Source organism: Mytilus trossulus, chromosome 3 (assembly GCF_036588685.1).
Source record: "Mytilus trossulus isolate FHL-02 chromosome 3, PNRI_Mtr1.1.1.hap1, whole genome shotgun sequence".
Classification (NCBI taxonomy): domain Eukaryota; kingdom Metazoa; phylum Mollusca; class Bivalvia; order Mytilida; family Mytilidae; genus Mytilus; species Mytilus trossulus.
In genome coordinates, this window is record NC_086375.1 from 47,882,312 (window position 1) to 47,954,400 (window position 72,089).

Below are 72,089 nucleotides of genomic sequence, written 5' to 3' on the forward strand. Positions count from 1 at the left end.
TAAAACATCGGTGTTCCAATTTGTTATCTGTTGTTGAATGATAGGTATTCTTACGTTGAGCTTCGTTTGCTTAAATGTTGAATTTAGCGTTTGATTTTTTTCCCTAATCCATTTGAAAAGAATATTGGCAGTTTATAATATTGTTGAAACCCATCGGCGCGTCTGGTTTGCATTTGATTTAATTGATTTCTGGATGTTTAACGTTCCTTGACAAACATTCCATTCTTTTCATGACGAGATAAGCGTTTGTAAAAGAATTGAAAAATTAATGAAATGAAACAAGTTTAGTATTTTTCATTTATTATATCCACACATCTCCTTAATAGATATTGAACGAATCAAAAGGAGGGCGAGTTTTTGTTTTTTTCTGTCTCCTAGAATAAAGCACCCAACAGGAAAGTCTCAATGTGCCCTAGGTTTAATTGATCTGACTTGCTTTTATTTTTGGGAATAATTTACAGAAATATAAAGGTGCACTTGATCAATCGTAAAGCCTTATAGAGTTGTGTGAATTCTTGTTGGACGTATAAGTGCTACAATATTTACAAAGTTGCATTTTCTTTAAACACCATTCCTTAAGTAAAAATAAAAAAAATGAGGGAAAAAAACGAAAAAAAAACTTATACAAGATCCCTTAAAAATCCACGAAAACAAAAAAGAACAAAATAATTATATATACAAAAATGTGTACGATTATAAAACATACACAAGGAGAACAAGAACTGCCATGAAAACAAAATAAACAAATGAAAACACCTAAATACATAACAGAAAATCTTTTTATAGCGTAATCTGTTTTTGGTTGTTGTTTTTTTCAAATATTTATTTCAATGTTTCCCTGAACGAATTGAAAGGATGGTGAGTTTTGGGTTTTTTTCTGTCTCCTAGAATAAAGCACCCTACAGGACTGTCTCAATGTGCCTAGGTATCATTGATCTGATTTTCTATTAAATTATTTGATCATTTATTATTTAAGTCAAGGAGTGATCTTTTCGATTTTAGAGTATGGGTGACTTAGTTACTCCGGATCTGAGGATGTTATTTTTTTTCAAAATTAAAAGCTAGAGGCGCTCACGCTTATATTAGTTTTATATATTTGCAAAAAAACCTCCTTGATCTCATTTCAAAGTTCTATATTTACCCTTTTTCTATAAACATGTATATGTACTGAAATTTCGAAATGATATTGTCGTGTTTATCAAAATCTCATGTACGATTGTTGTCCTGGGTTTAAATATTTTATCTTATTTGCCTTAATTCATTTATCAATTATATTTTCAACTGTTTTGATTAAACCGTAAATTTTATATCATATATATATAAGTCAATTTCTTATGTCTACCATTCAAAAGGTTTTAAAAAATCCAAAATGTATATATTATTTATATAAAAGATATAGTAAAGGAAAGAAGATCGAAGCCGAGATCCCAAAAATATTGAATAAATGAGGGCGCCCTCTTTTCTCGTTACGGCAGGTTACGTCAAGTTAGGTAAATTTTCGTTCGTTCGTAAGATGTTGAGAAACCTCTATTGTGACATTCCAGAACTAGATTTATCACCGCATTTTTGCAACCATGATCAATACGTCGGGTTGTACGTATGCAGCTGTGTCTACCTTTCCTTCCAGGTTACCTGAGATCACTGTCGGTGTTTAAAGGGGTCCGTGGTACTCAGTCTTTCATTTTCTAGTGTTTTGAAGATTGTTGTTTGTTTTTCTGTTTTGTCCGTTTGTTTGTTTTGGTTTATTTTTGTCATAATATTTTCGGTTTCTTTTCGATTAAATGAACTTTGGTTTTCTATTTGGTATTTTTCGTCTTTTTTTATAAAGCTTTTCATTACTAGAATATTGCTGCGTAATTTAGTGTATCAGTTTTATTTAGCGTTATAACTGATGCAGTGAAAAAACCTACAGGGAAACCAATACGTGAATGCTCATTAGAACTTTTGTTTTTAGATGCATCTCTTTTTATACATCAAGTTTTTAATGCTTTTGCTTATGTTTCTTTCATTTGCTGTTTGTTGGTTTACATGCGTATTTTGTCGAAGGAATCGGTAATGTGTGGTTTGTGGTCTTTTGTTATGTTTAATTATCTTTTTAATGCCTGTTGTCAATTTAATGTGAAACGGACGACCTTTTATTTTATCAACATACTTACTGTTAATAAGTCTCATTTCAATGTGTTTGACCAATGTTAAATATGTTATCAATAAATTGTCAGGCACACTTTAATTTTTACTTCTGTTCACAAAAAGACTCAAAGAAGGGTTGTGTCGTTTCTTTTCTCTAATTTTTGAGTGTGTATTTACATTACTATAAGACGTGTCATGGTATCTATTCCAAATTCATGTATTTGGTTTTGATGTTATATTTGTTATTCTCATAGGATTTTTTTATGCTTAGTCCGTTTCTGTGTGTTACATTTTAATGTTGTGTCGTTGTTCTCCTCTTATATTAATTGCGTTTCCCTCAGTTTTAGTTTGTTACCCCGATTTTGTTTTTTGTCAATGTATTTATGAGTTTTAAACAGCGGTATACTACTGTTGCCTTTATTTACGGAACCTTCATGTTATTGCATATCTGTGTCACACATGACAATATGTATATTCGACCTCGAATATTGTAGCGGCTACGTAGTGCTACGTAGATTTATGACTTTTGAATGAATAGCTAGCCTAGCTGCTATCAATATCTATGAAGAAGCTTTGCTAGATAAACGCCCAATAGATAAATTAGATTTTATATAAAAATGACCCTCCTTTTTAATGAGGTCCTATATTAAAATACATTTACGTTTGATAACTGTATATTGATTTGGGGTATGATCTACACACCAATCCAACAATCCATGCGTTTATATAACAATAAAATATATGTGCACCAAACGATGTCAATTCATATATAAAAACTTAAGGGTAGCTGGTATATTTATGTATATGAGTGATAATGAGTTAGTGCTTATATAAGCATGGGTCATATTTTAAATATTGAATATAAGTAAAGGTCATTCTTTCTTAAATATTTAAATAACTATAGGTACTGAATTTGAGTGAATGTTATATTAAAATGGGTATGTTTTTTGAGGCAAAAATGGCACACCCCTACAAAAAAAATATCAAAGTAACCACCCCCCCCCCCCCCCCCATCCCAAACCCCCGTGCTTTTTTACTACCCCCGTGTTATTGTTTTCCCTTTTCCGTTCTATAGCAGGCTTTTAACCCACTGAAGTATTGTTCAAAATGTCTGTTTTTATTAAAAGGATCAATTCTTACAAAACATGCGCCATTTTTGGACAAGGTTCTGCTTATTCTTCCGGGGAACCATAGATCACCTGTCGTTTGTTTATGCTGTATGTGTTGCTCAGTTTTTATTTTTTTCTAAGTTGCGTAAAGTAAAATGATGTTCAGTTTTCGTCTTTTTTGCTTTTTTTTCGCGATTTCATTTGTGAAAATGTTGTATATGCTAATCATAGATTGCAAACACACTTTATTTGAACAGCTTTGGTGTGTTACACGTAACAATTTATTCGAGCACCATTGGAATGTTATAAAATATAGATGGTTATGTTTCTACTGAATCCCTTTTCTGTTTCCTATACATATACTGCGATCACAATGTAACACATCGGAAAATGTACATTTAACAGCAAATCTTGAAACGAAAATTTACGATTACGCAAGTTGTTTTCCTCTGTCGTGATAATAAGATATTTAAAAAATAATTTCCAGGTTTTTATCTCTTTTTTTCAATTATTATTTTTATGTCTTTAACGTATTCAATTTGTCTACACTTCCCTTTGTAATGACATGTATCACACATGTTTAAAAGCATACTAAAACTAGAAATGAGACATTTGGTGAATATCATAAAAAAAATCATTTGCGCAATCAGTTATTTCACAAGAAAGGCTTTAAGCATTTCAACAAAAACTATTGTTAATGTCAACAATACTAGAAATGCATGGGATTGGAATAGTATGTCATTAATAGAAATCTATCATATGTAAATACGCTAACACTAATATATATCGTTTGTTGGTATCTTATAAATATCTTAAAATAAATATCCATTTTATACTTTTTTTTTCACATATGTTTATTCCTATGATATGAAGAAAATTTATTGGTATTCTATATTCTGATTTGATGAGATTGCAATCATTAACAGATTGATGTCCCTTTTTGTTATGATGATTGAATGTTACCAATTATGGCACACAAATCTATGTTGTTCGTTTATGTGGTTAGTTTTCAATTAAACTCGTGTATCGGATAAATATATGCTTAATATATAACAAAAATACGTCAATACCCAATCTGATGTGAGAAATGGTATAATAAATAGAAGTTTGATTGATTCTGATAGTGTTATGGAATTGATGGCAGATATATAAGCTAATAAAAACGTTGGTACCAGACACTTTAATGAATAATTACAAATGTTGCTCCTATTAAGACACTTAACACATATAAAAATGGTGTAACCGTTATAAAATTACGAGCTCTTTCTAGTATTTTTTGACAAAGCAGATAGCGTATTTGTCTATTACTCGATGATTATATGCAGGTCGAAGATTAGTTAAATAGTGTTTCTTTTGTTTTTAAGATAGTCAAAATGAAAGGCGCTTAAATGATTAATGTGTTATTTTTAACAATAATGTTGAAGTTCTGAAATATGCTTACATTTCCTGATAACCTTATATAACCCCTGCTTTTTGGTCGAATTCGTGTTGCTCAATCTAATTTGTGTTTTTTTGATACATATATTTGGTGTTTTGTAGACTTTAGTCTTTTCGTAATTTTTGACATGTTTGTCGGTTTCTCATTGACCTACTACTTTTAATTCTTCCTTTCGTATTACAGTTTAACGTCAAACTAAAATTCAATTAGAAGGTCCTAAACTGAAGACTGAAATATCAATATTTGGATAATTCAATTAACTATATTCAAACTTCAATTAAAACGTTTAACTAAATGTAGAAAGTGCTATGTCTGATACAACTTCATGTTAATGTAGTTTAATAGACTTAATGTCATAGAATTGACAATGTCTATTATTTTTTGAAAGATTTCAACTTAATAATTATGTTTAATTATACTTTCTGCGTGTTTAACGGTTCTCATTTGATACACATTAGAAGTGTGAAGTTGGTAAATACAATGAAATTAGAGTTTTGTGTGATTTTTATTTGCTAACACTGCAAGATCCTGTTTAGATTAATGTCGCTGCTGAAAAACTGTTAAAGATATTACTCTTATTAGAAAGAGAAGTACATTTTGATAAATGTTTAATGCTCGGTTTTTTTCCCAGAAGGTGGTTTCAATTCCTTCCGGATAAAACTTACTTTCGTTCTTGTTGTGCCTTTTCTTTTAATTTTTGTGTGCTTTTGTAATATTTAAAAGGTTCTTTTGTGTTTTAAGCGGCTTTTCTTTTCAGTGAAGGGCATACATAAAAAGAATATAGTTTATCAATAGACTTAGTTGATGATTGCTATGTAATTTATGCAAAAAGGTCAAATATCTAAGAAGAATCGGTTTCATTTCCTAAACTTTGATCTTTATAATATGTTATATGCATTAGTATTTGATGAAATATGTTAAATAAAGGACACAGTAGTACACCACTGTTCAAAAGTCATAAATCGATAGCGAGGAATCAAATCCGGATAACAATTTAAAACTGATGTAAACACATGAACTATAAGAAGTAAACAACAAAACAACAGAAACACTGAAGTGCAACAAAAATATTGGCATCAAGTAAATTAAGATGTTTTTGACCAAATAAAGTTTTATGATTTTCATGACCAATTCAATAAACAAGCTTTTAAGAAGTTCAGACATGAGTAATTTTGTATAAGAAATATATGCGGGGAATACAACGGAAATATTCAATATTCAAAAATCGAGAGAAACTGACAATGTCATGGCAAACAATATAAAAGGAGACAAAATGACAAACAAAATTTTACAAAAACTAAAGGCCAAGAAACACGAACCCCTTAAAAACTTGGGATACCAGGCAGTTATGAGTTGACATTTACAACTAAAACAAACAGTGATAAGGTAACTTGGCCAATTTTCATCTAAATATATGAAGTTAAATCACACTGCAACAACTTTAAGGTATGAAAAAACTAACCTTGCAAATTTGGTAATGACTTGCAATCAAACAAAATATACTAAAAGACTTAATTACTCTTTTTGGGTCCTCAATGCTCTTCAACTTTGCATTTGTTTTGTTGTCTTACTATTTTGATCTGAGCGTCACTGATGAGTCTTATGTAGACATTATAAGCCTGGTACCTTTGATAACTTTTACCACAGGCTATAGACACATTTTAGACGATACAAATCAGAATAAAAAACATAACGTGTCTATGAACATTCAGTCTATATTTATCTTCAAAGTCCCAAATATCAATCAGTGATTAAAATATATACCTCCCTAAATAAAGGCGACAGTAGTATACCGCTGTTCAAAACTCATAAATCAATGGACAAAAAACAAAATCGGGGTAACAAACTAAAACTGAGGGAAACGTATTAAATATAAGAGGAGAACAACGACATAACATAAAAATGTAACTCACACAGAAACGGATTAAGCATTAGACAAATGCTATGAGAATGACAAATATAACATCAAAACCAAATACATGAATTTGTTTCCAGACAAAACCCTACGCAATATCTTAATCGCTTGTAAATCACTTTATATAAACTACTTAATAAAGGAATTGAATACTTACAATCGGCTTTAAACCCTTATGTATATTACAACGACAACCTAAAGTAGAAACTCTGCAGAATTAAAGGTGTTTTATATGACCGTTGATTTCCATTTAATACGTTTGTTGTTAGAGTCTAATGTTCGATTTAAGTAAGATTTATAGACTCACCTTGTTTGAATTAACCTCGGAGCTAAGAATTTTTGGATAATACCATTTTTTTCCCTGTCGAAATGCATCCAAAGAGGAACACAAATGTTTCCATTCCCCTTACCGGCTTTCCATGGGTGACATTATAACAAAATTCCATAACCTTAGCACGTGTTCGTCATACTAATCATAAAGACAAATTAGTAACTTTATTTCATAAAAAAAAAATGGTCAATGCAAAAGCAAATAAATTTTTAAGGACTTTCCGATTAAATTTTCCTCAGAGCTCAGTATTTTTGTGATTTTACTTTTAAAGGAATTTGTTAATCATGCTTTGCAAAAATAACTTTTAGTCGAACAAAAAATCTATAAACTGACATTATCAAGCTGCTAAGTTTTATTCACGACAACAAGTTTATTTCGTTTTGAGAAAGTACATTTTTTCGGATAATCCTATTTCATATAGATTTATACATTGCATATTCTGCAAATAAATAGCGAATATATATCGAAAGTTCTGATTGTTTTATTTGAAATATTTTAATGAATCAACTTTCGGCTTTTTTGTCGGGTTGTTGTCTCTTTGACACATTTCCATGTTTCCGTTCTCAAATTTAGTTTAAAGTAATTCCATAAATGATGGTGACCGGAAACTTTACTTCAGTAAATTTTGAAATGTTAAAAATTTACACAATGTTGATTTTGAAAATAAGTTTAGTTGATAAATCACAAACTATTGGCATCAATTTATCAGTATCAGTTCTATTTTCCATTTAGTTCATAGAATATTGATTGTTAATTAATTAATAAAATGTATGTAAACACTGCAGAGGCTGAATATGCATATTTAATTTTACGATGCCGACAATTTTTGGAAATATCTGCTTTTAATATGTTTAATATTGATATAATTGACGTAAGCGTGCAGCATTAATATAATTCCTTGCTGACATAGTAGTTTACTGATGTACAAATTATGTAAATCAAATTAAAACATGACAACAGGCAAAAACTGGAGGAACCGCATAAACTCCAAAAGGAACAGAGCCGACGTCTCCTGTTATGCGTGCATCGTCCGTTTTTCAAATTTACACTCAATCAAATCTGGTCTCAATCGCGGAAATGACACAGCCGGTAAATTACAGATTGAACGACTGTATATATGGAATTTAAAGATCTCCGCGATACATCACCCGTGGTTTCTATTGGGGTAAGTGTTGTTCCGTCCTCAGTTTTACATGATATGTTTTATGTGCTGTTATTTTCATTTTTTGCCATGTCAGTCAGTTTGTTTTTAATTTTGAATATCTTTTTGGTATATGTCGCCTCGCTTCTCCTTAGACTGCGAACTAGTACGTTGCGATATCGAATGATAGTATCAATCAACCTAATCGAAATCGTGATGGTGATCTTGGTCGTAAAACTTCTGCATTGTCGATTTCAGTTGTACTTCCTCATAAATTAGTTAGAGCCGTTTTTTTGTGTAATGAAGATCCTGTTCATGAAATCCGTAATGAGTAGACACGCAGGAGCGTAATTTTTTTAACTGAGATAGGTTAACGTCATCCGATAGAGCACAGGGTGTTTTACTGATTAGAAGTTGACAATTTAAGTGTCGGAATCATCACATTTGTCATATATTCTAGTTTGAAGTCTTTCGTCTATGTCAATATCGATCAAAGTAAATATAAAAATATGAAACAGACCTCCTATTTTCGAATAATTTAATTTTGGATGTAACGCGTCTTTCGATTGGCTGACGTTATTTAGTTTTGAGCCCATAGACATAATTTAGTCATGTGACCGTGACTTCATCAACGTTTTTTCATGGTTTCTACGGTTTAAAATGGAATTTTGAATTAAATTATAAGGAATGACTGTAATATGTTTTCTGTCTATTCGAAATAACATAAAAAAATGTGGTGCACACTGTTAAATAACCCGCTACGCGCGTTATTCAGTGTGCACCATTTTTTTTTATGTTATTTCTTCATAGACAGAAAAAATATTACAGTCATTCCTTAATTTTATACTTACTCCCACATTCACATGAATTTATGATTTTATATATAATGAATTTATAAGCACTAATTGAAATGGTTATATATAATGAATTTATAAGCACTAATTGAAATGGTTATATATAATGAATTTATAAGCACTCATTAAATTGGTTATATATAATGAAGTTATAAGCACTCATTGAAATGGTTATGAAAAAGCATCAACAATATATTTGCATGTGAAATTGAGAAACTTTGCAGGATGTTTCTTTGTCTTTGAGAAGGTTCTATACTTCTGATACATGTGAGAACAAAAACAAATCGAACAGTAGTGGTGCATAGTCGGTTCTCATTTTAATACCGGATGTCTGCTCAAATATTGATCAACTAAACTATAATCAAATATGTTGTCACTCAAAATGGCCAACATTTTGACGGTACTTCTACGGTGCATAAGTTGTTGGAATCAGTGCGGTTCTTCAAAATTTCTGATTTTTCATATAACCTAAAAAATTGTATCCACGTTTACCATTTTTGGTTAATGAATCTTTCAATAACGTTTAGGTTAGTATTACTGCAAAAGTTTTGGAGTAAACCTTTAAATTCAAAGAATCTATATCTGACAACGCTGATAAAAAATATTGAAAACAACACGTTATTAATTTCTTGCGTCCGAAGCGCTTTTCTGGATTTACCTTCATCAGGAACGCTCAATGCCAAACATTTGAAATCCGAAGATGTACAAGTACCGAAACCGTTGAAGAGCTGTATGTCAAAAATACCTAAAATAAATAGCCAAATTCATCTAAAGCCAACTTTGCCTGAGGGAGTTGAAACCTTAGTTTCTTAATAATTTATAAATTTATAAACGGACAAATTTTAGAAAAGTTTGTTAAATCATGTCAGTACCGAAATACTGACTACTGAGCTGATGATACCGTCGGGGACTGATAATCCACCAGCAGAGGTATCGACCCAGTGATGTAAAATATTGAAAACAACACGTTATTAATTTCTTGCGTCCGAAGCGCTTTTCTGGATTTACCTTCATCAGGAACGCTCAATGCCAAACATTTGAAATCCGAAGATGTACAAGTACCGAAACCGTTGAAGAGCTGTATGTCAAAAATACCTAAAATAAATAGCCAAATTCATCTAAAGCCAACTTTGCCTGAGGGAGTTGAAACCTTAGTTTCTTAATAATTTATAAATTTATAAACGGAGAAATTTTAGTAAAGTTTGTTAAATCATGTCAGTACCGAAATACTGACTACTGAGCTGATGATACCCTCGGGGATTGATAGTCCACCAGCAGAGGTATCGACCCAGTGATGTAAAATATTGAAAACAACACGTTATCAATTTCTTGCGTCCGAAGCGCTTTTCTGGATTTACCTTCATCAGGAACGCTCAATGCCAAACATTTGAAATCCGAAGATGTACAAGTACCGAAACCGTTGAAGAGCTGTATGTCAAAAATACCTAAAATAAATAGCCAAATTCATCTAAAGCCAACTTTGCCTGAGGGAGTTGAAACCTTAGTTTCTTAATAATTTATAAATTTATAAACGGACAAATTTTAGTAAAGTTTGTTAAATCATGTCAGTACCGAAATACTGACTACTGAGCTGATGATACCCTCGGGGACTGATAGTCCACCAGCAGAGGTATCGACCCAGTGATGTAAAATATTGAAAACAACACGTTATCAATTTCTTGCGTCCGAAGCGCTTTTCTGGATTTACCTTCATCAGGAACGCTCAATGCCAAACATTTGAAATCCGAAGATGTACAAGTACCGAAACCGTTGAAGAGCTGTATGTCAAAAATACCTATAATAAATAGCCAAATTCATCTAAAGCTAACTTTGCCTGAGGGAGTTGAAACCTTAGTTTCTTAATAATTTATAAATTTATAAACGGACAAATTTTAGTAAAGTTTGTTAAATCATGTCAATACCGAAATACTGACTACTGAGCTGATGATACCCTCGGGGACTGATAGTCCACCAGCAGAGGTATCGAATTTGGCAAAACCTTTTCAACTTTTGATCTTCAGTGCTGTACAATTTTGTATTTTTTTCGTCACTGGTGAGTCTCGTGTGGACTAGACGCGTTTTTGGCGTATTGAATTTTAAACCTGATGCTTTTTGTTATCTATTTATCATGCTTTTCTTTGTCTAATATGTTCTGCTTTTTATTTGTATTGTAGTCCTGTAATTTTTTGTTTTCATTTCAATGTTATATTTAACTGTGCCATTAAAACACGAGGTTTGGCATGCCTTAAAACCAGGTTCAACCCACCACTTTTATTCCCCTTTTAAAGTGTCCTGTACCAAGTCAGGAAGATGGCCATTGTTATAATATTGTTCGTTTCTGTTTTCTCTTATTTTTGAGATAAGACGTGGCACGGTACTTGTCTATCCCATATTCATGTATTTGGTTTTGATGTTATATTTGTTATTCTCGTGGTGTATTGTCTGTTGCTTGGTCCGTTTCTGTGTGCTGTTGCGTTTCGGTGTTGTGTCGTTGTTCTCCTCTTATATTTAATGCGTTTCCCTCAGTTTTGGTTTGTTGCCCCGATTTTGTTTTTTGTCCATGGATTTATGAGTTTTGAACAGCGGTATACTACTGTTACCTTTATTTATCGACCCAGTGATGTAAAATATTGAAAACAACACGTTATTAATTTCTTGCGTCCGAAGCGCTTTTCTGGATATACCTTCATCAGGAACGCTCAATGCCAAACATTTGAAATCCGAAGATGTACAAGTACCGAAACCGTTGAAGAGCTGTATGTCAAAAATACCTAAAATAAATAGCCAAATTCATCTAAAGCAAACTTTGCCTGAGGGAGTTGAAACCTTAGTTTCTTAATAATTTATAAATTTATAAACGGACAAATTTTAGTAAAGTTTGTTAAATCATGTCAGTACCGAAATACTGACTACTGAGCTGATGATACCCTCGGGGACTGATAGTCCACCAGCAGAGGTATCGACCCAGTGATGTAAAATATTGAAAACAACACGTTATTAATTTCTTACGTCCGAAGCGCTTTTCTGGATTTACCTTCATCAGGAACGCTCAATGCCAAACATTTGAAATCCGAAGATGTACAAGTACCGAAACCGTTAAAGAGCTGTATGTCAAAAATACCTAAAATAAATAGCCAAATTCATCTAAAGCCAACTTTGCCTGAGGGAGTTGAAACCTTAGTTTCTTAATAATTTATAAAATAACTGCAGCGACTGCATACATTTGAATTTCTGACTTTTTTATGTTTTCGTTCAAACAAAGCAATGGTTATGGTTCCTTGTATGTTACCTATTTGCAATGTCATTTTGACATTCTGATATTTTTTTTAACTGAACGAACTGAAATCTTGCTCCTGTATTTACCGACTTGTTCTTCATCATGAATTGTTAAACTTGTAATGAATGGGCGACATAAATATCATAGATGTTTTTTACAGTGACTTCAATTGTTGTTAGTGGAGTTAATGTCGCTAAATATTCAGTATAATGAGTAATGATTTAAAGCAAATGAAGGCATACCGTCCTTTTTATTCATGTCATAGTGCTTTCGTTTTTTTTCTTCGATTTGGTTTATATTTTACCATATGTTCATTTATAATTTAATGTTCGTCTGACTTCTCCATTTAAGGGATAGGTTGCTTTGGTACTACGGTTTGTTTTTATAGTGATTCAGATAACACAATGTTGACTGCTGCATCCCCATTTTTTTAAATTTTTACCTATTATATCTGTTAGTTATGTTCACGCATCGTTGTCAATATAATGGAATTTGGTGCTACTGTCGTACAAGTCAGAGGTTTTATGCACCATTTTCTACATAAGAAAATGCATGTACCAAGTTAGGAATATGACAGTTCCTATCAAATCGTTTGAAGTGTTTGAGCTTTTGATTTTGCCATTTGCCTAGGGACTTTTCTTTTGTTTTCTAGTTCAGTATTTTTGTGATATAACTTTTTCGGTAAATGCAACTTATGTTTGACATTTTGAAATTAATATGAATAAATAAAGGCAACGGTAATATACCGCTCTTCAAAAATCATAAATCCATTGATAGAGAACATATCAGGGATACAAACTAAAATCGAAGAAAGGACATCAACTATAAGAGGGAAACAACGGGCTGAAATATTCAAATTCGATTGAAATTTCGGAACAGAGACCTTGTTGATAAATATTCTGTATCAACTTCGCAAATGAAGTACTGATGTTGTTAATCATCTAAATAACGTGTTTTTAAAAGTATTGTTTTATTTGTCTTTATGAATATTACTTACACTGTTTAGTTTGTTTGATACATATGACGTGGCTCTGTGCTTTGAAATTCCGTCATTGTTATTGTTTTATGATAATTTTTGTATTCTTGTCTTTCATTTTTGATGTGCTTGGTCTATATGCCTTTTAGTGTTTCTTTGATACATATGACGTGGATCTGTACTTATAAATCCTGTCATTGTGTAATTGTGCTATGGGTAATTTTTTATTCTCGTCCTAAAGTTTTCTAATGTACCTTGTCTTTATGCCTTTGTGTGCCTCTTTGTTGGATATTTGTTTGTTTTTATAGTGATTAGGATTATGACACAATGTTGACTGCTGTGCCCCTATTTTTGACATTTTATCTTTTATAAAATTGAGAATGGAAATGGGGAATGTGTCAAAGAGACAACAACCTGACCATAAAGCAGGCAACAGCAAAAGGTCACCAACAGGTCTTCAATGCAGCGAGAAATTTCCGCACGGAGGCTTCCTTCAGCTGGCCCCTAAACAAATATATATACTTGTTCAGTGATAATGAACGCCATACTTAACTCCAAATTGTACACAATAAACTTAAATTAAAATTAAAAAGAGACTAACAAAAGGCCAGAGGCTCCTGACTTGGGACAGGCGCAAAAATGCAGCTGGATTAAACATGTTTATGAGTTATGTTTGTTTGTCTTGTTCTTACAAAGTTGTATATATAATAGAATTTGATGCAACTGTCTTACAAACGAGATTAAGCTAGCTATAAAACCACCTTTAATCTACAATTTTCTACATAAGAAAATGCCTGTACAAAGTGAGGAATATGATGGTTGTTAACCATTCGTTTGATGTGTTTTGAGCTTTTGATATTGTCATTTGATTAAGGACTTTTCTTTTTGAGATTTCCTAGGAGTTTAGTATTTTTGTGATTTTATTTTTTGTATTTGTCTTTAAAATGAACCCTTGTTCTTCATTTAATTTTAGCAGTTATACATTGACCATTGACCTTTCACCTTGAGAAATTATTTTTGGATGTGTTTCCTTCTTTCTATTAAAGTACATTTTAAACCAGCAAAGAAACTCTATTGCATTGAAAACCAATAAAAATATATATGTACAGTGACCTTCAACTTAGAACTATTGAACTCAAAATGAAGATGCTTCTCTCCTATCAATAAATGATTTGAAACATATTCAGAAACTGTTTGTTGTGGCCCCACAGTCAGGTGAACAGAGAGATAAATGACAATGTGCTCCCTAAAATATCTCTTGAAAAACATTTTTTTTACAAACAATTATCCATATATAATGGCTGATCTATATATCAAACACTTTTTTCTAGAGGATATTTGGGTGTAACAAAGGAACAAAAGATACCAGAGGGACAGTCAAACTCATTAATTGAAAATAAACTGAATATGCCCTAGCTTAAAAAGAAAAAGACCAACAGACAAACAATAGTACATATGACAACATAAACCAGATGTTCCGCAGGGCGTAGCTTTATACGACCGCAGAGGTTGAACCCTTAACGGTTGGGGCAAGTATGGACACAACATTCAAGCTGGATACAGCTCTAAATTTGGATTGTGATTAAATAGTTGACACAGCATAGGTTTCTGACACAGAATGAATGTGATCTAATGAACTTAAAATTTTTGTTTTCTCTTAGAGCAATTCACTATGCTGTTGAATATTAATCCTCTCAAAAAAATGTTTGAAGAAATTTTCTTTTTATTTATGAAATTTCAAATGAGAATGAAACCAATTTTTTTAATCACATCCCCCTTTCCCTTATTCCAAAACTAATCTCAATTAAAATTTCTAATGGAGTTTGCAACAATAACTACTCATTTAAATATATCATAAAATATTAAGATGTAAAAAAAACTGCTTGTTATCACTGGATGGTAAAGATTATTTTAATTTATCAGTTGGTAGTAAAAAGTGAATATACATTGTATATTGTATATATAACAAAGATTTAAGCTGATTCTGGACAAAGAAAGATAACTCCAAATAAAAAAAATTCTTACAATTAGATATTTCTTGCTTACTATTCTGGACAAAGAAAGATAACTCTAATTAAAAACAAAATTGCTCTTTCACAATATTTTGCAATAAGATATGTCTTGCCATTGCGCAATACTGTGCAATTGGAAAGACTTGCTATTGCACAATACTTAATATAATAATTTTAGATCCTGATTTGGACCAACTTGAAAACTGGGCCCATAATCAAAAATCTAAGTACATTGTATATTGTATATAACAAAGATTTAAGTTGGTTCTGGACAAAGAAAGATAACTCCAATTAAAAAAAAATCTTGCAATTGCACAATATTGTGCAATAAGGTATTTCTTGCTTACTATTCTGGACAAAGAAAGATAACTCTAATTAAATAAAAAATTTGCTATTTCACAATATTGTGCAATTAGATATTTCTTGCCATTGTGCAATACTGTGCAATTGAAAAGACTTGCTATTGCACAATACTTAATATAATAATTTTAGATCCTGATTTGGACCAACTTGAAAACTGGGCCCATAATCAAAAATCTAAGTACATTGTATATTGTATATAACAAAGATTTAAGTTGGTTCTGGACAAAGAAAGATAACTCCAATTAAAAAAAAATCTTGCAATTGCACAATATTGTGCAATAAGGTATTTCTTGCTTACTATTCTGGACAAAGAAAGATAACTCTAATTAAATAAAAAATTTGCTATTTCACAATATTGTGCAATTAGATATTTCTTGCCATTGTGCAATACTGTGCAATTGAAAAGACTTGCTATTGCACAATACTTAATATAATAATTTTAGATCCTGATTTGGACCAACTTGAAAACTGGGCCCATAATCAAAAATCTAAGTACATGTTTGGATTCAGCATATCAAAGAACCCAAAGATTTCAATTTTTGTTAAAATTAAACTAAGTTTAATTACAGACCCTTTGGACTTTAATGTAGACCAATTTGAAAACAGGACCAAAAATGAAAAATCTACATACACAGTTAGATTTGACATATCAAAGAACCCCATTTATTCAATTTTTGATGAAATCAAACAAAGTTAAATTTTGGACCCCGATTTGGACCAACTTGAAAACTGGGCCAATAATCAAGAATCTAAGTACATTTTCAGATTCAGCATATCAAAGAACCCAACCGATTCATTTTTTGTCAAAATCAAACTAAGTTTAATTTTGGACCCTTTGGACCTTAATGTAGACCAATTTGACCAAAAATTAAGAATCTACATACACAGTTAGATTCGGCATATCAAAGAACCCCAATTATTCAATTTTTGATGAAAATCAAACAAAGTTTAATTTTGGACCCTTTGGGCCCCTTTTTCCTAAACTGTTAGTACCAAAACTCCCAAAATCAATACAAACCTTCCTTTTATGGTCATAAACCTTGTGTTTAAATTTCATAGATTTCTTTTAACTTATACTAACTTTATGGTGCGAAAACGAAGAAAAATGCTTATTTGGGTCCCTTTTTGGCCCCTAATTCCTAAACTGTTGGGACCTAAACTCCCAAAATCAATACCAACCTTCCTTTTGTGGTTATAAACATTGTGTTTAAATTTCATTGATTTCTATTTACTTAAACTTGGCCCTTTTTGGCCCTTTTTTGGCCCCTAATTCCTAAACTGTTGAAACCAAACAAAATGCCCAAAATCAATCCCAACCTTTCATTGTGGTCACAAACCTTGTGCCAAATTTCATAGATTTCTATTAACTTAAACTAAAGTTATAGTGCGAAAACCAAGAAAATGCTTATTTGGGCCCTTTTTGGCCCCTAATTCCTAAAATATTGAGACCAAAACTCCCAAAATCAATACCAACCTTCCTTTTGTGGTCATAAACCTTGTCTTTAAATTTCATAGATTCCTATTCACTTTTACTAAAGTTAGAGTGCGAGTATTCGGACGACGACAACGACGAAGCAGACGACGACGACGACGCCAACGTGATAGCAATATACGACGAAAATTTTTTCAAATTTTGCGGTCGTATAAAAACTAAAAATAAGCAACACGAACCTCATGTAAAATTGGTTAATTAACTTAAAAAGGTATAAATCTGATCTTATGAAATTGCTTATAAAATTAATTTTCAGGTGAAGACTTTTATATGCTGCTTTTGTTATTACCTTCTTTATATTTTTATCCCACATACGCCTCCTCAGGCTCAGAATATTCCTGAAAAACTCACAAGCTGAATTAATCCCTTTTAAAAGTACATATAGTCCTTAAAATTTCGAACCAAACAGTTGTTACTTTTTCTTTAAAAATCAACCAATAAAAGAAGGTCACTTAATGACAATTTTTTTTTTTATTGCAATCAATGTAATAGATAACAAGAATGTGTCACTAGCACACGGATGCCCCATCTGCATCATCATTTTCTATGTTCAGTAGAACGTGAAAATGGGGTAAAAACTCTAATTAAATTAAAATTAGAAAGATCATATCATAAGGAACATGTATACTAAGTTTCAAGTTGATTGGTCTTCAACTTCATCAAAAACTACCTCAACAAAAATATAACATGAAGCAGGCCAGATGGATAGATGAACATACCAACAGACCAATGGACGCATAGACCAGAAAACATAATGCCCATAAATGGGGCAAAAAAATATCTTGCAAATAAATGGTGCTACGATTTCCATTTTGTGTTTTTATAAAGTTCGGACCCTTTGTGGCCTTACTTCTTTGACTTGCATTGAACATGCAATGTGTAATCTAAATCATTAAACAAGATTTATCTCAGAACTCGTTTATACTTCAAAGCTATGGCTTTTTAAGGTTTTTTTTAATTTTCATATTTTTATTTTCAGATGAATGCTAAATGTTTATTGGGAATTACCATGCAAAGTTTAACAATAAACTCATTAACTTTAATTTTCAAAACCATCCAAATCACTATAGAAAGAGAAGACTTTTCTGTATCTTAGTACAACATTTTCTTATAACGGAACTTCCTTATAGTTTTCTGTCCCTAATACACATGAAATGTCCTATATCATGACCACGGTTCATTCAATCTATGCCAACATTTTGAAATTTAGGTATAATATTGTGTGAAAAAATGTTGGCATAGGTTGAATAATTTGTTACAGATTAATTGCTATAAAAACATAAATTAATTAGGGGCTAATCAATCTACAACCAGTTTAAACCTAGCGTTGATTTTTACTCAATATACAATTTCTCTTACAATTACTAGTGAAAATGCAGGTAATTGTGTGTGTTTCTTTTTTATAAAGGAATTATTCAAAAATTAATATAATGAAAAAATGGGGGAAAAGGATTTTATGAATTTTTATTTAAGGAACAATCATCTAGTCATATTGAATATCTATCACTGTCATTCTACTGAATAATTTAGTAATATATGATAAAAAATCTAAAATTTTATGTAAAATATATTCCTTCAAATACAATGGCATACATCACTATTGAAACTCATGTATTTCATAGATACTAGCTCATGTAAAATATCTATTTTAAATGTTCACTTTTAATTCCAATACAAGCAGATAATAAGACAAATTTCACTAATATGATTGCCTCAAAAGTCATCACTTTAAGATATGAATTGATGCTGCATCTGCACAAGCAACTGGTGTCATGTTGTTATCCTAGAGTCCCTGGGGACAGTTTCACAAAGTGGTCCTTAATTTGAACATCTTTTAAAGTTTGTCACAAAGTAACGACTTTAGTAAAAAAAAAAAAAAAAACAAGACAGAGCGATCCTACATTCTGTCGGCGGTGACGGCTTCCACAGATATTCACTCTGGTTAAAGTTTTTGAAATTTTGATATTCACTTTCTTTAATTATTCTGGATTTCCACTGAAACTTGGACAGAGGCTTGTTTATGAACATAAGATAGTATCCAGAAGTAAAATTTGTAAAACAAAACATCCATTTTTCCCATATTTTCTTATAAAAAGACTTAGTTTTTCTGCCAGGAAACATTACATTTGCTCTGTGGTTAAAGTTTAAAAAAAAACCGAATAACTTTTTAAACTATCCTGGATTTGTACCAAACTTGGACAGAATTTTGTTTATGATTATTAGATACATGTAGTATCCAGAAGTAAATGTTGTTAAACAAAAAATCCATTTTTTCCCCGTATTTTACTCATAAAAGGACTTAGTTTTTCTGCCAGGGTACAATACATACTCTATTGATAAAGTTAAAAAAAAAAAAATACCTTTCTTATACTATCCTGGATGTATACCAAACTTGGAATGGATAGAAGCTTGTTTATGATAATAAAATAGTATCCAGAAGTTAGAAATTTAGTCTTATTTTATTTTTTATAATAATTTAATATTTATTTCAACTCAATTTTGCTAGAATCATGGGTTCTAATTTACAATTTATGTCTTTTTTAGAATGTGTTTATAATTCCATTTTTACTACAACAGAATTTTGCAAATACTTTATTTTTGTTTGTTAATTTCTTAAGAGTAATATTTAATGCTTAAATACACTGACTGTATTTTACCTTTTATTAATTAATAAGTGTTATAACAACACCTATTGTATTCTGTTTGTAGGCATATGTTGAATATATTTTTATCAAATGTTGGCATAGGTTGAAGACACCCATGACCACATTCAAGCTATTATCTAGTATTAAAACTTGATGGGTTTTCCAAATTCTAAATGGCTTTTATAAATTTTCAAATTGTCATGTTTAATATCACAATCAAACTTGGCCTACATTTTGTTGTAGCTTATTTTTGAATGCTCAAAAGTCAAACCAGAAATTGTTCAATTGTTCAAAACTCAGAGTTAAATGTAATGTCAGCTAACATCGTATTAGTATGTACACACCTTTATGACCAAAAATAGTGAATAAAAATTGTTTTTTAGACAAATATAATGCATATACTGGGAAAGTTACTACCAAAGCAGGAATTATATCATAAATTCACACAAAATTTTAAGATAGACACATAGCAATATAAAGTGAATAAGACTGTTTTAAAAGCTTTATTTTTGTCCTGACTGGACGAGGCGTATTACTATAGTTTTTTAAAACAGTAATAATGGCTGTACAAAATTGTTCTTCAGTAATGTTAACATTATATACATTATACACATGAATAGATCTCAGGATTCCTCCCTCTGTCAACAGTGGTAGCTGCCTATTCGGAACACACATCTGAACATAAAAAACATTCTCAACTACACAGACCTGAAATAAAAAAAATGCTTTTTAGAAACAATCAAAATTAGAAAAAATGTCTTGCAAGCTTCAAAATATCTTTTCTAACCATGCAAATGATGAAAAAAACACTAGTCCATCCTTCACTCAACACCAGAATAGAGCAATGAGACCTGTTCTATTTGGGAGTCTTCTGACCTGTATAAACATTTGTTAAGTATTTCACCAGACAGAAGTTTGATGCATTTTTTTAAATTTTATATGTTAGTTTATCCTGCATTACCTGCAAGATGGTACCATTGATATCATCCAATTACCACTAATGGCCCTAAATGACAACACTTATAATACCAAACTAATATCTACTCATACACTTATTTATGAAAATAAAATATATACTATTAAAATAAGGTTTCTTATGGCCGTAGAGATAGTGGGGAGACAAAATTAAGATTTGGTACTTAGTAAAGTGTAATGAATCATTAACCATGATGGTAAATCATTCAATAAATATTGGCAATCTGGCTTGACTTAGATATCAGAACAATTAATCTGGCCAGACAAAGGTCTTCACAATGTCAGTTGATTAATAACTAGAAAGTCAATTCTAACATCAACAAATAAAACCACACTCTATATGGTATTCTTTTTCATGTTATCTTTTGTCTAATACCATAAAAGTACAGTAACTTCCATTTCAAGTGAAAATCTATTTAAAATAGAAAAGATCTGAAATAAAGTGCAGACTATTATCAATAATTAAAGCAACATTCACCAATAAAGAAGATACGTTTTCTTAACTTTGATTTAACGATTAGTTTGAAATTGCATCTTTAACTTTTCTGTCTAACATTGATTTATGATCAAGCGTGACAATTTAACGTTTCCTTAAGTGATTGACTTTACCACCATTACAATTGGCATTGTTCAAAAAAATATATTAAAACTTTTTTTACCAGATAGTGATTATTCTGTGCTGTGTCTATCAGGATAAAGTTAAGTAATTCTTATATAATTAAATGTCTTTGAAATAATTCACTTGATGAACACTATCAAATGGACACTTCAAGTATAATTTGCTTTCAAATTGACATTTCCAGTATAATATGCTTGGACACAGACATTTGCAATGTGATCTAACTGAACACTTGCAGGATAGTATGTTGTCCATGTACACTTAAGTATAATATGCTTCATATGGACAGTTAATGTATAATATACTTCAAATGGACAAAACTTACTCTTATACAATATGTTTTAAATTGAAACTTGCAGTTTTGTATGCTCTTAGAGATTTACTTGCAATGTGATTTATTATTAACTGTACACTTGCAGGATTGTATGCTTCATCAGGACAACTGTAGTATAAAATTCTACCAAATTCGTGTTCATGGATTTGACACAAATTCTGATATTTGATAAAACATACTAAAATTTACATCCCCATTATAAATGTCTAAAATTAACAATTTATGATGCATGGACTTACAGTATGTAAATGTATTTTGTAAGTATTGTAGTCTAGATGTTTTATCAACTATTCAGGTGACCTCCGAAGACTGCAGACAATAATTTTACCAGATATGATATAAATAGAATGCGAACACTTGCAATTGGATTTTCTAGGTCTGTTTGATTTCATATTATGGTTGATAAAAAATATGCTAATCATTGCTTTTGTGAAAAGAATCTGCCAACCAAATGGTTTACCCTTGTTTCACTTTCAAAATTGATTCTTTTCCTTATAATAGCTGAAAACACCTAATTTATTGGTTACCCATCTGATGATTGGAGGTCACATGAATACTAATTTAATGCAGTTGAATTATTCACATGCAAGACAGAAGGGAACTTATTCATCAGCAATGTTTCTTAGCTTATTTTGACAAATTTGACAAAACTGGCTTCTGAAAACAAATTATTATTTCACTATTTCTTTCAGTTATATAGATTGAACAAAAAATTATAAGGTTATGATTTTTTTTTCTATCTCATAGATAATGACTATTTCACATGTTTCGATGAAAAAGTAATTAAAAATTTATTTAACAGCATTTCAAAATAAAAGTTCAGTTAAATTTCAAACAATAGCTTTTAGGTTTCTGCACTGAACCAATATCCATTTCCCTATGATTGCACCATTTTAAAGTTTGCTCAAAGGCAAGGCTGCAGTCAAGTAAAATCTTCTAATCATTACATATAAAACAGAAAGTTTTATAGCTCTCAAAGGAGATATAAACACAGTTCTGACAATCTGAAAGCTTTAATGATGTATTTTTTTGTTCCAAAGCCATTAGGAACACCTCTAGGTCAATTCTTAAGAACTATTTAGAACACTTCTGAGTAAATTTTCTATCTTTATTTGCTTGTGCCTGATGTGTGACATTTATAGTAATGTCAACTTGTGATTTATAACTATCTTTTATGTTAATGCTATGATACAATTATAGTTAGCTTTCATATAGTACTACATAAATATCAGGCATTCAACACATTTATATGACCCAGATTCATTTTAATAGTCCCAGTGATTAGAATGGAAGACAAGAGGAGATAATAAATTGGCAATAAAAAAAATTAGTTACACATGTTTGAGCACATTTTTTTTTATCAAAGTTTCTGAACTATTAAAAAAATATTGTCAACTTCTTTTTAAATGCCATCAAAATCTATACTCAGCAATTGCAATTGATAAGAATAACTAGTATGTATGGTATATCTGACTTAGTAGTTCATTAAAGATTTTCACAGTTATTCATTGTATAGTTCATGTGCATCTGCCTAAAATACCATAATTTCTCAATTCTGAGAGACAAGTAAATGTATCAACATACCTAAGTAATCGTCCATTAATGTCCCAATGGCAAACTGAAACGAAACAAATACATAAAATAAGATTGATGTCAGGAAAAATGCGCTACAAAAAAGACTCATTCTTTATGAAAGCTATTATGTAATATTGACATTATATCAATTTTCACAAATATACAACATGTTTTCCCTTGATTTCTCTATGAGACATAAATCACCTTAAATGTAGATACAATCATTTCAATGTATTTTACAAGTTTTTATACAGATATGTGAATTACAAATATGTACTTGTTTTACATCTACTTTTTAGAGATATTTTCTGATAAAGCACAATCATAATATTTAGAATCTGATTTTCATATGCTTGCTTAATATCATATCAATTCAAGAAGCATTTCAACAGTATTAAATAGACATCTAGTTATCAGCAGGGTTAACTTTACTTATAAACCCTTGTTGGCCACTTCCAACCTAACAGTAGTTGTTTTGTACATATAGAACGGGTTCAAATTTATTTACAAAACATTTACACAATTTTTATAAATAATTCTGATAAAAGAACAGAGTTCTAATTTCCCTTGCATTGCACATGTTTTATTGATCCAAGGTCCAACATGCACAAGTGCAATAAGTAGCAAGAATTGTACATACTAGAGCTTTAATAAGACAATTTTCTATATAATAAATATTTTCAAGAAGCATAACTCTTTTAAATATTTCTGACCAGCACTGATTTCCGAACTTTATGATTAAAGTTTCTTGAAATTCTGGCAAGTGAAGATTGTACACATGTATGAGAGAGCAAACAATGCAATTTTCAATATAACTAATGTTTCCAAAGAACATAACTATTTAAATATTTATTGATCAGCACTGATTTTCTAACTTGTTCAAAACATTGCTGATATAAACATATAATATATAAGTTTCATAATACTAGTAATCTGGCAAGAATTGTACAAGTGAGAGCAGTAACAAGACAAATCAGATGGACTTCAGCTATTTTTATGTCCCCTCAATGCGTTGCAAGGGACAAAAAAACATTCAACCAAATTAATTTTATATGAGATATTACCAATGTTATTTCAAATGATCGGGCGGACCTCATGTTTTAATTTGCATAAGAACAGTCTATTTGAAGATGTGTGTGATGAGGATGATTGCCTTTATAATTATTATTGAATTCTAATCACTAATAGTGTCACCAAACACATATACAAAAGAACTGAATGTATGATATGGGAGGAATAACTGGACACTTCATTGATGAGCTTATCCCAAAACTCCTATAGATGGACTGGTCTTAATTGAGCACACTTCTTAAACTCCGCCCAGTCAAGTGAAATAAATCTAGTAAAACAATTTTCAAGTGAAAAACTCAAACTGACATTAAGTGACAAGTCATGTCTTTTTAATGTAAAACAATGAAATCAAATAAATATGTACTTTAAACAAACAAGACATTTAAATAAACAAAGTTACCAACACCAACAGCTGATACTCAAGAAAAAATATACCCATAATGCAGTCAGAGATTTATCCCTTGGGAACCAGTAATGCATATTTCGTGACTTGAGAACTTGTGTAATTTATTTTGTGCCCACATTCTCATTTCACAAAAACTAATCTGATAAAATCTGAGACAAAATCACTAAGACTTTGAAAATGTGTCCAACTTACTTCACATAAATGGTCATTCAATGAACTAAATTGTCATCTTAAAGTTTCTAAAATTTTCTTCACATCGTAATCATGTCTGAATCTATTGTTATTAGTTTTCTTTCAGGAAAAATGTAGAATTATTTGGATTTATCATGCTATCCAAGAATCTTATCATTTCTTAGCATGTTGGGATGTTGTCTAGACAATATAGTGTTAGAAAATCTTCTCCTGCACATACACCATGACATAAAAGAGGTGGTTCTGGAATGATTTTATAAATCATTAATTTCTTCTGCCACTTAAAGTGTTGAGAATCCTGCCTAATATTCTTAAATAAAAATTAATTTCTTTAGTTGTTTAATGATGAATTTGTAATTTCGTTCATGTTAAGTAAGACTTCAAATTGAAGCAAACTTTACACAACCGACAATCTTTTAAAATATTTTTCCTTTTTTATTATGATATTCTTTTAGCTGAACTAGTAAACACTTTTGTTCAGTAACCAGATGAAACCTTCCTCTAAGTGCAGGATTTTCTTGCCAAGATGAAGACCCATTGGTGAACAAAAGTCACTCCCTTAATTGTACATTTATTGAGTGAAAACATGGAAGTTAAATTCATATTTTTTCACCACTATACATGTTTTAAAATTCATAATGAAATACTCTAATTATCATTCAACAAGAATGTGTCCTTAGTACATAGATGCCCCATCAACACTATCATTTTCTATGTTCAATGGACACTCAAAATGGGGGGAAAATCTCTAATTTGGCATTAAAATAACAAAGATCATATCATAGGGAACATGTGTACTAAGTTTCAAGTTCTTTGGACTTCACCTTCCTCAAAAACTACCTTGACCATAAACTTTAGCCTGAAACTTGCAATCATTTTCTATTTTCAGTGGACCGTGAAAATGGGGGGAAATCTGTTATTTGGCATTAAAGTTAGAAAGATTATATCATAAGGTACATGTGTATTAAGTGTCAAGTTGAACCAAATATGTTCTTGAGCCAATTCTTATTCCAGCTTTCCATAATACATAAAACATTCTTTGGGTCATACACTTATACTAGGTCAATAAAATTTGCAATGACTTGTGATTTTTTGCTCTCAGTTAGACACCTCTCACAATTTGAGTTGAAGACATTGCTCCTTTATTTGGGGGGTTTTCCAGCATGTGCAGGAATTTTATGTAATGAATTCAAACAATTCATCCCTTCTTGACCCTGATTAATGATTTTCTTGAAAGCTTTTAAGGACCATCAGGGAAATACAGTTATAGATATATGTCTTAATTAAGACAATATGATTTTTTTATAAGTGACAGTAAATCTGTGGGGATTGATTTATTTTCTTAAATTGCTCAGTTTTGTTTTAATTGGTATTGAAATCCACATACCGGTACTTCGATATCAAAAGAATACAAATAATGTCATAATATACCCAAATGAATTATTATTTTTTCAGTGTCAAATTTATTGAGTTAAAAAAGGTCAAAAGAATGTAAAATTTTTATTGTCTTTGGCAAATACAGAAGGAAAAAATAAATTTGCTCTAAAATTAGTTTTAATTCATACAACAATAATTTAATTTTGAATGTAACTGTAACACGTCTTCTGATTGGCTGACGTTGTTTAGTCTATCAGCCAATAGACATAATTTAGTCATGTGACCGTGGCATCAATGACGTTTTTACATGTTTATCATTCAAATGGAAATTTAGAATTAAATTATAAGAAATAACTGTAATATTTTATCTGTCTATTTGAAATAACATACATACGTTATTTAGGGTGCACCACATTTTTTATGTTATTTCTTCATAGACAGAAAAAAATGACAGTCATTCCTTAATTGTACTAGAAAATGTTATTGACATTACAAAATTTTATTTCATTCAAATAGAATTGAATATTAATTTTCCAATAAGTGAAAGTAAGGAGATACATCTGCTATGCAAAAATATATATGTCATAAAACTTTTAAGCTTTACCTAAAATTTAAGTTTTATCTCTGTCTTTATGACCTTTAATCATAATTGTAGACAAATATGTCAATAATATTCCAGTTCTTATCTGTTTAATTCACCAAAATACTTAACAGAATAGTCTTACCAGTAGTTGTGTCAAAAGAGTACGGGAAATATTGTTATATTCAAAAGAAAATATCTGTATAAAATATTTGCTGTTTATTTCAAAGAACAAAACTAAAAATCTGAAATTCTTTTACATTTGTCATTTCAGGGCCTTTAATAGCTGACTGTGCGATATGGGCTCTGCTCATTGTTAAAGACAGTATGGTGACCTATAGTTGTTTATTTCTATGTCAATTAATCTTTTGTCTCATTTGCAATCAAATAACATCTATTTATTTTTAAAGTAACCAACAGTGTCAGGCAAAATTGAACACAGAGAAACTAACCAGTCAAAGGGTATACTAATGCAATTAAAAGTAATTTAATTTTTGATGTAACCCGTCTTAATTAAGACAATATGATTTTTTTATAAGTGACAGTAAATCTGTGGGGATTGATTTATTTTCTTAAATTGCTCAGTTTTGTTTTAATTGGTATTGAAATTCACATAATTCGATATCAAAAGAATACAAATAATGTCATAATATACCCAAATGAATTATTATTTTTTCAGTGTCAAATTTATTGAGTTAAAAAAGGTCAAAAGAATGTAAAATTTTTATTGTCTTTGGTAAATACCAAGGAAAAAATAAATTTGCTCTAAAATTAGTTTTAATTCATACTACAATAATTTAATTTGGGATGTAACTGTAACGTGTCTTCTGATTGGCTAACTTTGTTTAGTCTATCAGCCCATAGACATAATTTAGTCATGTGACCGTGACGTCATCGACGTTTTTACATGTTTTTCATTCAAATGGAAATTTAGAATTAAATTATAAGAAACAACTGTAATATTTTATCTGTCTATTTGAAATAACATAAAAAAATGTGATACACACTTTAAAATAACCTGCTACGCACGTTATTCAGTGTGCAGTTATATGTTATAAAAATTTACAGTCATTCCTTAAATGTACTAGAAAATGATATTGACATTCCAAAATTTTATTTCATTCAAATAGAATTGAATATTAATTTTCCAATAAGTGAAAGTAAGGAGATACATCTGCTATGCAAAAATATATATGTCATAAAACTTTTAAGCTATACCTAAAATTTTAGTTTTATATCTGTCTTTATGACCTTTAATCATAATTGTCAACAAATATGTCAATAATATTCCAGTTCTAATCTGTTTAATTCACCAAAATACTTAACAGAATAGTCTTACCGGTAGTTGTGTCAAAAGAGTATGGGAAATATTGTTATATACAAAAGAAAATATCTGTATAAAATATTTGCTGTTTATTTCAAAGAACAAAACTAAAAATCTGAAATTCTTTTACATTTGTCATTTCAGGGCCTTTAATAGCTGACTGTGCGATATGGGCTTTGCTCATTGTTAAAGACAGTATGGTGACCTATAGTTGTTTATTTCTATGTCATTTGATCTTTTGTCTCATTTGCAATCAAATAACATCTATTTATTTTTAAAGTAACCAACAGTGTCAGGCAAAATTTAACACAGAGAAACTAACCAGTCAAAGGGTATACTAATGCAATTAAAAGTAATTTAATTTTTGATGTAACATGTCTTCTGATTGGCTGATGTTATTTTGTTATCAGCCCATAGACATAATTTAGTCATGTGACCGTGATGTCATCAACATTTTTTTCATGGTTTTCTACAGTTTAAAATGGAATCTAGAATCAAATATTAGAAATGACTGTAATATTTTTTCTGTCTATTCGAAATAACATAAACAAGAATGTGTCCATAGTACATGGATGCCCCACTCGCACTATAATTTTCCATGTTCAGTGGACCATGAAATTAGGGTCAAACTTTCATTTGGCATTTAAATTAGAAAGATAATATCATAGGGAACATGTGTACTAAGTTTCAAGTAGATGTGACTTTAACTTCCTCAAAAACTACCTTGACCAAAAACTTTAACCTGAACTTCGCACTTTCATTTTCTATGTTCAGTTGACCATGAAATTGGGGTCAAAACTATAATTTGGAATTAAAATTAGAAAGATCATATCATTGGGAACATGTGTACTAAGTTTCAAGTGGATTGGACTTAAACTTCATCAAAAACTACCTTAACCAAAAACTTTAACCTGAAGTGGGACGAACGAACGGACGAACGAACGGAGGCACAGACCAGAAAACATAATGCCCCTCTACTATCGTAGGTGGGGATGCACACTGTTAGATAACATGATCAATTCTCTTCTCTTAAAGTTATACTGACAATGTTATAGAAGGAGACTATACTGATAATGTAAGTTATAAAAGTGTCTCTTAAGGCAAAATTTACAATACACATCTGTACATGAAGCTTATGCTGACAATATTTATAATCTAAGCCTTTCTCTTAAGGCCATACTGACACACATTCTTATGCCAACCTGACAATGGTTTCAATCAAAGCCTGTTGCTTATTAAGCCATATTGGTAAAGTTTACAACCAAAGCCTGACTCATAAGGCCATGCTAATATAAAAAAGAAGATGTGGTATGATTGCCAATGAGACAACTCTCCACAAGAGACCAAATGACACAGAAATTAACAACTATAGATCACTTGATGCATCTTTGGACTCACCAGTTTTGAAAATGGTGAGTTCAGAAAGACTTTCACTAGTCCAGGAAACATGGACTCACCTTAGTGAGAACCCTGTATATGATCAAAACCAGTCTTTTCAGGGCTTACTGACATTATCTACAACCACAGTCTGTTTTATAAAACCATTTCTCTTAAGACTTTACTGACAACGTTTATGAACAAAGCCTGAACTTTTAAGGACATATAGAAATGTTAATAACTTACAATATCTTTAGCATCCACTCTTGTTCCTACTATCTTCACTCTGATTTCATCATCTTGCTGTATAACAACATCCTGCAATAAAAAGTCAGTTTATTTCTATAAAGTAAAGGATATGTGTGGTATTTGTCAATGACAAAGCAACCAAATTAAACAATAAATTGTTGACACATATGAGACTTGTAAATGCCAATAAATCTGCATACCAAATATCATTGACTTAAAATAAGTGGTTCATCTTAAACTGATATATTCACAATTTTAACATGTGAACAATGCAATACTTTCAAAGTCAATAGACCATTACTGAGGGGGTGGGTCCAAATACTCCTCATGAAACTGAAATGTTCAATGCTAATACATTTGTATATAAAATATCAGTGACCTACCACAAATGTTTCCCCGTAATCTGATCATATCATAAACTCATACATATAAACTAAGCAAAAGTTGTAAAGTCAATAGAACATGACAGACACTGCATGGTCAAATAATCTCAATGGAAATGATATTTCTTGATACAACTGCATACCAAATATCATTAACCTACCACTAGGTTCCTCTTTAGCTGACATAATCATAAACTTATACATTGTTCATGCCCAAGTTGAAAGTGCCTGAAATAGCATCGCTAAATTTGGCTTTTTCAACCTAGTCAAAGCGAGACAAAAAACAGACATATATATATATGAAATCGTTTTTGTCAATATATTCAAGTCAGATGTCTGTGTGAACATTCCCTTTCATAAACACAAAGTGAAGATAGACAGCCTATCTATAAAGAAAGCACTTAAGTAACAACAAAGGTAACATAGACCATTTTTTATATAATTTATAACATGTGATGAAAACATTGCTGTGCTGTAAAAAAAATTGTTGAAAAAGAAAATATTTTTTTAAAGACTTATTGATCAATCATGTCAACACAATGTATTTCAATATGGATTTTCTGCTTTAAATTTTTTCTCAACCATATAAATTTGGTGAATTTTCACAAGATAAAACATTGAAAAATAGTTCCTTCTACTTGGAAATATTGTAACATCTACCAATATCTGCCTTTAAACCATGTTTAGTTAGGGGTTTTTTTGTAATCATTTCCGTTCAACTTATGTTTTGTGATACAGTGATCAGGATGACAAATATTTGCTATTATTTTAGTTTACTGTCGATTGATTTATTTCCTTTGATACCAATTTTCTTGGATTGAAGATTTTTTTTCATTTTTCATGGATATTCAATTTAGTGGTTTCACCAAAGTCAGCAAATAATCCTATAGAAAATTCTGCTTCATTGATTTAAAATTTTGGATTGCTTATAATAAAATTAACAAAAATTATCAAGTATAATAATAACAAATCCAGAGTATGCAAATAGTAATTCATGTCATTTGTGTCTTTTTAGGCACATCTTTACAAATTCAAATGCAAGTAAGATTAGCTCTGAGATATTGTAATTGATCTACTAACCTCATCTTTGGTCTTATAACAGGGAGGGTTAGAGTTGGGATCAAACTCCATGTCTGCAGGAATTGACTGAAAAATACAATTGTTATCAATATAATTTCATTTTTATATATAATATTTATTAGAACAGAAATATTTTTCATAAATAAAAATAATTATACATATTGGTTTCAAGCAATGGATAATATCCAAACAAACTGTTTCTTGTCATTTTTCTTCCATCAAGACATTTTCAAAGCAAACTATTTCCTCGTTATATAAACAAATTTATTTGCAACTGATCAGTTCTATTTAGATTGATATAGATCTTATTTGAAATGAGTGACAGCTGTAGAAATTAAAATAACTAGTGTGGAAAAGAGGTCAGACTAGGATAACACTATTCTAATCATTCTGTTCCAGCTGATCAAATTTAGTTAACATTTTTTAAATAGCATTTATAATTATTTGAATGAATTTGATCAGCTGATAAAAGAAACAGTATTTGGTCAGTCAGTTTTGTAATTAATGTCTCTTAAACATCAATACTACCTGCAGTTTATGATATGAATACTCTTCAACCAATACATTTTTTTGGTGGAAAGAAATTATCCTGATTTGTTGGAAAACTATTGCAGAGTTTTACATTTGATGTTTTCAATTTCACCTATTCTGCTCTATGGTCAGGGTTTTTGTCTCTTTGAAACATTCCCTGTTTCTATTCTCAATTCTTTTACTGGATTTTTGTTTTAAGAATATGAAATTTTATTTAAGCAATGACTGAAATATTTTTTCTGTCTATTAAAAAATAACATAGAAAATGTGGTGCACACTAAATAACCCGCATAGCAGGTTATTTTAAAGGGTGCACTACATTTTTGATTATTTCATATCACTGGCTATAATCTGTCAACAATGAGGTTGTAAGTTCAACTCCTGCACATTGCAGGGGTGCTCAAGTCTAAGGATTGTCAGTTCTCCTACCGAAGGTCAGTGGCTCTCTCCAAGCACTCTGGCTTCCTCCATCAATTGAAAGTGAAATCCATGAAATAGCACAATAATGCAGAAAGTGGCTTTAAACAACAATCAATCAATTTATGTAAATACTATTTAGAAACTTACATGTCTAGAGATAAAGCATGACAGTGGTCCAATTTCTGTGAACAAACCAACCTGAAACAATTTTAAATCTTGCAGCTTATCATTTACACATGTATGACTAAATAAATATCTGCAAGTATAGTTTAATGGATTTTAAATGTATGTTTTTTTTCTTTTTTGGCAAACATTATCAATCTTCATAACTTAGGGATTAGCAAACGGTACTGTAAATAAAGATTTTAACAGTGCAAAATTTTATTAAATTTTACAGGATGCACAAAGTAATTTTACAGGGTGCACATAGCAATAACTATAAAGAACTCATTCTTAATTTTCTGCAGTAGTATTCTACTACACCATGCAGAAGATTTGAATTGCATAACAGTTATAAATCTCGTATCACTGTTCCTTGTCAAATAATTACAATAATAAATTCTTGTTTTATGTTCTTAATTTTACAGCACAATGAATATTAAATAACACAAGGCAAAAGTCTGCTTCATGCCAATAATAACTTTTTTTAAATACTATCACCATGATCACATATGTCTGAATTCTTAAATTTATAAATTTAAAGCCAAAAGGATATATATACATTTATCATATATTTAGTACAAAATACAGCTATTTTGTATATCTAATAAAGGTTCTTTTTTCAAGTCTGTATCACCTACCCTGTATCGCATACCCCGTATCGCATGCTTTTTTTTTTTTTTTTTAAACTAAAGTCAGTTTTTGGGGTTTTTTTTTGCTTAAGAATTTTTTTTCTAAAAATAGGTCATTTTTCTTAATGACGTCATTGTTTGGTATGTAACGTCAGGAACATCAAGTTTTCATATTGTATGTGACGTCACGAACATCAAGTTTTTACAACAATTTTTTTGGCACACTAAATGCAACTATAAAAAATACAAAACACTCAAAATTATACAATAATAAATCAAAATATATTCAAAACAACAGATTGTAAGGTAACCTAGGTGCTTCGTATAAATAATTGAGCAGTTATTTTAAAGCTTTGAAACAAGACAAAAGCAGAACTGAAGGTAACCCAGTGCTATGGATCAGAAAACAGTTCATATAATATAAAACTCTTCTGTTGAAATATATGATAAAGCGTATAATACATGGCAAAATCCGTATCACATGCCGTATTACCCTCGACCAATATCATCCCTCGGACCTAAAGGCCCTCGGGCTGATATTGATGTCTCGGGATGATACAACATATGATACGGATTTTGCCATGTATTATTCTCTATGTATTACATTATAGAAATACTGTTCATTTCAAATTCTAACAACCTGGATTCTTCAATCCTGGACCACAGCAGAACTAATCCTACATGGTTTGACGTGTATTAGCATACTAACAACATTAAGTTAAAATCTTGACATCCAGGGCCCTTTGATAATATCCAATGCACTTTGTGAGATTCTTTGATCAGGTCAGAATACAATACTTGTAGGCGACCTGTTTGCAAGGCTAAATTTCTGAATGAAGGAATGATCTTTATTCTCATAAACCAAATACATAGTTACAGAGAAGATATTACAATTATATATATAACATATATAAGATATAGCATGTGTGAAATACAAAATTAATATGATAAATATTTACACAAATGATAAATAAACATACATTGTTAACTAATCATTTACTAATATACTGTGTATTCATTTCAGGTATCAGTCATCCTTATTATTAAAGCTATAAACCTAGGAAGATGTTGACTCTCATTAATGACTGATACTCAACTAACAGCTTAACCACAGTGAATTTACAATGCCAGTTCTACAGTGCACTATTGACGGCTGTAATTGGAAATCTCAGGACCTGGATGAAGCATTTGCTGCTGCTCTAACCACTGCTCTACAGATTCATGACAGAACCGTCCACCCACCTCTGACTCAACCGTCAACGCACAAGTTAAAATTAGACCCACCGTCTATAGCCACAGGATGAGATCCAGATCAATGGTCTGCATTCACCAGACAGTGGAAGATGTATAAAACAGGGATGGTGATCACAGACAATGTCTTGCCTACAGCCCTTTTCTACTGCTGTGACACTAATCTGCGTACAGATATTATGCGTGACCTTCAAGGTGATGTTGCTAGTATGCTAGAGACAGATCTTTTAAAGGCAATCAAAAGGCTGGCTGTCAAAGAAGAAAGCACACTAGTCCAACGCATAAAATTGAACAGGATGACTAAATCACCTGGTTCAAATATCAGAACTTTTTTGGCCAGTCTCAGAGGCCAAGCATCACTGTGCCAGTATAAAGCAACGTGTAAAGAATTAGGTTGCAACCATATATTTGACTATAGTGATGAGATAATAAAAGACAATTTAGTAAGAGGTATTGCAGACCCAGAAATTATGTCTGACCTGCTAGGTGACTCCAAGACAGATAGAACATTAGAAGAGACTGTGTCATTTATTGCTCAGAAAGAGCAGGGTAAAGTCACAAGGAGTGCAGTAGGAGATTCAGCTAGTGCTATGAGTGCCACATGTAATACTCAGAAGCGACGGCAAGCAGCTGGAGCCAAATGTTGGGCTTGTGGTGGTCCTGCTCATGGACAGAGGAATGATCGCAAGGCCAGGTCTAGATTCTGTGAAGCTTGGACATTCACATGTTCTAAATGTACAGTCAAAGGTCATTACACCAAATCTTGCAGCAAGTGCACTACCTGTGGCGTATGGGGCCACCGTGATGCATCTTCTAGAATCTGCACTCAAGGTAAGGGCCACAGGAACGTGTCCAATCAAGGGAAATCAACCAAAGATCAAGAACAAGAACAAGTTGGTTATATCTATGAGCAGCTGTGCACTACATCTGAACAGACGAACCAAGTATCACGTCTTGAGCATCACATATTTGATGGACACTGGGTGGCTAGACCCTCAAAACCCCACCCAATGCTCCTGGTGAACATGACACCCCTACCTGAGGACCATTCATCGTTTGGACATCCCATTCAAGACACTTCTCAGCTTAAGACAATCACTATGTCCATGGTGGCTGATACAGGATGCCAGAGTTCAATCATACCTTTACAATCTGCAAACAGTCTTGGCATAACAGAAAAGGATCTCCTTCCAGTAAAACTTGTGATGCGTGGAGCTATAAAGGAAGACCTCGGTGTAATTGGAGCAGTCGCAGTAAGTGTTACTACAAAAGACACTACTAGCAGTGCCATGTCAACACGTTTATTGTGTTATGTCTCTGATACCATGGAAAGAGCTTTCATTTGCAGAGAAGCACTCATATCTCTGGGCATTATTCACACCAACTTTCCTAATGTATCAACAGTCACATCTCCAAACATTGCTGCATCTATGGAAAGCTCTGAAGATGTAACCTGCTCTTGTCCTAGACGTCGACCTTCACCACCACCTATTCCCACATCTTTACCACCCGGTCTGAAGGCCACAGAGGAACATGTAGAGTCACTAAAAGAGTGGCTTCTTGATTACTATGGTGCTACAACATTTAATGTATGTGAACATCAACCTCTACCACTTATGAATTGTGAGCCTCTTCAACTCCATGTTGATCCTAATGCCACACCCGTAGCTGTCCACAAACCAGCACTTGTTCCTATCCATTGGCAGGATAAAGTTTATGCTGATCTTGAGAGGGATGTTCGCATTGGTGTACTGGAACAAGTAAGTCAAAACACACCTACAACTTGGTGCTCAAGAATGGTTGTAACCAGCAAGGCGGATGGCACTCCAAGGCGGACAGTAGACCTACAACCACAAAATCGACATTCTGTTCGGCAAACACATCATGTCCCAAGTCCTTTTCATCTAGCTGACCGTGTCCCTCAAGGTATGAAAAAAACAGTGACAGACGCTTGGAATGGGTACCACTCAGTGCCTATTCGTGAAGAAGATCACCATTTCACAACATTCATCACACCATGGGGGCGCTACAGGTACAAGGTTGCTCCACAGGGATTTATGGCCAGCGGTGACGCTTACAATCAACGATTTGATGCTATAATATCAAACTTCAACGACAAGGTAAAATGTGTGGATGACACATGTATGTGGGCGAACTCCATTGAAGCAGCATTTTTTCAGGCATGTGAATGGTTCGACCTGTGTGCTGGTAACGGCATTACATTAAACCCAAAGAAGTTTCAATTTGCTCAAGACACTGTCAATTTTGCAGGACTTACAATCACCCCAACAAACATACGACCAAGTACTAAGTTCCTAGATGCAATTAGCAACTTCCCAACACCAACTGACATTACTGGTGCAAGAGCTTGGTTTGGGCTCATAAACCAAGGAGCATATGCATTTGCAATGGCAAGACAAATGAAACCTTTTCGTGCTCTATTGAAACCATCCACCACATTCTGCTGGACAAATGAATTAGACGAAGTATTTCACAAGTCAAAAGAGATCATTATCCAGGAGATGAAGGAAGGTGTTCTTCTTTTTGACCCTGCTCGTATGACATGCCTAGCTACCGACTGGTCTGTTGACGGAATTGGATTCTTTTTGATGCAGAAGTACTGTCAGTGCTCAAGTAAAACCCCTACCTGCTGTAATGACGGTTGGAAACTATGTCTAGTTGGCAGCAGATTCACACATCCAGCAGAAAGTAGATATGCTCCTATTGAAGGTGAGGCCTTGGCTGTTGTGTATGCACTTCACCAAACACGCTACTATGTTCTTGGTTGCAAAGACCTTCTTGTTGCAACTGACCACAAGCCACTACTACAGATTCTGAACGATCGATCACTCACAGACATCGACAACAGGCGACTTCTCAACCTCAAAGAGAAAACTTTAGGGTACAGATTTACAATTCTTCATGTACCAGGCAGAAAGAACCTTGGGCCAGATGCAGCGTCACGGTATCCTGTTGGACCACCAGATCGTCTGAACTTACCTGGTGAAGCACCTGAACTTGATTCCCTAGTTAACATGACTGCTCATTATCATTCAGATACACTTACCAGTCTATGTCTACATACAGAGGATAATGATACAGCTAATGACGCCTCCACAGTCGCTGCTGCCACTTGTGCCTTGAATGCTGTTATCACAGTTGTTACTTGGAACATGGTTCGTGAGGCCACTGCATCAGACCCTACATTTGTAAATCTAATCAGGCAGCTGGAAGCAGGGTTCCCAGAAGACCACAAGGAGCTACCAACAGACTTGCGTCCTTACCATCGCTTTGCATCCAGTTTATGCACCGTGGATGGTGTAGTTCTTATGGGCCAACGAATTGTTATACCTCCAGCTCTTCGCAAACCAGTACTCAATGCTTTACATGCAGCCCACCAAGGAGTCAGCGCTATGCATGCGAGGGCCATGGACTCTGTATATTGGCCTGAGATCACAGTAGATATTGCCCAGGTGAGGGACCAATGTGTTCACTGCCATCAGATGGCTAAGTCAAACTCTATGCAGCCACCATCTGATATTACACCTCCAGATTATCCATTCCAGATGATTTGCAGTGACTACTTCACATATAACAGTAATGACTATGTAGTTATTGTTGACAGGTATTCAAACTGGCCAATGGTATACAAGTCTGAATCAGGTGCCGAAGGACTTGTCAAGAGACTTCGTGAGACGTTCGTGACATTTGGAATCCCAGAAGAGTTGACGTCTGATGGAGGTCCACAGTTCACAGCAGGGAAGACTCAAGAGTTTTTAAAGGCCTGGGGAGTTCGTCATAGACTTTCATCAGTTGCAAACCCACACGCTAACTGCAGGGCTGAGATAGCGGTAAAAACAGTAAAACGCATGCTGGTGGACAACATTACTGCCGTTGGATCTCTGGATGTTGACAAATTCCAGAGAGCCTTACTAATGTACAGAAATTCTATTGACCCAGAGACAAAAGCATCACCAGCATTGATTCTGTTTGGACGACCCATTCGTGATGCCATTCCCATACTGATGGGTAGATATTCTCCACATGAAACATGGACTGAGTTAATGTCTCACCGAGAGATGGCTCTTGCCAAATGTCATTCAAGGGAACATGAACGGTGGAATGAACACACTCATCACCTGCCAACACTACAGGTTGGAGATCATGTATACATACAGAACTTGGTAGGCAACAATCCCAGAAGATGGGAACGTACAGGAACAGTTGTTGAAGTACGCCAATACCACCAGTATGTTATACGCGTAGATGGCACAGGCCGAGTAACTATCCGCAACCGCCAACACCTTCGAAAGTTCACTCCTTTTCAAACCAACCAAACACATGGTACTTTGATGGCACCTACTGCAGTTCAACATCCAGAAGTGATCTTGAGCTCTCCATCTACACCCAAGACGACACAGCCACAAGTACCCAAGATTCCAGTGTCTTTATCACCAACAAGAATCTTAAGTCAACCAGCTGCATTGAATGAGACATCAATTATAGTCCCCACTCAAAAACAGGGTACACAGACTCAGACAATTCAACAGCCTTCACAAATAGATTTGGACCAGTCATTCCACCAGACCCCTGAACCAGATGTACCTTCAATGTCTAGAGTACCACGTGCTCTATCCCGTCTTCAGCCACATAATAAAGCTGGAGAAAAGGAACTATTGACACCACGAAGACCGAGCCGCCGCAAAACAACAGAACATAACATTGATGAATCAGGAACTGATTAATGAGATATGCAAAGACATTTATAAGTGAATCTAGAGACTTTGCGTTTAAAATTGTGAAAGGACACCATACATTTAAAATTGTGAAAGGACACTATATGTTTCAAATTGTGAAAGGACACCATACGTTTAAAATTGTGAAAGGACACCATACATTTAAAATTGTGAAAGGACACCATATGTTTAAAATTGTGAAAGGACACCATACGTTTAATCTTGTTCGATTCCGGATGACTTGAACAGAACATTCCTGAAGATCTATTTTCTAATAGACTTGACTTGGTTTAAGTTTTTTTTTTCGTATACAAAAAACTTGTCCCCCGGGGAGGAGATAACTAATCATTTACTAATATACTGTGTATTCATTTCAGGTATCAGTCATCCTTATTATTAAAGCTATAAACCTAGGAAGATGTTGACTCTCATTTAATTGTATAGTTGTATTAACCAGGAGGATAGACTTTCACAGAAATAGATTTAATAAATCTACAAAGTTTCTCAAGTTCAACAATATTTTGGGTTGAACATACTTGTTTGAATTTGATAACATTTATATTTTTAATACAATAATGAGGTAAGTATTTGCATCTTTCATCTTTGAAATAATTACAAGACATGATATAATGGTATTCATTACCAATGTCAGCTGAGCCACAAAGGTGACACAATCTTTCAGATCTTGGTATGTTGCGCCACCTTCCCGTCTCAATGGCCAATGGTTATTCCCACATCTAAATTTACATAAGGTTATTAATAAATTAAATGGTAGAACTGATAAATAGTGTTCAAATTTAAAAACATTTTTGTACAATCTATAACACAGCCCCTTGGGCGAAGTGTTCATTTCTGTTGACCATTCTTGAATGAACTGATCTCTTAATCTTTGCTGAACACTCAATACAACCCAACGTTTCTCAAATAAGTTGTGACTTTGCCATATATTTGACATTCCACAGTCATCAAAAATTTTCTTTATATATAATATCCATTTACTATCATAACCATAGTTATTTAAATTTACATATAACAGCTTATATAATAAACATGATATTTTGCTCTCTTTTCCTTCTTGTAAACGACACCAGAAATTAATCATACGTGACTTGACGGTAACAGAAATGGGACATCTTCCCAATTCCCCATAGACCATAAAATTGGGGGTCGAATTTTTTAACCTCAATATATGTTTGCAAAAACGCAAATGAACTCTCTCAAGAATATCTAAATTTTCGAATCCCCATATCTCACACCCATAAGTAAGTATAGGAACAATAGCCTTATCAAACATATCGATCAACAAGTTATTTAATCTGGATTTTTTTATCACAGCATACATTGCTTTAATCGCCTGGTCACGAAGATATTTTCTGGTGGAAAGAAAAGAGCCACTTCTAGAAAATACAATACCAAGATATTTATAACTACTGACTATCTCAATTTCATTTCCATCTATATTAAATAATAAGTTTCTAGGTATTCTACCTTTTGAGAATATCGTAATTTTCGTTTTATTTATATTAATTTTCAATTTCCATTGTTTGCAATACTGTGAAAATTTGTCCAACATACATTGTAAATCATGGCTAGATTCAGAAAGTAGTATTGTATCATCAGCATACAATAACAGAAAAAATTTAAAATATACAAAAAGTTCATTTTCAATATCTTTTGTTACAGACTGAATTCCTTCAATATTAGAGTTTTCTAAAAATTCTTGTAAATCATTTAGATACAGGGAGAAAAGCAAAGGAGAAAGGTTTTCCCCTTGTCTAACTCCTGTTTCACAAGCAAAAATATCAGAAACTTCTGAATTATGAACAATTTTAGATTTGACATCATCATACATATTTTTAATAATTCTTAGAAATTTTCCGTTCACATGGTTTAATATCAGTTTAAAAAATAATGAGTTTCTATGGATAAAATCAAAAGCTTTTTCGAAGTCGACAAATACACAAAATAATTTCTTCTTTTTCACCCGCAATAATTCAAATAAAGCATGTAATGAAAAAATATGATCTGTTGTGGAATAACCTTGCCGGAAACCTGCTTGGTTTTCGTTTAAGATGTTATAATTTTCAATAAAATCCCCAAGTCTGTCGTTAAGAATTGACGTGAAAACTTTCCCAAGACAAGACAAAAGTGTAATCGGTCTATAATTTTTGGCGTCTAATTTACTCCCCTTGTTTTTGAAAATAGGTATTACATTTCCAATAAGCCAAGTCTGTGGCAAGATTCCCGTATCAAATACAATATTAAATAAATATACATAAATATCAACCATACATGTACAATCAAGAGAAGAAGCAATATATTCATTAATTACTTGGTCTTCACCCGGTGATTTATTATTTTTAACTTTTTTTTCAGCTTTCAAAATTTCCTCCCGGGTTATTGGACAATTCAAATTTTCATTTACTGTATCAGAATTTACATCGTTTTCTATCAAAAACTCATTTTCGAACTTATTTTTGTTTAAGTCCTTGAAAAAATCAAATAAATTTTGCAGTGAAATATTGCTTTTCTCTCTTTTTCTACCTCTATTGAACAATTTCCAAAATTCTTTTGGATTTTTTTGTTTTCAATCCCTTCATCTTTTTACTCATTTCAGTATTATGATTCTTGATATTAACATCCATAACTTTTTTATAATGCAATTCACTTTGTCTAAGTCGTTCTTTAAAAATGTTCGACCCATAATGTTTGTATAACCTCTGAGATTTTCTAAATTCTCGTTGCGCTTTTTTACAATCTTTATTGTACCAGTCTTTACTAAACTGGTTCTTTGAGCACTTAAACATAGTTTTATTAAATGTCGAAGTTCCGAATGTTGCCTTGGCAGATTCGGTTAAAGTATCACAAATATCAGTAACAATGTTATTCATATCATATTTAGTAACATTATTTACATCATTTACATATGCAGACAATCTATTACATATATCATCAACCTTATTTCTATCTATATCGTTCTTATACTCATAACATTTTTCATTTTCCCATTTATTTACTCTTTATTTCTGTCACCATCCAATGTACCCTAATTTAGTGGGATTCCAAATTTTTCACCTATTACCTCGGTCAACCCCTTATCTATTGTATTTATTCTTAATCTTTGAACATGCATGAAAAATTTCCCACTGGATGTATTATAAACAACAATCAAGCAATTAATGTAACTGCAATTCAACATGCCTTACTGTATACAATTTTAAAAAACCACAACCTATCATCATGAATAGTCTTTGATTGGTCATTTTTTCAATTATTTTCCAGTCATCTAAACAGCAAATTATCAATAATTTCTTTATTAATCTTAAAATCCTGGCCAGAGTTTACAGACTTCCTGTGAAGAATTTGAGCACTATCCAAAAAGCTTTGTATTTATGCATTTCTTACTTACCTTGTTTACTTGGGTAACTACAGCATCTAAAACCTCTCCTTTGAATGGTCTGAATACAATAGCTTTATATTTGACAGGGTAAACAACAAATCCTCTACTGGGTTGTATTAACCCTGCTCCTATGTTGTCTATTGTTGTAACTGCTATTACAAAGCCATACCTACAATATTACTTAATATATACAGGGGATTCAAAATTATTTCTGGGATACAATAGTACAGTCATTCAATTTAAACTGTTTGAAACAATATTTATTAGATATGAAACATCCAATTTTAATGAAATAAATATCTTGAATTTTCCCACCAAAGTAGATTTGAGTCTTCTTAATACCATAAGACCTTCCTTCACTCGGATAAAAAACATTACAATAACTCTTTTTCCCTTAAAATCATTCCTTTCTCAAAATATTAGATTAAATTAATGATAAATTTCAATGTTAAAGATCCTCATTTAATTATACTAGTGATGCTTGAGGCTTGCAAATGAAAATTAACGCTTCAAAAATCTAAATCAAACATTTATGAGCCAAACAACTGGAAAACTGAAGCAGTATTGTAAAATATGTTTATTTTTAAAAGTAGCTTTTTCTGCATATAGTTTTTTCTCATTGTTGAAGGCCATGTACTGATGAACATTTTTTGCCAAAAGTAATTGACGAACTGACTAATTGACCTACAGTTGTCAACTTCTACATAATAAAAGGTCTTCAGGAGAGTTGTCTCATTGGTAATCATACCACATCTTCTTATTTTTATACATGTACAATGTATTTCAAAGAGTAAGAATCTAATAGAACTTTAAATAAAAAGCTTGTAAAACAAACAAAATATGCATACTTTCCTGTACATGTTCCTTCCACTTCTGTGAACAGTTTCTGTTTTACTATGTTCAATAAATTAGGACCAAAATATCTGGGATGAAGAAGAATCTCATGTTCCAGAGAAACCTGAAATCGATGGAAAAATAATATCAATAACCTTATATCATGTATATCATAAATATATGTCCATAACTTTGTTTTAAATGGGACTGAAAATTTAACTTAATTTATTATGTGAAAATAAACATTAAATATGCATGCATTGAATTTGTCACAATTTTGGTAAACAGCAAAATTAAACTGTGGAATTTTTATCTCTACTGTATTCATTGACTGGATCAAAGAGACCACTTATCTACTTCAATTGATGTTGGAGCTTAGGGTCGTCTTTGGGTTTTAGACTTCTGCCACTTCCAAGTTTATAATTTATCAAGGCTTCCTTGTACTCAAAGTTCATGTTTAAGAAGGATTTATCTTTTCCAATCATACAAGGATTACTTTTCAAAAGTACATGTGTAATAACCATTCTGTGCAAAGATTTCAGTGTAAAAACAATTGACGAACATTTAGATTATAATTTCTATAAATTTGATCTCATTGATCTCTGTTATAATTTGACCATTTCAATGGAATGGTTAATGATCCACTGCCATCCAAGTGACAAATATAGCCATAGTTCAACCATGTGTAACGCTTAGTATTTATATACAGGGATGTCTTTACACAATCATATTTCTATATTCATTCAAAGCTGTATTATTGCCTCATTCACACACGTACCTTTAATACGAATTGAATTCGAATTGAATGCCAATCGAATTTGCTAATCACATTCACACACTCTTTTTTTTTTAATTCGAATTGATTGGAATTGGCTAATTTGAATTAACTACTTCACATTAGAACTACTTTTCTGTTAATCCGAATAAAAAGTTAACGTTGTTAGGACAGTAAAGTGAATTTGACGTGAATTCCAATTCGAATTAGAATTGACATTAGGATGTTAAACATTTTGAATGCAAATTAAACTAATTCGAATTAGTAAATGTGAATCGAATTTGAATTACTTTTGAACTCAGCATTAGATTGCTTATTAATGAATACTCAAGCAGTATACTGCAACAGTGCAAATGACTTAAGATTTAATGGCTTTGAAGCAGAAACAACTTACAAAGGACTAAAAAATATAACAAACCTTGGAAAAAAATCTTGATACATTTGAACAGTTAATTAATACTTTACTTTACCTTTGAATTTGTTATTTTTGTCTTTCTTATCAATCACAACATAAAAGTACAATGTGCTCTAATTGTTTCAACATATTTTATTGTTCCGTAAATTATACAAACAAAGAAGACATTACTGAGTTGTAAAACTTGTGTCTCATTCGTTTGTATAGTTACATTTGTAAAGAACAATAAAATATGTCTATTAAAGTACATTGAGTTTTGTAAGGATTATCTTTGACTAATTTTCTTTCTTTAACACCAGACAAAGCTCATTTCAAAATCATTCATAGTCAAAAGTTTATATTCAGTCAAAGATAAGTACACTTGTAATACTTATACTTTTTCTTTTGGTAATATTTTTTGTTATAATCTTTAAATAATTTGTAATCCTTCAATAAAATTTAAAAATCTATTTACTATTACGATTTTTTGATAATTGACAATACAATGCTTTGCTGAGCGCAGCCTGATACGAAGGCAGAGGTCAAACCTTGAAAAGTTGGTGCAAATTTGGACACAATTCAATATTCAAGTTTGATACTGTCTGAATTTGGATTGTGATCAAATTTTTTACATTATATAGGTTTCAGTTGGAAAATAAATGTGGATAAAGATCTTAAAAATCTATTGCGCAATACTATTGAAGATTTTTTCTTAAAACTTTTCAAATGATTTGAAGAAAATAAATCCCCCTAGTGCCCTTTGAGCAATAATCCCTAAACGCAATTCCAGCCCTCCCTTTGTAGTATTGAACCTTCTGGTACAATTTTAGAGAGATCCATACACTTCAACATAAATTATTTTCTAGAAAGTAGAAAAATGCTTGTTTTTGGCCCCTTTTTGGACCTAATTCCTGCATGATTTGGTTAAGTACATTTTCAACAAATAACTTTAAATCATCTTCTGCGTATATATTATGGGTATAAGGAGAAACTGAAAAAAAAATGAGGACCATCGGACATAGATGATGCCCCTGCATATATCCTACTTAAAGATAATGTTAAAAAGGTATATAACTCAAGAACTGTAACTTTGAGCCTACCAAAACTTGAAATTAATTTGAGTTCTGTGATACATTTTAATAAGCATTTCGTGACGTCACCATGAGATTCAATATGGACGAACAAAATAGGCTGAGAATGAATACAAATGGAAATAATTAGATAATAGTGTTAAGGAAATTAATATTCAAACATAAATATGTAGGTCATATCATAAAAAAATATCTGAAGAAACAAACTATTATATATTGACAAGCTTAGCATTGATTATATTTTTTGGGGGAAATAAGTGCGACCAGAACCTGGAAACGTTTTGAAATAGGAAAAATCTGTAGCTTTATGGTCTGCAAAATGAAATAGTAAAAAAAAATCGTAAGGACCTAAGAGCTACGGTTCCACAGCTAAAACAAGAGTTCATTGATGTACAATGTAGGTGCCTGGCAGTTTGATATGGTCATGATGGATGACATGCTGGTCAAAGGATGACCGTGATATATACATTTGTAGGTGGAACAAGACAGATATTTCCGAGTCTCAGGATTAAAAATCCAGCACAAAGAGAACAGTTGTGGCATAATATTGACCTCAGGATCAGGATTGTACAGTAGTGGACCTGCAATTGCAAGTTGCTTGGATGGATAGTACACAGTCCGAAAAAAGAAAAGGGGGAAGACTTGGTGAGATTGAGGGTTCGAGTCCTACTGGTTCCATCAATGATTTTCAATTAACATTTTGAAATGTCAAAATTTATAGTGTAAACAAATAATTGATGGTCCATGGTCATCATGCATGTTGTCATGTTCATAGCTTCATATCACATAGTTTTTAAGTTAACAAAAATTTTGGAAGTTTAAAGCATGAATACAAAACTGAAGTTTTATATTTAAACGTGCAAAGAGGGATAGTTTGCGATATTTGTGTATAATTACGAGCTTACATGAAAAAACATTGTTTGCTGAAATTTCACAATCGGTGTAAAATTGTCTCCCCTTTTTCTGGTACCCAAAGAAAGTTTCTAGCAAGATTAATATATAATTCGTAAACCAGTAAAGTCCAACTGGTTTAAAACCAGAAATTCTGTTTTTTGTCCTGCTCAACATTACCATAACCATAACATTTGTACCAGGGAAAAAAATCACATTTGACTAAAAATGTTTTGTTCAAAGCATATATTTTGTAGACTTAATAGCCAAAATTTGAAGAATTTATTTACCTTTGCTACAGCACGTGTAAGATATTCAATTTACATAGCAGAAGACCTTTCAATTTACATAGTAGATGGCCTTATTATAGATTCTAAGAGGCTATTTTACACGAAAAGGGGGGGTGTGTGTTCAAGGACGTCCGACATAGCCTAAGCTCATAACCCTTGGCCTTGCTCCACTAATCATAATGGAGCTGCACTTATGAGGGGGTGTGTTCAAGGAAATAGCCCTTTACATTGCTCCACTTATCAAGGAGCTGCACTAATGAGAAACCTGAATCCCGCTTCTCTTTGCCATTATAGGGGGTCTCATTCGGGGGGTTCTGATCCTAGATCCAGCTTACTGTTTTGCCAGATTCCCGTATCCCGCTAACACTATGTATGTAAGCTATTCCAATTTTTTATGCAATTTCCTGTGTCCTGCTGGACTTCATTTCCCATTTTCATGGCACATTATTTTGACTTTCACGTGTCACGCTTACAAAAAATCAGCAATCCCTTCCGCTGGAGTTTGTGTTCCCGTTTTCATGTTTAATTATGAGGGTAGTAATGCCTTTTACCTACAGGAGACAAATGATAATTTTCAGCTACCATTAGTGGATAGTCATCCCATTTGTTATCAAACCCCATTTCCTTATTTTCATGTTGTGTATATATTGTCCAAAAAAGTTTAAAAAAAAAATTATACAGCTTCTAGAATGAATTCAAGGTTTTTGTTATTCAGCACATGTATCTTTACAAATAGTCAGACTCACATCCAGGTACCATGGGTACAAAGAGTACGAACACTGAGCTTCACTATAGGAAAGGGAAATTTTATATAATCATGAGTAATTACTAGAACTTAACCTAACATCAAACACTTCAACAGTGATATCACCAGTGATATTTCACTCCTTCAGTTGTTTTTCAAGATTTGAACATTTTTCATATTTGACATAAAATTGAGAATGGAAATGGGGAATGTATCAAAGAGACAACAACCCGACCATAAAAAAAACAACAGCAGAAGGTCACCAACAGGTCTTCAATGTCAAATGAATGTAACGAGAAATTCCTGCCCCCAGGCCCCTAAACAAATATATACTAGTTCAGTGATAATGAACGCCATACTAATTTCCAAATTGTACACAAGAAACTAAAATTAAATTAATACAAGACTAACAAAGACCAGATGCTCCTGACTTGGGACAGGCGCAAAAAAGCGGTGGGGTTAAACATGTTTATGAGATCTCAACCCTCCCCCTATACCTCTAGCCAATGTAGAAAAGTAAATGCATAACAATACGTACATTTTGTACATTTAAAATTCAATTCAAGAGAAGTTCGAGTCTGATGTCAGAAGATGTAATTAATCAAAGAAATTAAACAAAATGACAATTATACATAAATAACAACAGACTACTAGCAGTTGACTGACATGCCAGCTCCAGACTTCAATTAAACTGATTGAAAGATTATGATTTCATCATATGAATATCAGGCACAATCCTTCCCACTAGGGGTTTAGTATCACATCATCATAACATATACATGATATATGAGAACTTAGAAGAACATAACCTGTGTCATGCCAACAACTGGTTTATGAATAATTGTGTTTATTTCCGATGCAAAGACCCTATAAGTGAATCAATATTAACGCCAAAATATGCAATCTTTAATGACCTGACAACAGTATCATAACTATATCCCTTCTTGATAAGTCTATTTAAAGGTTTTGTTAGTTTCTGCGGTGACATGTTTGATTTCTATGATTCTTTATGATAGATAACAATAGTTTGCAAATGGATGTGGACCTACATGTAGCCTGTGTGCATCACATGATTCTAAATACTGATAATTATTAAATTTGGTTTTGACAGAATGTGACAACAACAGGAAGTTTGAGGGCAGAAGACAAAGCAGATGTAACAGGAGAGTTAGAAACAGCATCAGGTAATTATGTCGGTTTGTTAGAATTGTGTATTGTTTAAAATCTTTTAAACATGTCTGGCATACTTAATTATAAGCCTTACATCATTGTTGACTTTAGATGACATCTTGTTGTCTTTTTTTCTGTAGTCTTCATCTTAAAAGTTATTCATCCAGGGAAACCAAATAATCTTGATTAAATCACATTTATGTTTGCCTCACAATAATTTTATGTATACACTTTTTATAACAGATCCACATCTGTATGTACCAGATAGACCACCATTGCCAATTGTTACATCAAGACAACTAGAATATCCATCTGAGCATCTACCATCCAAACAAGCATGGTTAGATACAATGGCAACACTGGAAGATGAAAAGCTTGGAATTGTAGATCTACATCCAAAAATATTTGGCACCTATCCAAGGTATCCAAGTTAAATAGATTTTCCAAAGTTTTATGTAATGCTTTTGGCCTTATTGAGTCAAAATGATTTTAAGCTGAAACAAGATATTTAGAAACAGAAATATTTAGTTTCTGTAATATATTAAAGAGGAATCTGATTAAACTTGGTAAAAAAAAAATTGATTAACCTAGACTACAATTTTCAAATGTGCTACATATATTATCATCTGACCTGATTTATTATAAAGTAGAATATACCAATATGCCATCAATCTGGCATTATACATTTGTACCTATATTTTCAGTGTATCAAAATTTAATTAGTTTTTGTTCATACAGTACATATACAATATTTAAAAAAAAAACCACTTATTTAAGAAATGCCATTGTGGAAGAAAACAAGTTTAATATCTCCTGAATGCATGTATAATGTATGGTTAAAGAAAGTATTATAAACTTCCATAGTAAATCAAACTGTGTTATGAATCTATATCCTATGAAATATTCTATGCAATCATGTTTATCTCCACTCAGTATGTAAGTTGTGCATGAATTCAAATAGTTATAACCTTGTATGTATTTACAGAATTGATATACTTCATAACAATGTAGACTGGCAAAGAAAATATAGATTTATAGTAAGTATTGTCTAGTCTAAAAAAAGAAGGTATATATGTGAAAAACAAAAGGATTATTGCAATGTATTGTAAGTCATGTAAGTGTATGACAATAAACTTGTAGTTAATAAGGAAAATTCAATTGGAAAGTCCCTAATCACTTGGCAAAATCAAATGACAAAAACATCCAACGAATGGACAACAACTGTCATATTCCTGATTTGGTAAGGCATTTTCAAATGTAGAAAATGGTTGATTGAAGAAAATGATGTTAACTTAGCAGCAGATACATCCAGGTATCTTTGTGTTATCAGATTTAGTCGATATATAATATTTCATCTTGGTTTTTACATTTTCATTGTGTGTATGGGGGGGAGAGAGAGGCAACATATTTAACACTACACTGAGTTCAGACAAGTTGTAAATGAATTCAAGAAACCACAAAAAAAGTTCTGCAATAATCAGCAATTAAACCAAGCGCAGTGAGAAACCACAACCATCTCTGCAGAAAGAGAAAGGGGAAAGGCTAATTAACATCTACATTTTCAAATATTTCATAGTATAAAGATATTCTTAGCATCTGAAAAGTGCCCATTGAAATAGATAACTTATAATCATTTCTCTTTAGGATTATTCATTTGCAAGAAGCAGAGCAGAAATGCCCGGTGGTGGTAAAAAGCCCCATCCACAGAAGAAGACTGGTAGAGCTAGGCAGGGTAGTATAAGGTCACCTATATATTATAAAGGTAAGTTCAGTTATTAAGATTTTTTTCAAAACACACAAAGTCACATTTTGAAAACAATAGTGTGATTTATACATCTAAGGTAAAAACAAAACTATAATTAGATATAAGAAGATGTGGTATGAGTGCCAAAGTGACAACTCTCAATCAAGACTTGCCTTTCATATCCATAATAGTTATCAAAGGTACCAGGATTAAGTTTGTGAGCATAATATGAGGAACAACTTGCTATGTCATACTTTAGTGACTTTAAATTTGTAACATTCAGAATTTCGCCAAACAGACAGTTAAATTTAGTTCAGTACATATACTGAGTTCATTAATGTTTGGTAGGTTGTTGAATTTGGGCTATCACATATCAGTACATTTAATGATAAGCAAGTTGCTCTTGGTCATGTTACAATGACTTATTAATTTTGTATTGTTATAAAAGTCTAAACCTAAAAGGATATGACAATTAGTCTACATGTATATGAAAATAAGAAAATGTGGTATAATTGCCAATGAGACAACTCTCCACTGGAGACCAAAAGACATTATAATTTTCAACAACAGGTCACAGTATGGCCTGCAAAAACGAGCACAAAGCCCATACTGCATAGCAAGCTATAAAAGGCATAGCAATAACAAATGTGAAGCCATTAAAAAAGGAAAACTAATTCCCTGATTTTTGTGAAAAAAAACAATGAATTTGATATACATGTACTGCAACAAACGACAACCACTTAATTTTAGGCCACTCATTTATGATCTAAAGGCACTTTGTTGGCAAGAAACCCTCTCAAAACCTGTGACAGTCATATTACAACACAACATGAGAAAAAACTATAACAAACAGTTTAAAAGGGCTTATCTCATGTGATAGATCTATATAAAGCACACAAAAACCAATAAAAAATACAGAACAAATCTGAGAGTACTCACAGTTTCTGAAAGCTTATTAAATCCAATAAAAACTAAATATAGAAATCATGAGACTCAAATATCAATTAGTTTTAAGAATCTTTTTATCACATATAATAGCAATAAGTAGGTATACTTTGACCATTTCTAATAATATTTGTTCATTGTGTTAGAATTGATGAAAGTACATGTTTACAAATTAGCTATTCAAATGAAATATCATGTGACTTACAAAATAATTCAATTTTAGGTGGAAAAGCACTTGGTCCTCGTGGTCCAAAGTCTTTTTTCTACATGTTACCAAAGACAAAAAGAGTCCATGGACTATGCTGTGCATTATCTGCTAAGTATGCTCAGAACAAGCTGATTATAGTTGATTCCTTGGAAATACCAAAGGCTGATCATCAGGTCGGTTTATTATCTTATGTTTGAACATTAAGGGATTTTGTTTATGAAAGCTTTGTTGATGGGATGCTGTTAGGTTGAATTTTAAAGTTTTGTTTCAATGATGTATAAACTAAAAATAGTATTCAAAATAGTATCAAGAATTTAAATCCCAATAACTGAATGTCTGTGTGTTGAACTGCTGAATTATTTTCCTTGGTCCCTTTTACTTAAAGTTTATGTGTTGCATTACTGGTCCCTTTATACCAGTTTCTAAATGTTTGTGTTGCATTACTGAATCATGTCCCTTGATCTAAATTACTAAATATTGATGGGTTGCTCAAGTGAATTATGTCCTTTGATCCCAGTTTCAAGATGTCTATGTGTTGCTCTATTAATTTATGTCCCAAGATCCCAGTTACTTAATGTTTATGTGTTGAATTACTTAACTATGTCCCTTGATCCCATTTACTGAAAGTTCATGTGTTGCTCTACTGGATTATGTCCCTTGATCCCAGTCACCTAATTTGTATGTGTTGTACTGTTGAATTATGTCCCTTGGTCCCAGTTACTTAATTTGTATGTGTTGCACTATTGAATTATGTCCCTTTGTCCCAGATACTTAATTTGTATGTGTTGCACTATTGAATTATGCCCCTTGGTCCCAGTCACTTAATGTGTATGTGTTGCACTACTGAATTATGTCCCTTGATCCCATATACTAATTTTTAATTTGTTGCACTGCTGAATTATGTCCCTTGCAAATCTTTTTGTTATTGCTTATTATTTTATTGGTTTCCTTCAAATTATTTTAAAAGGGAGAAAGCCAATAACCCTTATCAGTCCAGAGTTAATGTTTTAATATACTAAGACAATATATAGACAAGATATAAGAATAAAACATCCAACAATGATTTTTTCAATTAAAAAATGCATGATCTGAAAATGTAGTAATTTTAAACTGTAGATTTAAGAAATGTATATGATTGGTATTTCAGTTTCTAGAAGACTTGATAGATGTCAGATTTTGGGGCTTCTCTACGCTGTTTGTTGATGAGTGAGTTTGGTTTACAAATAAAAGAATCAGATTATATGGAACTTTTATTAAATATATTTTGCAGTGATGCAGTACTTTGACTTTTGACAAAATATAGCTTAATTTTAATGGGTTAAATTTTTACACTTTCCAAAAAGCTAGTATATTTTTTGGTGAAGAATATTCCAGATACTCTGTGTTGACTTGTATCCCAAATAAAATAATGTCATGATCTTATTTTGGATCTGCATTGTAAGGACTGTTCCATTTAAACATACATGGTACCAAGGAAAATATCTCTACCATTTTATGATACAAAAAAGATATTTGACATGGATCTCTGTTACAGACTGAAAATAAAATAAAAATTGAAATGGGGACTGTGTCAAAGAGACAACAACCCGACCAAATAGCAGAAAAAAACCAAAGGCCATCAATGGTTTTTCAACACAGCTACAAAAATCCTGAGTTCAGAGACAGTTCATTAACAATAATGTATACTAGTTCAGCAAATATGGACGTCAGACAACTTCAAAATGTATAAATGAATCAAAATTTAAAAAAAAACAACGTAAAAATAAAAACAAAGGCTAGATGTTTTATTTGGGACAGGTGTGGTGGCGTGAAACATGTTTGTGAGATCTTAACCCTCACCCTATATCTCTAGACAAAGTGAAATAAACAAACAAACAGCAACATGCACATTAAAATTCAATATAAAATAGAAATAGTTGAAATTTGTAAAGTGCCTTCCATGTTTTTATGGAACACCCATAGTGGACAAAACATACTAGAAGCAAGGACAGGTTATTGTATTTTTTTTTAGACTTACACATAGTGTATGTAAAATTGTAATGTGTGCTATCATTTATGCATATCAATTCTTCTGTGGAGTGATTTTTTTACCATTACCAAGAACACAAAAAGCAAGACTTAGAAGTCTCAAAGATTTCAGTTTGTAAACTTTGTTGTTGAATCTGTAAATATCTAGAATTAGTGAATCAATTGATTGTAACTATGTTTTACATGAAAGATTTCTTTTGGAACAGATTTGTATATATTCCTCTTCAATACCTGTATGTGTATTCGTTAGGCATTTTACACTGCACATTATTTGTTGTTTTCAGATGTAAACATATATGGCTTTTTGCTTCATGACAGTAACAAAAGTTCTTCTCTTTTTATTTCAGTTCTGATATAATGCCCAGGAATTTCTCTTTAGCAGTAAACCAGATACCTCACTTTAATGCTATGCCAGTATATGGTATGTTACTTCCTGTTAAGATTTACTTTTTCCTCATGTTAATGCTAAATAAAAAAAAATGATGTAGTATGATTGCCAATGAGACCACTCTCCACAAGAGACCAAATGACACAGAAATATGCTAGTATATTGTATGGTTTGTTAGGTCATGTTAAGATTCTCTTTTACCTCATTTCAATGATATGCCTGTATATGGAATGTTAGTTCATGTTAAGGTTCATGTTTACCTCATTTTAAAGGTTGTGAGTTTAAACCTCACTTGTGCGGATGTACTCAACTCCAATCTTAGTTGACTAGGATTGTCAGTTTTTCTATGGAAGGTCAGTGGTTTTCTCTGGGAACTCCTGCTTACTCTCTCAAAAAAAACTGGCCACCACGAAATAGCCTAAATGCGGTGCTCAAAAAGTGGGGTTAATACACCAAAAATCATTTTAATGCTACGTCAGTATATGGAATGCTAGTTCCTATTTAGATTCACTCTTACCTCATTTTAATGCTATGCCAAAATATGTTATGTTAGTTCCTGTTATATCATTTGTGGATGAGGATATTGTAATCTTCTCTCTTACAAAATATTATGTAGCAAAGTATCACTTTACAAGTCACATAAAGAAAATGTTGGATCTGTCTTTGAGATTCTTTAGCAATGAGTCAACTATATTTGGTTATGAAAAGATTGTAAGAGGAATCTGCCCTTAGGTAAATTTTATCTGACTTTGATCTTATTTTCCAGCATTTGCGATGATATTCAACTTATTTGGTACCGATCTGTAGTAAAACCTTGAGTGAAAAGTCTGTAATCATATTAAAATTGAATGATATTCAGTAAAGGAAGCATGACATTTCTGCATATATGCATTCCTTTTTATAAAGCAGGTCTTACAAGAAAATTTAACTTAAACAAACTAATATTCCAAAGTCACTGAAAGGTGAGGGGTTCACATTTTTCCATGAAATAACATGTGTTTATCAAGGGTATATTATAAATACTCCTTCATAAACAATCTAATCGCAAAACAAAATAAATTCAATATATTTTTGTGTAAAATAACCTAGATATTTAATACAGCATTGAAGGCTTTTGACTTTATTATTATTTTGTAGGTTTAAATGTGTACAGTATGCTGAAACACGAGACCCTGGTATTGACATTAGCTGCTGTGGAAAAAATAGAAAGCAAACTTTTACAAATATTATATAGTGCTCAAAAGGAAGATGTTAAATTTGAATATAATGAATAAATTACCCTGTAATTGACATAGTATTTTTGTTCCATTTAATTTACATGTTTATAAAAATGTATCCATTTTGATAGAATATTTCCAGGTCCCTTTTTAGCTCACCTGGCCCGAAGGGCCAAGTGAGCTTTTCTCATCACTTGGCGTCCGTCGTCGTTAACTTTTACAAAAATCTTCTCCTCTGAAACTACTGGGCGAAATCAAACCACACTTGGCCACAATCATCATTAGGGTATTTAGTTTAAAAAATGTGTGGCGTGACCCGGTCAACCAACCAAGATGGCCGCCATGGCTAAAAATAGAACATAGGGGTATAATGCAGTTTTTGGCTTATAACTCAAAAACCAAAGCATTTAGAGCAAATCTGACAGGGTAAAAATGTTTATCAGGTCAAGATCTATCTGCCCTGAAATTTTCAGATAAATCGGTCAATCGGTTGTTGGGTTGCTGCCCCTGAATTGGTAAATTTGAAGAAATTTTGCTGTTTTTGGTTATTATCTTGAATATTATTATAGTTAGAGATAAACTGTAAACAGCAATAATGTTCAGCAAAGTAAGATCTACAAATAAGTCAACATGACCAAAATGGTCAGTTGACCCGTTTAGGAGTTATTGCCCTTTATAGTCAATTTTTAACCATTTTTCGTTAATTAAAGTTATCTTTTACAAAAATCTTCTCCTCTGAAACTACTTGGCAAAATTAATCCAAACTTGGCCACAATCATCTTTGGGGTATCTAGTTTAAAAAATGTGTGGCGTGACCTGGTCAACCAACCAAGATGGCCGCCACGGCTAAAAATAGAACAAAGGGGTAAAATGCAGTTTTTGGCTTATAACTCAAAAACCAAAGCATTTTGAGGAAATCTGACATGAGATAAAAATGTTTATCAGGTCAAGATCTATCTGCCCTGAAATTTTCAGATGAATCGGTCAATCGGTTGTTGGGTTGCTGCCCCTGAATTGGTAATTTTGAGGAAATTTTGCTGTTTTTGGTTATTATCTTGAATATTATTATAGATAGAGATAAACTGTAAACAGCAATAATGTTCAGCAAAGTAAGATCTACAAATAAGTCAACATGACCAAAATGGTCAGTTGACCCGTTTAGGAGTTATTGCCCTTTATAGTCAATTTTTAACCATTTTTTCGTAAATTAAAGTAATCTTTTACAAAATCTCCACTGAAACTACTAGGCCACAATCATCTTTGGGGTATCTAGTTTGAAAAATGTGTCCGATGACCTGGCCATTCAACCAAGATGGCCGCCAAGGCTAAAAATAGAACATAGGTGTAAAATGCAGTTTATTGCTTATAACTATGAAACCAAAGCATCTAGAGCAAATCTGACAAGAAGTTAAATTGTTAATCAAGTCAATATCTATCTGCCCTGAATTTTTCAGATGAATTTGACAACTGGTTGTTGGGTTGCTGCCCTCCAATTGGTAATTTTTAAAGAAATTTTGCTGTTTTTGGTTATCTTGAATACTATTATAGATAGCGATAAACTGTAAACAGCAATAATGTTCAGCAAAGTAAGATCTACAAATAAGTCAACATGACCTAAATGGTCAATTGACCCCTTAAGGAGTTATTGCCCTTTATAGTCAATTTTTAACAATTTTCATTAATTTGGTAAATTTATGTAAATTTTTACCAAATATAGTTCTCTGTTACTAATGGGCAAAGTTCATGATAGATATAATTGTAAGAAGCAAAATCGTTCAGTAAAGTAAGAACTTCAAACACATCACCATCACCAAAATACAATTTTGTCATGAATCCATTTGTGTCCTTTGTTTAATATGCACATAGACCAAGGTGAGCGACACAGGCTCTTTAGAGCCTCTAGTTGTATTGCTCTCTTCTGTACATCTACAGAATATCTTCTTGTGAAGAGTCCCAAAAATCTTTTGGGGATAGATTGTTTTCATGTTGGATGACCTCAAAGTCAAGTTTTTAAGGTTGAGTCCATACCTTTCATACAATGGGCATTTTAAGCTTCCTTGTTTAATCTGTTTTTATACGACCGCCAAAAAAAATTTGGGTCGTATAATGGTATCATGTTGTAGTCTGCGTCGCGTCGCCTGAAGACACATTAAGTTTCTGGACAATAACTTTTGTTTTTAGTGGATGGATCTCTATAAATTTTTACCAGAAGGTTCAATACCACTAAAGTAAGGTTGGGATTGTTTATGGAGGCTATGGTCTCAATAGTTTAAGAATAAGGGGCCAAAAAGGGGGCCCAAAATAAGCATTTTTGTAGTTTTCAAACAATAACTTGTGTTAAAAGTGTATGAATCTCTCTGAAATTATACCACAAGTTTCCATACCGTGAAGGGGTGGTTAGTATTGACTTTGGGGGGTTATTGCTCGAAATATTTTGGAATAAGGGGCAAAAGGGGAAAAAATAGTTTTTTCTGGTCATGGGACAATTTAAACAATTTTAAAGTAGTGTAAGGGATTAAATCATTTACATACAATGTTTGGCATGTTCAGATAACACTACTTGTAAATTATGTATAAAGAAATGTCAGGTTTGGACTAATTGCAAAAAAAAGGGGTGTGGAAGTAGTTTTCAATTATTTTTTCAAATTTCTCAAATTCCAAATCTTTCAAAAGATTAAAGAAGAAATCTTTAATTGCACAGTATTGCACAATAGTTTTAAGATCTTGACATTTGTCTTGTGTCAAAAACTAATATTATGTCAAAAATTTAATCACAACCCAAATTCAGAGCTGTATCAAGGTTGAATGTTGTGTCCATACTTGCCCCCAACTGTTCAGGGTTCAACCTCTTCAGTTGTATAAAGCTGTGCCCTGTGGAGCACATTGTTTAAGATGAAATTCTGTCTTAGATGGCTCAGTTGACATTGTCCTTATTTTCATGGTTTATTGGTAAACATTAAGTTTTATGGTATGGTGTGTTTCTTGGTTACTTCAAACAATTGGTCAAGTGAATTAGTTGTATAGAATGATTGGAAGGTGCACATGTCCATCTGTCAGGATTCAATTGACCTCAAACTCATTTTCATGGTTCATTGATCAAAACATTTTGTGGTTTGGTTTGTTTCTTAGATACTTGTGTGATAGGTTTGTTTCTAAGATATTATTAGCCAAAGGGAAACTACCACTGTATACAAGTTGTTACGATTGATTTTAAGGTGTATGTTTGTGTCTGGCAGAGTTAACAATCTAACTTACTGTTAGGGTTTGATGATCATCACTTCACAGATAATTTAATCTACAAGTCAATTTATTCAGTGTATGGAAAGATTGCAAGGTGCATAATATTATCTGGTCTACCATAGTTCATCTGACCTTGACCTCATAGCCATGGTGCATTGATAAAAGTCTCCAAGATGCTATGATCAACAAGAAACTATGTAAGGTATATAGATTGATTGTAAGATTTACATACCAGTCTGAACTTAACCTGAATTTCATAGTTCATTTTTCAACATGCAAGTTTTTTCATGGTAAGTTGCATTTCCAAGGTATTTTTAACAATAGGTCAACTTTAGGTATATGTGTGATTGTTAGGTGTACTTGGTCTCATTTCCGTGGTTCATCGATGACAGCTCTTGATTTCATGTTAGGTCCATCTCTAAGATGCTATTATTAATAGGAAACTATGTTTTTGTTTACATGTAGATTGATTGAAGATGTCCAATTCTGTCTAGCAGGGTTCATCCGACTTTGACTTCATTTTCATGGTTCAATTTTCGACAGAACTATTGAATGATTGCCAATTAGACAACTCTTCATTGGTTAAAGTTTAGATGGTTTTTGTTGTTCTGTTCTACGATACTATGAACACAAGCAAAATGCATGACCATGTATTGATTATAGGGTGTAAATGTGTATTTGGCAGGGTTCACCGAAACCTTATCCGCAATTTCAGTTTTTTGTGGAAACATATTTTCACAGAAAATGCACTAGAGACAATGGGCAAAATCTATTATATTTAACATTTAGGTAATAAATTACTATACAGAGTTGGTTTTGATCATTGCCAAAGAAAGTTAACTGCAAGTTCTTACATCTTAATTGGCCTTTATCGTATTGGCTCTGTAGTTGTTTCATTGGGAATCAAACCACGTTTCCTTATTTTTCATCCAAACTGTAGTATGATGTACATGTCACTATGTTGTGGTTCATTTAACCTTTAAATCATTTTCATGAATCTTTGAAGTTTAATTGATAAACGTAGAAGTATCTTTATTGTAAAGGCTTTCAACATTATGAAGTCCAGGTGACAACGAAATATACAATTTTGCAAAATTTACCAACACCTCCCTGAACTTACAACTATTGGTCGCAGAATCAAATGCACTGGGACAGCCAATGTGGGGAATAAAAATTCAGGACATTAAAGATAATCCAGTCTGATTCAAATGAACTCGGAGAAGAAAAATGCTGAGATATATAAGTAACATTAATTGCCCGAATTCACTTAAATCTATTATTATTTTCAATGTGTTCCATTTTAAAAATTTGGATGACAAGACTAGATTTTGCTGGTATTATGGAAGAGTTGCATGTACTAGAGTCATATCATAACTGGACTTTTACTATTGCTTCATTCATTTACATAATTAGTAGTGCACTGATAATGTGCTATCTTTAATAAGTTCCTTGTTTTCTAAACAAATAAAAATGATACCTGTTATGATAATGAATTATATATATATATATATATATGACATAGTGATTCTGACAATTAACAGACAGCATGTTTATATTCATAAAAATGTTTCGAACAGCAGTATACTACTGTTGCCTTTATCTATTCTAAAAAGTGTATAATGTACTTTAAATGGTACCCAAAGGGTATGTAATTTGTCAGGTCATCAAAGAATAAGTTACAAATCAAGTTGAAAAATAACTTTTGTAACATGTTCAGAACCCAGAGAATTGAACTGCAAGTATTTTAGCCCCCCATGGATCCAGTACATTGTTTATTTTACACCCAATGTACAGAGTTCCACTGTTATCAATGTCAAGGGATCTTGGCCAGTGGATGTCAAACTCCTCAGTGTGCAGAATATGGATGCATTCTCCGTTTTGGTTCAGTATATGAAGCATATGGTTATTATCTGAAGCAATGATATTGTTTAATGGGGTAGTCACCAAACTGAAAGGTGCAAATAATTGTTCCTTATTTGCAATTTGATGCCCATCATATGTCCACTTCGGCGAATTCAGTCCCATCCTATTGCTTAAAGCGATTATTCTACCCTGCCCATTGTCTATTGATAGCAAATCCAAAACATAAACGTTATTGTCACCATCAGTAGTTATTGATCGAGGCTGTGAAAAAATTGGGTTTCCCTCGCTGTCCAAGTGATATTTCTTTCTTTTCCTACCCTGCATATTTAATATAATGACCTGTCTGGGACCATTGATAGGAAATGGTGGTCCTTTCTCTCTTGCTCCTACAATTATCCGATTGAATTTGGTTACATGTACTGCAATGGTCTGGAGAGGAGCAACTCCGTATTTTGACTCTGTAATGGTACCTGTGCTCTGAGAAAGTATATCAAGGTTAGATTTCATAGATGAAATCAGCAAGTCTCCCGACGGTATTAATGCGATACTTGATGGAGTCACGTCATAGGCTTTCATGATAAGGGTTGATCCATTAGAAAAGCATATCCTCTGTAGGACTTTATCATTAGTAAAGCTTATCCACATCATTTCATCGTTAATACAAATTAAATCTTCAACAAGTGACAAAGAAGTGTTATACTGTTGTGTAACTTTAAATTCAAAGCAACTGTCAGCGAATTTGTCTTTAGGTACATGTAACTTTCCATAAAAAGACTCTAAACTAAGTATATTGCCTGGCAAAAATTCTGGAAACTCTTCAAACTTTTTCGGTATCTGAAGTGCGTTCATTTCTTCTGCAATTTTCTCTTGTTTGTATGTGCTAAAGACCTGAATGGCATTGTTTGATCTGACAACTTTACATATGTTGTTATTTCTGAGTTCTAAATCTTGCCTAAGCTTTTCTGATCTATCTTCCTCATGATTTACCAACTTCATCAGTCCATCATGTTTCTGTTCAAGTTCATTTAAAAGTTTTCGTGTCAGCTTGTTCACTTCGTCTTTTACAAGATTATCCCAATTAAGAACTACCCTCTTCTCCTTAGCATATTTTAGTTCTACAGAAGATTTGATAGCTCTAAGTTTAGATTTCTCACTTACTATTTCTGATAACTTCTGTTTTCCTTCAAGATTCATACATTTAATTGACTTCATAGCCAAGTCATAGGCTTCATTCATTACTATCATTGGGTGTTCATGATGCGTTTTTGCTATGCATGATGGACAGACAACTACCGCACAGGTTTGACAAAATAAATAACATATCTGTTCAGCGTGAAACCCACATTCAATATGAAAATCTGGAACACTCGATTGTTGTTGGTATTCAGCTATGTAATTGATATCAATTATTTTATGTTGGTTTGATGATCTAACTTTTTGGTGAGTTTTTCGACATCTTGAACACATGAGAAAGTTGCATTGAAGACATTTCCATTGTATTTCATTACATTCCTCGCACAGTTGACAAGATATTGGAGCCTGCACCTCCTGCAATGATCTAGATATGGCCATGGTGTTCGTCAAATGTCACATTTCATTTTCTGCATTATTCATACTTGGATGTTTGGTGGACTTTGGATTATATGATATATTTATAAATTTGATAACATAGGTAAGTGTTCCGGTATTGAAAGGGCGCCAAGTTTTAAAAAACAGTACGGGAAATTTTTTGTACGTATTGGAAATTTACCCGTAATGAATCATAAAGCTTAAAACAATAATACTATTCAGCGCTTCGTATTTTCGTTGTTACTTGAAGGTCCCTCTTGATAAAAAAAAAAAACTAATATCGCATCGAATGACGTCTCTGATTATGTTAAAATTATAATTTGGAATAATAAGTTGTTATAGTATTCTTACAGTTTATACTGCACTCGTTCTATTTGAGCAGTCAAAATGCGTTGACCGTATATTTCTATGTCATATACAGTCACTGACCTGATATCACTTTTCCTCATGAATATTTAAATAGAAATTGTCGAAATTATATTTAATTATTCATACGACCTCTTCAACCTGTTCTTGTTTCCAATGTAATCAACGATGCGTTTAACGACTTAAACTTGTTTCTTATACAATTTTTTGGAAAACATATTTCACTTATTAATATGTTTTGTTTGCAACCTATAAATCATTATGCTTTATGTTTATTGTTGATATTTTAGTCTGTAAAGAAACGATTTCGTTCACCAATGATTGCGGTTTGCAACAGGTAATGATGTACATTTCATCGTTATGTATATTTTTCCGCCTGAGTGATATGAGGCTTTTTAAAAGGGGGATTTTTCCCAATATTTAAATCAAATAAATAACATTAACACACTAAACAACAATTGAAAATATTTTTTAGATTGCAGTATAAAGACAATAATAGTGCATTGACTTGACATATCAACGATATAAGGATTCGGCCCGAAACGGGGAAGATTCTCGGCACAGCCTTACATTTCCCCGTTTCTAAGCCTCATCCTTATATCGTTGACATGATTGTCTATTTATACATATATGTTGATGAAAATACATTATAAATTTTCACAGCTAAAGTGAGGGGTGACATACTTTTGGGGTGTGGGATATAGCGGGTTAATGAAAGTGGGATCTGGGAGAAAGAAGGTAAAAGAGAAGGAAATGGGATGTGAGAAAAAGAAAAGAATGATGAAAATGCACAATTGGTCTTGATGTGTCATTGTAAGTTTTTGATTCTGGTAAATCATTAGTTTCGATGGTAACAACAACAAAGGGAATTGTAAAGTTTCTATTTGCAGTTGACTATTCATCTTACTGTTCTAAGGTGCAGACCACAGTGGGGCGTACAGTTCCGGTAAGTTTGAATAAATTGAAGAATGCTAAAGATTTCCTTCTTTAAGCATTACAAAATTGTTAAGGCATCATATAAGCTTACAAGTTGTTGAGAGACAACAAGGCTGTGTCTCGAGAGTGTTTCATGATGAAATCAAAATGCTGCTTGGTTGCTCAAAGTTCTTTATTAAAGACTTTCCCGTCATTGCTACTGAAAAGAAGGATGAAGTTATATTTGGTCGATGTCACTGCTGGTGGACGTTTTGTCCCCCGAGGGTATCACCAGTCAGTAGTCAACACTACTGTGTTGATACGAATATCAATAATGTGGTCATTTTTATAAATTTCCTGTTTAAAAAACTTTTAATTGTTCGAAAAACATGGATTTTCTTATCCCAGGTATAGATTACCTTAGCCATATTTGGCACAAAGTTTTGGAATTTTGGATCCTCAATGCTCTTCAGCTTTGTACTTGTTTGGATTTATAAATATTTTGATATGAGCGTCACTGATGAGTCTTATGTAGACGAATCGCGCGTCTGGCGTACTAAATTACAATCCTGGTACCTTTGAAAACTATTTACACCACTGGGTCGATGCCACTGCTGGTGGACGTTTCGTCCCCGAGTGTATCACCAGTTCAGTAGTCAACACTTCTGTGTTCTGTGTTGACATGAATATCAATAATGTGGTCATTTTTATAAATTACCTGTTTACAACACTTATAATTGTTCGAAAAAAAAGTATTTTCTTATCCCAGGTATAGATTACCTTAGCCGTATTTGGCACAACTTTTTGTAATTTTGGATCCTCAATGCTCTTCAACTTTGTACTTGTTTGGATTTTAAAATATTTTGATATGAGCGTCACTGATGAGTCTTATGTAGACGAAACGCGCGTCTGACGTACTAAATTATAATCCTGGTACCTTTGATAACTATTTACACCACTGGGTCATTGTCACTGCTCGTGAACGTTTCTTCCCTGAGGTAATCACCAGTCCAGTAGTCAACACTTCTGTGTTGACATGAATATCGATAATGTGGTCATTTTTATAAATTTCCTGTATACAAAACTTTGAGAATGTTTGAAAAACTAAGGATTTTCTCATCCCAGGTATAGATTACCTAAGCCGTATTTGGCACAACTTTTTGGATTTTGGATCCTCAATGCTCTTCAACTTTGTTCTTTACTGGCCATGGATTTATAAATATTTTATATTAATATGAGCGTCACTGGTGAGTCTTATGTAGACGAAACACGCGTCTGGCGTACTAAATTATAATCCTGAAACCTTTGATAACTAATGGATGATTGTTTTCCTTTTTTCGAGACCGAATCGTAACGCAAGATACACTTGCATTTTTTGTTTTATTCTCTTAAGTATGTACAGAAAACAAAACTGTCATATCTCTACTTCACTATTGACTGTCCCTCTTTTACTATGAACGACATGAAAGATTGATGCTTTTTAAGGCAGTTGTAAAAATGCAAAAAATCAAATAAATCAAAATCCCTCAAGCTGATAGAACACGCTAAGGTGATTATAAGAAGAATTATCCGCAAAGCGTAAAACAACTCTCTATTAGACAACAGAACACCAAATTCAATGCAGGAACACTTCCTTCAAATGTTTTTGGCAAAAATTTTATGAACTTTTGGTGCCCGATGCTCTTTAACTTGTACTTAGCCTTTTAAACATTTTTTGATTCGAAAGTCACTAATGTGTCTTTTAAAGACGAAACGCGCGTCTGGCGTAAATATAATTTTTTTTATCCTGGTATCTATGATGAGTTTATTTGCAACCACTGGGTAGATGCCACTGCTGGTGGATATTTATTTCCCCGAGGGTATCACCAGTCCAGTAGTCAGCACTTGTGTTGACTTGAGTTATCATTGATATGTTCGTAATTATAAATTAACTGTAAACAAACTTTGAATCTTTAAAAAAATTCAGGCTTTTGTACCTCAGGAATAGATTACCTTAGCTGTGTTTGGCAAAACTTTTAGGAACTTTTGCTCCCCCAATGCTCTGCAACTTCGTACTTTATTTGGCCTTTTAAACATTTTTTTATTCGAGCGTCAATGCTGCGTCTTTTGTAGACGAAACGCGCGTCTGGCGTCAATATAAAATGTTAATGCTGGTATCTATGATGCGTTTGTTTGTATACACAACATATCAGAAAGAGACGCAAAGTATTGATACAATTAACTTTAGAAAATTGTTGATAGATAAAAGAAATCTGGTGACCAAGCATCACGTATCATGTTTCCAGCTGGAATTTGTTACAATTTGTTACTTCTGTCATGGTGCAGTATGGAATCTTATCAACTATATAAAAAGAAGAAGGATATGCGACTTCATCTTATGCAAAACCACTATAGAAACACATGTTGGGTCGGACGATTTATGTGTGGATATGTTTGTAAATTCTCTAGAAAATCCCTTTATTTATTTAACTGATAATAAGCATAGACAATGTGGAGAATGAACAACTAGTATATCTGAATTAACAGATAATGTTGAATTAAGTCAAATTGGTATAGCTGAACTTCCATTCGAGGAACTTATTGGAAAACCACGGGACAAAAACAGTAGAAGAGATGAACAGGATGAAGACATAAACGCAGTTATGGGGGTAACACAATTTTCCAGGGCACAACAAAGACGGGCACCAAGTTATAAAAAAAGTATGTTTTACTGTAAAAAAAATAAACAAAGATGATCATCAATCAATGCTTTTTTTAAATTCATTATTAGCCATTTCTGATCACTTTATATATTATCTTGTCTTGTTACATTGTAATATCTCCATATCAATGTTGCTGTCGTCATCGTGTTTGATTTTGAACTGCTTTTTTACAGGGGTTTTCCGATAAGAGTCAATGAGTTCCTTGTAAAGAATTTTAGAAAAAATAACTGACGGAGTGTTTCTTTTGAATGCACATTTAATTTCGCATTCAGAGAAAGTTCCCTCATCTATATATGCTAATTGTCATACAGTAAATAAAGTGTTGCAAACAGAGGGGTTTCCTGGATAATTCAAAATCTTTTTTTATTGTTGAGTAAATTCCATGCTTCAGTAGTATCAATGTACCAATTGGGATTATTATTGGTCCTGATTGTACACCAGTAATTCTTGTTCATCAATTTACAATTTTTCATCAATCTTATCACTCTTTGTCTGATATGAAGATTCCCTGCATTTCGTTTCGTGTTCTGTAACCTAAACGAGAGGTCCTTTCAGCATTTATTTTCAAAGTCATTCAGGAGTGCTTTCGGCCCAGTGGTCAGCACATTTTTGTGCTGATATGAATTATCATTGATATGGTTATATTGATAAATTTACGGTTTACAAAGTTTTAATTTTGAAAAACTAAGGCTTTTCTACCTCAGGCACATATCACCTTAGCTGTATTTGGCATAACTTTTTGGAATTTTTGTCCTTAATGCTCTTCAACTTCGTACTTAATTGGCCTTTTTAACTTTTTTAGTCTGGCGTATATACAAAATTTAGTCCTGGTATCTATATATGATGAGTTTATTCATCACCTTTGGTGGGTTCTTTTCCCTATATTTTTGTTCACAAAAGATTTTAATTACATTGTTTCAGAATATCTATTCCTGCTGCAGTATTCTTAAGGTTCATCATAACAAACGGAAAAATATGGCTGTATTTACATGCCAAAAATTACTCTGAGTACAGACTTACCTGTAAAGTTGGAAAAGTTTTAATGCCTAGCATCCACTAGATATGAAAAAGTCAAATCCATTTTGTGTTTCAGAAAGATAAAATCTCTTTTGGATTTTGATGGGCATTTTTTTTCCTTCATGCAAAAGGTGTGAAAATTGACTAAGTTGTGGAACAACTATGAGATGCTCCCTCAGGTAAAAAACCGGTTTGTATTGTTTTCATTGTCCTTAATTGACATGGACACCAGGTATCTTCACAACTATAGGTGAGTTAAAGAGTTTATCTGAGTCAGTGAGTGGACAGTATCAAAGTAATGCAGGTGTTTGTTTATTTTTGCACCTTCTGAAGAAAGGGAAAAAAATGCCCAGCAAAAACCAAGAAAGATTTTATCTTTCTTAAACACAAAATGCATATAACTTTTATATATCTAGTGGATGCTAGGCATTACAACTTTTCAAACAGCACAGGTAAGTCTGTACACAGAGTAGTTTTTGAGGTAAAAATACGGCCATATTTGTCCATTTGTTATGATGAACCTTAAAAGCTTAAAAATATACAAATCTTGATTTTGGTTTTTTTACGAATACCAAGTACATAATGTTTTTACAGCTTTCAAAGCTACATATTTTGATAGAAATGCATATTTTGGTGTAAAATTGTATATTATAAATGTTCACAGATAAATTATTGCCATAAATTGCGGGGAAAGGCTTTAAGTCAAATCACAAAATAACTGAACTTCAGAGAAAATTCAAAAAGGAAAATCAAATGCCAAAATCAATAGCTCAAACAATTCAAACGAATGGACAACAACTGTCATAATCCTAACTTGGTACAGGCATTTTCTTATGTAAAAAATGGTAGATAAAACGTGGTGTTATAGATAGCTTAACCTCAGTCGCACAAATTTCTTATAAATTCAAAGTTAAAGAAGAAACGTAGAAGTATATATAACAAAAAAAGTGGAAATTTATGTTAATATTACATCTATGAATAACAAGTTGATAGTGTTCTTACAGTTTTAAAAGTATACATCTCTGGCTAAAAATACATATTTTGAATTCAGTAATAAAATAAATGAAAATTACAACCTATTTTCAAGATACAACTTATATCTTTATAGTTTCAGTATAATTTAGTTAACGTTGTCTCATACATTTGGAAATTAATACTCAAAATTTGCAAAACTGCTTTTAATTTGTTGTTGTCAAGTGTGTTTAAAAGATAAAATATCGTTATATCCAGGACAAGAAGATAAAAAAAAAAGTTTTTGATCTTAAACACCACGCTGTCTGTGTTTATACGAGCACCTGAATGCAAAAACTCCTAATTAAATGTCAAAAGATGAAAAAAAATGTAGAGAATGTGTCTATGGGCCACAGATGCCACCACTTGTCAATATGCATGAGTCAACTTCCATATACAGATGCAAGATTAGTTAACACGGTTTTGTGAGTACAAGCATTGTTCAAGTTTCATAACATTTGGTTGAGGGAAACAAAAATGGGAGGACGAAAAAGAAAAATACAGCAAATTGTATGTTTATATAGGGGGATAATTCAAGAACAGTAAAAGTGGCACCACCTAATTTCGAACTTGATCTGTGTTTTGTGACAATATGCATTTGTGTATAAGTTTTATAGTATTTGACAGAGGCAAACTAAAGTTAATGTTCAGAATCAAATTTCTGGGATGTTTGGGAGGTAAAGACGTACATGGGTCACAATTACTGCCCCCTCCACTACAGCAGGGTATAAAAAAAGTTACGTCCTGGACAATAAACATAATGTTTCCCTTCGTTGAAGAGTAGACTTCATCATGTGTATGATAATTTAAGCGCATGGATAGACAAACGACTTATAGAAATGTGCATCAACATTTTAATAACTGAAGGAACATTCTTTAAACATAAAAACATACACAAAGGCAAATTGATGTCTCCAAATGGGAAAGTGAAAAAACATATATCTCTAATTGTATGGCAAATTATTCCGTAAAAAACCCATTGTGTAAAGAAAAGTCAATGTATGGTTGCCAGTGATCTCAGAAGATGATTGAATAAGTTTAAGGGTCATAACCTTTATCAGCTTACTGAATGAATCAAAATATGGTTGTAATAAAATGGATAACTTTGTGTAATGTGGGAGGCTATCAAAGACGATTTTCATTCAACAAAAAAAAAGAAAATCTATTATTTAATCATTAGAGAAACAGTCTTAAGCGAGCAATGCGCTGGACATCAACTCTGGAGCTTTATATATGAACAAGCAAAGAAATTCTATAATTCAAGTACAAAGAAAGGAAATGATAAATTCAAAACTGGGCTCTTGTTTTGAAAATAGTGTCACTGAACTCATAAACTAACTAAGAAACAAAGAACAACTATCAGAAGTGAATGATTGAAAGTAGCAAGAGTACATGCACATAAATAATTTGGCTGTATTTCTTAGCTTCTGACTGTGGACATGTATGTGGGAACCTATACTGAAAACCCTAAAACTTTGTTATTGATAACTATTTATTTTGCATCGTTTTAAAACTTGTAAAATCAATATTTGGGAAAAATACCATTAAATATGCTATGCATTTCATCTGATGTGTCCATTTGCCAACTCGCTACAAATTAGTAGAAACAAGGATATGGAATCAAAACATGTTTATGATACTTTCAGAACAAATACAAGGTAATAACCCAGAATGAATAGAAAAATGCCTCTATTGAGGTTCTTAATCTTGTCCAAGAGGTTCCAATAGGATTTAAAAAATTCATATTAGGTAAGAACCATGGTACACTCTAGATCTCTTTACCAATAATTACAACAAACAATAATTTATGTATTGGAGTCCTATCAATAAATTAAATAAAATATCTGAAGAGACCATCAAACAAATGCTAAATAAATTGCCCAGCAAAGGAAGATGCATATAAGTTGTGATAAAATAAATGTAATACAATATTATGATGTATGTCCAAAAATATTTTCTTTTCTTAACTGTCTAATGTTTACTTTTCCTTACTATCCAAAACAATGGTAAATCAGAGTAATGTTATGTAGTCATCTGTAAAAGTTTATATAATTTGGCATTTACTTTGATCAAAGCATATTCTTTCAAGTAAGGTTTTTGTTGTCTGAAACTATGAAATTATAACACTCTGATTGAATATTTTGTGAAGAAGATTTAACTGATGGTTTAAAAAGAGGTTCACATGACTTTCAAAGGACAGTACTGTTCAGAATTGTTCAGTGATCATAGGCTCAATTTTTACATACCAAATATAACTGACTGTTGGGAATATAAATATAATAAATTGCAGAATTTCGATTATTTTAATATTTTCTACAATTTTTTTATTCTACAATAAAAATATACTATTATATAAATACTATTTACATTACAATTGATTTAGCATATACATAAATTAAGCTTCTCAAGACAAATGCATCATTTAACTGAGAACACAAGCATCAAACAACCAAAGCAACTCTATATTTATTTTGTAGTATGCTACATATAGGTAGTACCTGAAAATTATGTTTTTTATTTTTTTTATGTTATTGGGTTGCTTTCTAATTAAGCTTTACCCAAATCTCCATGTAATCCTTTAATACAATTTTGGTTGCTGTCTGAAGAAAACAAATTGAGCATGATTTTGCAAATCAATGCAACATAATCAGAATTATATCTGCATATATATAAATATACAAAATATTGTATCATCAAATTACTCTTGTGTAACATCCCTAACTATAACACCTTGAATAAAATGCCTTTCTATTTTCTTAATTCAATATGTATATTTCATAAGATTGTTAAGCTGACAACAAATCATCTATAACTAAGATGAATAAAGTAAAAGTATTGAAGAACATTTATGATACACCCTGTTTTTTACATGTACAATAACATGAAGTATAACATTTTTCCTAGCCATGTTATTGAATCCATTTGTTTCACAATCTACAGGTGTTTTGTTCATGAATCTCCAATGATGATGAGCACTTCAGAAAGGCTTTAATTTCATGGTGCAAGACAAATGAAACGAAGCCAAATAATCAAATAGTTTTACGTCAACATTCATGATAATAACCATGTGGTGGCATTTGTCCATGAGCTAAGTCTGTTCTGATGTTCCATCGTAGTGATTTTCTATGTTTATCTGTTGGTACAACATACTTGTTAGGAACAAATACTCGCTGAGACCTCTACAAAAAAAAAAAAAATGTCATCAAAAATACTAAAATGAATAGTTCCAATACTCAATACATAAAAAGTGGTTATGTTACTTGTTATTTAGTGCTAATACTCATATAAAACCCTAACCTTTATAACAATCACGGCAATCATTGAACCAATAATAATTATTTTTTACTGAAAATACAGATGAAACTTTTTCTAAACCAGTGTAGTTGCTGAGAAAATTTGAGAAAATATTCTTCCGAGTATCAGTACAACCACATTGCTATATGTACAAAGTTCTGTTAGTATTTTTTAAGATTTAAAAAAAAACTCCCTGTACACAAAAAAATAATACATTTTCAAAAGTGTCATATTTTTTAAAACAAGCAATAATGTATACAATACAATACAATACAAAGTTTTTTATTGTCAATTATGACGCCCAATAATTTGAGCAGTACAATTAAGTTCAATTTCATACAAGTGATTACATATTGATTACATTGATTATTTAACAATTAAACAAAGTCAAGTCTTTTTCACCCAATTTCAAATAATATCTGCAAAAAAGATGAATATATATATATAGTTTTACAATATAATATAGATGGACAAACTACCGGTGACTAAACTGTATCTAGAATTGATTTTCTCTCTTTGAATAAAGTACACAATAATAAACTTACTTTTTTAATTATAACATTATCCTCAGATGACATTAACCATATTAATTTTGATTTATTTGGGAGGCTTTTAAAGTTTTTGTTAACCTTATTTAAGTAATCTATATATTCAGATCTTTTATTTTCTAAAACAGGACACTGAAGAAGAAAATGAATTTCATCTTCAACTTCAGTGTTACATAATTTACATGTTCTATCCTCCACTCGAAGCCCCACATATCTGCCTCTTTCAATTTCTAATTTATGTGCACTGACTCTAAACTTAGTGAGCAGTCGCCTTTCATCCTATATGAAGGTTCAAAGCAAATGAAAAACATGTTGAAATGACTGTAAGATATGGATTCAACCAGATCTTACATGTTATATATCTGATATATTGTGGTTTCTTTATTATATGTTTTAATAATACCAATTTCGTAAATTTTGTAGAATCAACAAATTTAAAAGTTCAATGCAGCGTAAATTTCCTATAGGCTTATAAGCATAGATAGGCAAA

The 72,089-nt window shown here is 32.2% G+C and overlaps 4 protein-coding genes across 5 annotated transcripts in view; 1 reads left to right on the forward strand and 3 right to left on the reverse strand.

Moving 5' to 3' along the window:
• Positions 1 to 20,172: 20,172 nt before the first annotated feature.
• LOC134711678 (DNA-directed RNA polymerase II subunit RPB7) lies at positions 20,173 to 46,452 on the reverse strand. Its single transcript, XM_063572441.1, has 8 exons — positions 46,354 to 46,452; positions 43,203 to 43,312; positions 42,364 to 42,523; positions 32,324 to 32,374; positions 31,226 to 31,291; positions 29,760 to 29,831; positions 23,196 to 23,229; positions 20,173 to 20,391 (listed from the first exon to the last, which is right to left on the reverse strand). Exons 1-8 carry the CDS (start codon positions 46,363 to 46,365, stop codon positions 20,378 to 20,380), a joined length of 519 nt encoding a protein of 172 aa, XP_063428511.1. The 5' UTR covers positions 46,366 to 46,452; the 3' UTR covers positions 20,173 to 20,377.
• A 57-nt stretch (positions 46,453 to 46,509) lies between these two features.
• Positions 46,510 to 55,147, forward strand: LOC134711679 (large ribosomal subunit protein uL4m-like). Its single transcript, XM_063572443.1, has 9 exons — positions 46,510 to 46,645; positions 48,486 to 48,558; positions 48,788 to 48,965; positions 49,530 to 49,581; positions 50,189 to 50,306; positions 51,457 to 51,614; positions 52,589 to 52,647; positions 53,817 to 53,890; positions 54,995 to 55,147. The coding sequence occupies exons 1-9, from the start codon at positions 46,568 to 46,570 to the stop codon at positions 55,129 to 55,131; spliced, it is 927 nt and encodes a 308-aa protein (XP_063428513.1). The 5' UTR covers positions 46,510 to 46,567; the 3' UTR covers positions 55,132 to 55,147.
• Positions 55,148 to 60,027: 4,880 nt separating this feature from the next.
• LOC134710843 (uncharacterized) lies at positions 60,028 to 61,413 on the reverse strand. The gene has a single exon (XM_063571246.1). It carries the CDS (start codon positions 61,411 to 61,413, stop codon positions 60,028 to 60,030), a length of 1,386 nt encoding a protein of 461 aa, XP_063427316.1.
• Positions 61,414 to 70,265: 8,852 nt separating this feature from the next.
• LOC134711680 (centriolar and ciliogenesis-associated protein HYLS1-like) overlaps positions 70,266 to 72,089 on the reverse strand; it is a 10,007-nt gene continuing 8,183 nt past the window's right edge. The window contains exon 9 of one of the 2 annotated variants that reach the window (XM_063572445.1): positions 70,266 to 70,936. In XM_063572445.1, the coding sequence (XP_063428515.1) occupies positions 70,802 to 70,936 (135 nt within the window). In that variant the 3' untranslated portion in view covers positions 70,266 to 70,801. The remainder of the gene's footprint in view (positions 70,937 to 72,089) is intronic. The other variant, XM_063572444.1, reaches the window with a different exon arrangement.

What these genes read in the sequence shown, in the direction of transcription:
- LOC134711678 (XM_063572441.1), bottom strand. An exon ending in CATGCTTTATCTCTAGACAT is followed by an intron (nt 31,292 to 32,323) that starts GTAAGTTTCTAA and finishes TGTATTTTTCAG; the next exon opens with TCAATTCCTGCAGACATGGA. An exon ending in GAGTGGATGCTAAAGATATT is followed by an intron (nt 23,230 to 29,759) that starts GTAAGTTATTAA and finishes GTTTCGTTTCAG; the next exon opens with TTTGCCATTGGGACATTAAT.
- LOC134711679 (XM_063572443.1), top strand. Translation starts at nt 46,568, where the DNA reads ATGTTTTGTTCAAAGCATATATTTTGTAGACTTAATAGCCAAAATTTG. An exon ending in AGAGTTAGAAACAGCATCAG is followed by an intron (nt 48,559 to 48,787) that starts GTAATTATGTCG and finishes TTTTTATAACAG; the next exon opens with ATCCACATCTGTATGTACCA. An exon ending in GTCACCTATATATTATAAAG is followed by an intron (nt 50,307 to 51,456) that starts GTAAGTTCAGTT and finishes ATTCAATTTTAG; the next exon opens with GTGGAAAAGCACTTGGTCCT.
- LOC134710843 (XM_063571246.1), bottom strand. Translation starts at nt 61,413, where the DNA reads ATGAATGAAGCCTATGACTTGGCTATGAAGTCAATTAAATGTATGAAT.